This window comes from Mus musculus, chromosome 18 (assembly GCF_000001635.26).
Source record: "Mus musculus strain C57BL/6J chromosome 18, GRCm38.p6 C57BL/6J".
Lineage (NCBI taxonomy): Eukaryota > Metazoa > Chordata > Mammalia > Rodentia > Muridae > Mus > Mus musculus.
Genome location: NC_000084.6, coordinates 30513319 through 30585407, shown reverse-complemented (window position 1 = coordinate 30585407; position 72089 = coordinate 30513319). Strand labels below are relative to the sequence as shown.

Here is a 72089-nt window from a genome sequence, read left to right as displayed (position 1 = left end):
CTCTGAATATAAGGAATAGGAAATCAACAAGAAAAACAAGGAAGGAAGGACTAATATTCGTTAAGTCAGGAAAGAACATGGGAGGGCCTTGGGTATGGGTGTAATCTCCCTTATATGAATAATCATACCATAGGACTATTCTGAAACTAGTACCCCAAAAGGTATCAAAATAGGAAAAAAGAAAGTAATGGGGGAGAGAGAGAGAGAGAGAGAGAGAATTTCTTAGTTTAGAAAATTGTGTACACATGGAAGCATGCTTTTAAATCCAATTTCATCCCTTGATAACAGTTTCTTCTGTTTTAAGAAAGAAAGCATGGATGCACAGTATAAATATTGAGACCGCATGCTGTCCCCTGCTGTCATCCAGGAGTTAATTTGTTCACAGCTCACTTCTTTGCAGCATCAGATTGCCTCAATTACCAACTCACAGTGACCCCTGATCAGAGATGTTCTTCATTAACTTCTGTCTGAAGTAACTTGCTAGGAAGCCCCTCCCCCCCATCAATCATGATGAGTTAGCTCTCTTTGCAAAGGTGTTTCTGCAGTGGGAACTCATTCAAGTGTCAAAGCAGGCTTTTAATTGCAAAGTTAATTTTCATTCTGGTTGACTGGAAACATCCAAGCATTAAATTTGATTCCACTGTGTTACAAAATGTAAAAGTCGATAATGTTCTATAAATTATAGAGAAACACCTCCGTGAGAGAGAAGATACCATATGTTAGAGTACCCTCTAGTCAGTCAGACCAGATTCTAGAAAGAAATCAAAGCATATGTCAGCACTGACAATCAGAGGATTCCTTAAGGAAAGTGGATGGCATAAGTTCTAGAACCATCTCTGCCTCCCAGGGTGGAAAAGAAAAGCACATGGATTTTTTTTATTGGATTGAAAGAATACAGCAGACAAACAATGGAGGGTATAGAAAGGAAAGGCCATGCTGGGGCCACATCCTTGGTGTGAATGATCCCAGGAGGCTTTTATCTTTGTGTAGAAAAAAATAGCAAGATGCAGAAGACTTAAACCACCTTTCCTGGGAAGGTAGGAAGGTAGGCATGCAGAATAGAAGGAATCTAGGGAAATAATTGGAGAACAGAAGACAGACAGACAAATAGATATATAATAGGTAGATAGACAGATAGATAGATGGATAGATGGATGGATGGATGGATAGATAGATAGATAGATAGATAGATAGATAGATAGATAGATGTCCCTCCATAGAAGCAAACCTCTCATTCAAAGACAAGAAGAAAGTAATACCAACCCCATAACAATCTATGATTGTTCAGTCTACTTCCCTAACCCTGCCTCTCATCCGGGCCTACAGTAATAGGAAGGAAAATGTAATGCACGAGGTCGGGGAAAGTCCCTGTTTCACAACTCTTTTTCCTAAAGCCTCAGACTGTGCAACCACCTTCCCTCTGTTTGCCCCTTCTAACTTCCTGGCTAAGTGTTTCACACCTCAGACTGTGGAGATGTGTGTGCGATCTTCAGCTCCAATACCCAGGTTTCTCTGGGCCTCCCTTTTCCTCTGGGAAATATATGTGTTTTAAGCTTCCATCCAACTACATGTCTAGAAATCATTACTGACATTTGTCTAACCTGTACACTGATGTTGGACCAAATATCCCTTCTTCATACACATTTCTTGGGCCATATTAGTTTCATCAAACCTGTTTGGAAGTCACTGGCTCCATGAGGGGCAGACTAAGATCATAGACTGACACCATGGTGAACTTCCTATTTCTGGCGTGTGGAAATATAACAACCCAAACCAGGATGCTTTGTGTTCTGCTGAGTTGTGCAAAGTTGCTGGCTGTGGTAATAAATGCCTTGGGAGGGAGGATAGAGGTTTGTATTATCAGATAGCCTTCAAAACCACATTTTCTGTAGGCCATGTTGTTGATGACGTTAAACAAGGGGGCCTGAGGAAAGCAGATGAATGTCTTCAACTAGAATTAAAATCTGTGCAGATAAAATCAGGCAATATAAACTATGTATCTCTGAAGCTATAAACCAGGCAGGAAAAATTAGTGGAAAAAAAATGGTACCAAACATCCTACTAAGAATGATAGATTTCTATACATATCAGCTCTGAGGGCCAGATGAGAAAGAAGCCTGGGACGTAAGGGAACAATCAGGCAAATAAAAGCCTGGGCTAAGAAGTCCCCAGAGATGATTTATACCCAGGTTGTATGGAAGCACACTTCCAGGATAGCCATAGTTATACTACTGTGTTTGTAAGTCAAAGGGAACTGGATTTGATCCAAGAAGGAAACAGACAGATGCACAGACACACTTATAAACATTTCTTCAAGGAACAAACAGATTGAAGAGCATAACTCAATCCACACAACAGAAGAAATTATATTACATCAACCAGTATGTTGGCTAATAATAAAAATCTCCAGGTTCCATATGGATTTTAGACCAGAAACTTGATGTTACAATTTCTGAAAGCACACATGTGATAGAATTAACACAGTCGTTGTTTCTGAACACTGGATGTGAGTTCCTAGTTCTTTCATTGACAGAAATAACCAGAAGTCTGCGCATACTCTTTTGTTTGTTTGTTTGTTTTTGTTTTTCTATTATTTTAGATATTTTCTTTACTTACATTTCAAATATTATCCCTTTTTCCTAGTTTCCCCTCCAAAAATCCCCTATCCCTCCCCCTGTTCTCCAACCCACCAACTCCCGCTTCCTGGCCCAGACATTCCCCTATACTGGGGCATAGAACTTTCACAGGACCAAGGACCTCTCCTCCCATTGATGACCAACTAGGCCATCCTCTGCTACATTTGCAGCTAGAGCCATGAGTCTCTCCAGGTGTTTTCTTTGATTGGTGGTTTACTCCAAAGGAGCTCTGGGGTTACTGGTTAGTTCATATTGTTGTTCCTCCTAGGGGGCTGCAAACCCCATAAGCTCCTTGGGTCCTTTCTCTAGTTCCTTCATTGGGGACCCTGTGCTCCATCTAATGGATGACTGTGAGCATCCACTTCTGTATTAGTCAGGCACTGGCAGAGCCTCTCAGGAGAAAGCTATATCAGGCTCCTATCAGCAAGCTCTTCTTGAAATCTGCCATACTGTCTGGGTTTGGTAGTGGTTTATGGGATGGATTCCCAGGTGGGGCAGTCTCTGGATGGTCACTCCTTTAGCCTCTGCTCCAAACTTTGTCTCTGTAACTCCTACCATGTGTATTTTGTTCTCCCTTGTAAGAAGGATTGAAGTATCCACACTTTGGTCTTCCTTCTTCTTGAGTTTCATGTGTTTTGCAAATTGTATCTTGAATATTCTGAGCTTCTAGGGTAATATCTACTCATCATTAAGTGTATGCCATGTATGTTCCTTTGGGATTGGGCTACCTCACTTAGGATGATATCCTCCAGATCCATCCATTTATATAAGAATTTCATGAGTTCATTTTTTTAAGAGCTCAGTAGTAGTCCATTGTGTAAATGTACCACATTTTCTGTATCCATTATTCTGTTGAGGGGCATCTGGGTTCTTTCCAGCTTCTGGCTATTATAAATAAGGCTGCTATGAACATAGTGGAACATGTGTCCTTATTACAAATCGGAGTATATTATACATATATACCTAGGAGTGGTATTGCTGGGTCCTCAGGTAGTACTAGGTCCAATTTTCTGAGAAACCGCCAAACTGATTTCCAACCAACAATGGAGGAGTATTCTTCTTTCTCCACATCCTCGCCAGCATCTGCTGTCACCTGAGTTTTTGACCTTAGCCATTTTGACTGGTGTGAGGTAGAATCTCAGGGTTGTTTTGATTTGCATTTCCCTGATGATTAAGGATGTTGAACATTTTTTTAGGTGCTTCTCAGCCATTCAGTATTGCTCAGTTGAGAATTCTTTGTTTAGATCTGTACCCCATTTTTTAATAGGGTTATTTGGTTCTCTGCAGTCTAACTTCTTGAGTTTTTTGTATATATTGGATATTAGCTAGCTCTCAAATTTAGGATTGGTAAAGATCTTTTACCAATCTGTTGGTTGCTTTTTTTCTTATTGACAGTGTCTTCTGCATTACAGAAGCTTTGCAATTTTATGTGGTCCCATTTGTCAGTTCTTCATCTTAGAGCATAAGCTATTGGTGTTCTGTTCAGGAATTTTTCCCCCACAATCATATCTTCAAGGCTCTTCCCCACTTTCTCCTCTATAAGTTTCAGTGTGTCTGGTTTTATGTGAAATTCCTTGATCCAGTTAGACTTGAACTTTGCAAAAGGAGATAAGGATGGATCAATTCACATTCTTCTACATGCTGACTGCCAGTTGAGCTAGCACCAGTTGTTGAAAATGCTGTCTTTTTCCCCACTGGATTGTTTTAGCTCCTTTGTCAAGGTGAATATAGTCATGCAGCTTCATTTCTGGATCTTCAATTCTATTCCATTGATTTACCTGTATGTCACTATACCAGTATTATGCAGTTTTTATCACAATTGCTCTATAGTACAGCTTGAGGTCAGGTATGGTGATTCCACCAGTGGTTCTTTTATTGTTGAGAATACTTTTTGCTATCCTAGGTTTTTTGGTTATTCCAGATGAATTTGCAAATTGCCCTTTCTAACTCTGTGAAGAACTGAGTTGGAATTTTGATGGGGACTGCATTGAATCTGTAGATTGCTTTCAGGAAGATAGCCATTTTTACTATATCAATCTTGCCAATCCATGAGCGTGGGAGATCTTTCCAACGTCTGAGATCTTCTTTGATTTCTTTCTATCATACAGATCTTCCTTTCACTTCCTTAGTTAGAGTCACACCAAGGTATTTTATATTATTTGTGACTATTGTGAAGGGTGTTGTTTCCCTAATTTCTTTCTCAGACTGTTTATCCTTTGTGTAGGGAAAAGCCACTGATGTGTTTGAGTTAATTATATCCAGCTGCTTTGCTGAAGTTGTTTATCAGGTTTAGGAGTTCTCTGGTGGAATTGTTGGAGTCACTTAAGAATACTATCATATCATCTGCAAATAGTGATATCTTGACTTTTTCCTTTCCAATTTCTGTCCCTTTGACCTCCTTTTATTATCTAATTGCTCTGGCTAGAACTTCGAGTACTATATTGAATAGGTAGGGAGAGAGTGGGCAGCCTTGTCTACTCTCTAATTTTAGTGAGATTGCTTCAATTTCTCTCCATTTGGTTTGATGTTGGCTACTGGTCTGCTGTATTTTACTTTTACTATGTTTAGGTATGGGCCTTGAATTCCTGATCTTTTCAAGACTTTTATCATGAAGAGGTGTTGGATTTTGTCAAATGCTTTCTCAGCATCTAATGAAATGATGATGTGTTTTTTCCTTTGAGTTTCTTTATATAGTAGAATATGTTCGTGGATTTCTGTATATTGAACCATCCCTGCATACCTGAGATAAAGCCTACTTGATCATGATGGATGATAGTTTTGATGTGTTCTTGGATTTGGTTTACGAGAATTTTATTGAGTATTTTTGCATCGATATTCATAAGGGAAATTGATCTGAAGTTCTCTTTCTTTGTTGAGTCTTTGTATGGTTTAGGTGTCAGAGTAGGGAAACAATACCCTTCACAATAGTCACAAATAATATAAAATACCTGGCTGTGACTCTAACTAAGCAAGTGATAGATATATATGACAAGAATTTCAAGTCTCTGAAGAAAGAAATCAAAAAAGATTTCAGAAGATGGAAAGATCTCCCATGCTCATGAAATGGCAGGATTAATATAGTAAAAATGGCCTTCTTGCCAAACACAATCTAGAGATTCAATACAATCCTCATCAAAGCTACAACTTAATTCTTCATAGAGTTAGAAAGAGAAATTTCCAAATTCGTCTGGAAAAAACAAACAAACAAACAAAAAAAACTATGATAGGAAAAACTATTCTCAACAATAAAAGAACCTCTGGTGGAATCACATTTCTGACCTCAAGCTGTACTACAGAGCAATTGTGATAAAAAAAAATATTCATGGTATTTATACAGTGGCAGGGAGGTAGATCAGTGGAATAGAATAGAAGACCCCAGAAATGAACCCACAAACCTATGGTCACTTGATCTTTGACAAAGGAGCTAAAGCCATCCAGTGGAAAAAAGACAGCATTTTCAACAAATGGTGCTGGCTCAACTGGCAGTCAGCATGTAGAAGAATGCAAATTGATCCATTCTTATCTCCTTTTACAAAGCTCAAGTCTAACTGGATCAAGGAATTCCACATAAAACCAGACACACTGAAACTTATAGAGGAGAAAGTGGGAAAGAGCCTTGAAGATATGATTATGGGGGAAAAATTCCTGAACAGAACACCAATAGCTTATGCTCTAAGATGAAGAACTGACAAATGGGACCTCATAAAATTGCAAAGCTTCTGTAAGGCAAAGGACACTGTCAATACAACAAAAAGGCAACTAACAGATTGGTAAAAGATCTTTACCAATCCTAAATTTGAGAGATAACTAATATCCAATATATACAAAAAACTCAAGAAGTTAGACTCCAGAGAACCAAATAACCCTATTAAAAAATGGGGTACAGATCTAAACAAAGAATTCTCAACTGAGCAATACTGAATGGCTGAGAAGCACCTAAAAAAAATGTTCAACATCCTTAATCATCAGGGAAATGCAAATCAAAACAACCCTGAGATTCCACCTCACACCAGTCAGAATGGCTAAGGTCAAAAATTCAGGTGACAGCAGATGCTGGCGAGGATGTGGAGAAAGAGAAATACTCCTCCATTGCTGGTTGGAATGCAAGCTGGTACAACCACTCTGGAAATCAGTTTGGTAGTTCCTCAAAAAATTGGACCTATTACTACCTGAGGACCCAGCAATACCACTACTGGGTATATATGTATAATATACTCCAATTTGTAATAAGGACACATATTCCACTATGTTCATAGTAGCCTTATTTATAATAACCAGAAGCTGGAAAGAACCCAGATACCCCTCAACAGAATAATGGATACAGAAAATGTGGTACATTTACATAATGGAGTACTACTCAGCTATTAAAAACAATGAATTTATGAAAATTTTAGGCAAATGGATGGACCTAGAAAGTATCATCCTGATTGAGGTAGTCCAATCTCAAATGAGCATACATGGCATGCACTCACTGATAAGTGGATATTAGCTCAGAAACTTAGAATATTCAAGATACAATTTGCAAAACACATGAAACTCAAGAAGAAGGAAGACCAAAGTGTGGATACTTTGATCCTTCTCAGAAGGGAGAACAAAGTACCCATGGTAGGAGTTACAGAGTCAAAGTTTGGAGCAGAGATGAAGGGATGACTATCCAGAAACTGTCCCACCTGGGGATACATCCCATAAACCACCACTAAACCCAGACATTATTGTGGATACCAACAAGTGCTTGCTGACAGGAGCCTGATATAGCTGACTCCTGAGAGGCTCTACTAGAGCCTGACAAATACAGAGGTGGATGCTCTCAGTCAACCATTGGAATTAGCAGAGGGTCCCCAATAAATGATCTAGAGAAAGGACCCAAGAAGCTAAAGGGGGTTGCATCCCCATAGGAGGAACAACATTAACCAACCAGTATCCCCAGAGCTTCCAGGGACTAAATCACCAACCACAAAGTACACATGGAGGGACCCATGCCTCCAGCTGCATATATAACAGAGGATGGCCTTGTTGAACATCAATGGGAGGAGAGACCCTTGGTCCTGTGAAGGTTCTATGCCTCAGTGTAGGGAAATGCCATGGACAGAAGTGGAAGTGTGTGTGTTGGGGGAGGGGAGGATAGGGAGTTTTCAGAGGGGAATTCAGGAAAGGGGATAACATTTGAAATGTAAATAAAGAAAATATCTATTTTTTTAAAAGGGGGGATTACTTTTTTAAAAAGAAAAAGAAACAAAAGTGGGGGAAGTCTGTGCATTCTTGATTTATTGATGACACTTAAATGTTCTGATAACTCCAAATTTAAGAAAAAAGGAGGCAGGGATGAATGCCCACTCAACGGTTTCAACAGAACTAATGGGGAAGTGTGAGTCACCAATGTGTACATATGCCAAAAGAAAGGTACATGGTACCAGATAATAACTTGTTCAGGATCATACAACTAGGATTAGACTTTGTCCTATAGATTTGTATACCTTGTGAGATGTGGGTTGTCTTCTCGGTGAGTATCCTGAGACAAAAAGGAGTAAACAGAATGTTCCAGAAATATCCAGGAAGAACCAAGAAACCTGGACACCGCTAATTACTAAGACTGTGAATGCATTATAGCTCCCCAGTAACACAAAACTGTGGCCATCTGATTGCCCTCAAAACTAACAAAGTTTTAAATGTAGGCAGATGAGATGCTGTTTTAATTTTTTTCCATCCATAGCAGAGAGGCCAGTTGTGGGTGCAAATAAGATGCCTATTTTTGTTTTTCTATAATAGGAAATTCCCTTTCCCTTCCTTGCTTAGAATTCTGAAGGTCCCTTTCCCTCTTTCCAATTAGCCACTAACATTACTTCAATAATTCAACATTTGTTTGTCTGTCTTTAGTGACATCTGTCTGGCCTGAGAACTGAGCAGTCTGTTTCTGATGGTGGCTGTGTGACTCTGAGCAGATGACATCATTCTCTATCTCTGAATCCTTTGCAAGAAGCACAGAGCTACTGGCGAGGTACATGGGGTGACCACATGCAAAGTACTTGGATGACATACAACATCTGAATGATGCAGCCATATTTATTATGTAACATAAAAGTCCATGTGTGCTATGTGTGTGTACATGTGTGCATGCCTATGCATTTGTGTGTGTATGTGTGTGCATATGTATGTCCAGCATTGTCTTGGTATGGATGGAATGATGTGGTGTCTGCCCCTGGAACAGGGACAGCAAGCATGGACTTCAATGAGTGTTGATGGCTGCTATGGGTAGAAGGCTTGTTGTATAATAATGTACATATTTCCACTTTCCTCCTTCAAGGAATGTCCTCCCTGTCAACATTAATGTCCCCCTGATAATAAGAGACAGCATAAGTTCAGGAGGCAAAGGTCTCAGCACAATGGTAAACACTGGGAGCTTCAGGGCAGCCTTAAAGCCATGGGAAAGAACTCAAGAAATATGAGCTCAAAAATATATAATTTCTCAGCTGTGTAAAATATATGGATGCAATGTGAATTATATGAGGGCTTCACAAATCTGCAGGAACAAAAGCAGTTGCTCTGTGAGCCCACTTGTAAAAGAAGAAAATGCTAAGGAAGAGGAAGGAATTTAGCAAGTGGTGATTACAGGAGATTCCAGCCAGCTAAGGTTTTTGTTTATGCTTACAAGGGCAGGCAGATTCCTGAATTCAGGGTTGGCCTGGAACCAGAGCAAGATGAGGCTAAGGCATAGTAGAGATGGTAATTTCAGGGTGGGGTCCCACTCAGCTAGCTTACTGTCTGTGCTTAACAGAGGCAGGCATAGCTCTAAATTCTTTTGCAATGTTAAAAAAACATGGGGTCACAGGATGACCAAAAGAGAACAAGGAGTAAATGACTGGATTGATATATAAGATAAAAGATGTGGCTTATGCTCTACAAGATATGATCTATCCAGAGAAATTTTTAGAATAGCAAGAGAAAACTGCTTGCAGAACTGTTTTCAGCAGAAAATAGAGTGAGAGCTATTCGGAGATCTCCAGAAAAAGCAGAACAGAGATAAAGCAATCTGGAGAGCTGTCTCGAGCAGAACATAGGTTGCCAGCTTGGACCCATGATTTGATTTTGAGTGATTTGTCACCACTCTCAACACACCTTCTCTAAGCTGAGGCCAGTCCTTAGCATGTATATGTTTGTTGTGTATGTATGTTTACACATGTGTATATTTGTAGGTATGTGTATATGTGTATGTGTATATGATGTATATGTATATGATGTATATGTATATGTATATGTATATGTATATTTATGCTTGTGTGTGTGTGTGTGTGTGTGTGTGTGTGTGTGTATACATGTGTACCAGTGAAGTGTATGCAGGTGTACATGTATGTAGAGGCCAGAAGACAACCTCAGTAATTTTCCTCCTCAGGGGCTGCCCTGCTTATAAGGCAATGTCTGTCATCAGGACTTGGAACTCACAGATTGAGGTAAGCTGGCTAGTCACCAATGCCTCAGGGATCTTCCTATCTCTGCCTCTCTACCCCCGAGATTACAAACGTTCACCATGACAACCAACGTTTCATGTGGGTGTTATGGGACTGAACTCAGGTCCTCAGATTTGTGTAAGAAGCACTGAGCTGTTTCCCTAACTCATGCTAGACCACATTTTTAAGGCTCAGGTAAAACTGGTTGCCTAATCAAGCATTCTCTTTGACTACCTGTTCTTGGTGTTAATGATTAGACATCTTGAAAGAAACATCAAGTAAGGAAAGGCATGATTGGAAGTACATATGACTTGAACATCCTCTGCTAGGGCTCTTAGAGAGGTCATTGAGCTTCACAGATGTACAGTAAATCGTTGATACTAGGAGTAAAATGTATTTTTGCCTCCCTCCCTCCCTCCCTCCCTCCCTCCCTCTCTCCCTCCCTCCCTCCCTTTCTTTTACTATCCTTCCTTACATCCCACCTTTTCTTCCTATCTTCCTCTTATAAAATTATTTTTATAAAATAAAAATTAATTTAAAATTAATTCATTTATAAAATTAACTTGACAATTGTTAGCCTTATTCATCCTTATAATTTTCTTTATACACTCTCCATTCCAATAAAAAAAAAAAAAAGAACCCTCCTCCCACCAAGTTTTCATGCCATTTTAAGGTCTTTTGGTTTTCATTTGTTTTGTTTTGTGATGTACTGAGTTTAATCATGGCTTCTAGGCCAGCTTCCTTAATTCCTTCTTTCCCTCTCTCCTTCCCTCCCTCCTTACCCTTCCTTCCTTCCTTCCTTCCTTCCTTCCTTCCTTCCTTCCTTCCTTCCTTCTTTCCTCTTCTCTCTTCCTTTCCCCTCTCTTTCTCCCTTTTCTTCCACTCTTTCCTTTCAGCACATTTCCTTATAGCACATTGCTCCACATCCTTTCCTCACTCTCTCACTCTGTAAAGAATCAGAGGAACAAGTGATAATGTGGCCCTTATTATAATTTAATCATGAGGACTGACAGGGGCTGTCCTGGGTATCAAATCCCAGGTTCCTTAGTCTATTCCAGTTTTAGACTAGACCTCACACTATCATCCTGCATGTTGCCTGACACCCTCCCTCTCCAGAGGAAACATAGTTTTGTTTGAATAATGTTCATACTTTGTGTTGACTATAGCTGATTATTTTGTTAGGCAAGCTGAGCTTAAACACTGGAGATATGCTTCTGTTGTGTCATGTTTACAGATTCCATTTGAGCAAAGCTGACATTTCTAAAGTTTGGAGGAAAAACTCGCTAGACTATTTCTAAGAAACCAATTATGATAAAGAATAACTGTTCCTGTTATAAACAGTTCACACTTCAGGTACACATAAATTTCTTTCTACCCTTATAAATGGGTATAAACAAGGCATGTGTTTCTCTAAACAATTCCCATATGTGCTGATGGTTTGGGGAAAAACTGTGAATTCAGAGATCACAGAGAGTTTTAACAGGCTTTTGTAGCTCTTCCTATTCCCCCACTTATACAAACGTACGTATAGGGCTTGGTAAGCAAAAAGATCAAGGCATGGGCAGAGCTGTCTGCATTTTGAGTAGAAGGGTTTCTCACATGTTGATTTGAGAAAGAAACAAAATGCATTCAATTCTTTTTTCAATGTTCACGATCAGTAACTACTTTCTTCCACATTATGATAGCAACACCTGCTCCAATGTTGACAAGAATTGGATAAAAGTTCTCAAGAAATTCCATTCTGGATGAACCTGGAATCTTCAGTGGGGTACAATGGCAGCAACTGTCTTTGCACCCTTTGAAGGACAATTGTACTATGCAAATTTAGACTTTACAACAGATTAAGTACAAGGCCTGCTCTTGAAGTTGGACAGCAGGTGTCAGCTTAGCCTTAGTAATGAGTATGTAGTTTTCCTGAAAGTCTCATCACCAAACTAGCCTTCATTTTCTTTCTATGAAGGAAGAAGACTGTACTATATTATGTTAAGGAGTCCTTGGAATGTTGAAATATATGATCTTTGGGGCTAAATCACTTTGTAAAAAATATTCTGTTGGTAGTTAGTGTAAAATGTTTAAATAAACACAAATGTTCCTATTTCTACTACAGTAAGACTTTTGGTTTACAACAGGGAACTGTCATTGATTGATGGATGCCAATTTCTCATTCAAGGAGTTGGAAACTCTGTTAGAGAAGAAGGTTGTGCTCTCATTTCTCTCTAACTTCCCCCCATCATGTATGGTAAACAAGTGCATGATAGTAAAAGCATATTCCCACATAAGCAGGCTGGGGATTTTACTAGGAAGATGATCACTGCAGAATGTATGGGCAAAAGACAAAAGAAGGAGGAGGAGGAGGAGGAGGAGGAGGAGGAGGAGGAGGAGGAGGAGGAGGAGGAGGAGGAGGAGGAGGAAGAGAAGAAGAAGAAGAAGGAATGTATTTTTCTTTGAGGAACCTTTCCATCAGGTTTGAGTGTGAATGGGTGGAGAAGAACATGAGTTGGTGAGACGTGAAAAACATGGGTAACAAAGAAGGGGCCTTGATAGTGGTATAGAGGAATGACAGGGTGCACAGAGTTTACACTGGACTCTAGCATCAATGTGGCACAGCACCCTTGGGGCAGGGACAAAGGTTAGGTATAGATGGATGCCAGTAGGTACTAACATGAAGAAAATACATCAAAATGAGAGTAAATAGCATAGGGGTTTGCCTTTGAGGGGGTTCTATTGAATGTTTTCTAGGAAAACTTTTTGTGTTATCCTGTTAGGAAGGACTACAAATGTGCTGTTCATTATGCATTATGTGGTTTTATACTGCACAGACTGCCACTACCCAAAACTAATGGCATCAGCTGCCACCATGCTGTGGTGTTCCATTTGACAAAATGATATGTTGTTATTAAGTAGTGAGGAATATTGACTTCTCAGTGTGTTTCCTGCTTGCTCAATTGCTTCACTTGCAACAACAATGTATATGTTAAACACACAGAAAAGATGCAGGTTTACATCTGGTTCTCAATAACATGGAACTTGCTCTGTGTCTTAGGAGTAATCAAATCCCCTCACACTCTTCTGGATTCCGGACATTCAAAAGAGAGTTTTGTTGTTTTTCTTTTTAGTCCTCCACATGGAAACATTTAGAATGTGGGACAGTTCCTCGGATGAATTACCAGATATGCTCTGGAAGTCTTACATCACAGTGGCATCCTCGACTTAGTAATGACCACGTGGTTTCCTTGAAGGTTGCACCACTAACCCATCCTTCAGTTTCTTTCTCTCTAAAAGGAGAATGTTACACTATATTATTACAAAGCTTTATCTCCTCATTAATATATTATTCTTACAGTTAGAAACATGGTTCAGTAATTAAGAGCACCCATTTGCTCTTCTTACAGAGGAACCTGGTTCAGTTCTCATCATCCACACAGCCAGGCCATCCAATGCTTTCTGTTGACATCTATGGGCACCAGACACTCAGGAGGTGCACATAGACACATACAATTCTACATCCCTTGGCTTATAATGAAGATACATATTTTAAAATAACATTATTCTTATCACTTTAAATGATATCTTTAAATTCAATACATGGTTTCTTTGTGTCCACTGTATATCAGGCACTGCTCTAAACTTGTGGGAAAAGACAATTGAAAAACAAAGGCCCTATTCTTTTGGAACTTGTCTTTTTGTAGATAGGGACTGACAGAAAATAAAACAAATACCTATATACCATGCTGAACGCTGAAAGAGCTGCAGTGGAAAGTTAAACAGCTTGAATAGAAGGAAGTCTATGACTCTGGAAGCAGACATGGGTGGGATATAAGAGGCTCACCTATTTTGGGTAGTCAGGAAAACCCCTGTGATAAATTTACTTCATAGTAGATATCAGGATGAAATATGGACGTAGACCATCCAGCCATCCAGAAGAAGAACAACTAGTGAAAAGAAGAGCAAGTGAAATCGCCTAAGGCAGAAGTTTGCTTGAAATAGAATTGAAGTTTGTCCTCATGTGGCCAGACTAGAAGGAATATCCAGAGTTAGCCTGCATTTTGAATGTTCCTTTGCTTGCCTTCAGCTCTTGCTATTGAGTCAACATAGATATCAGCAAAATCCCAACAGACTTGAAATATTTCAGAAAATATCTATCCAAAAAAATCACAGAGGGTCCTGAGGAAGGCCTCAAAGCCTGGTAGCAGAAAGAATATACAATATGTTCTCATAGTATATATTAAGGATTAGTTGTCCCTTGAATAAACCAGATCTTTTTCTCACTTTTGGAAAACATTATTCTGAAGTTATTTGGATACTTCCCTCAAAAGGAAGAAGTTGAAACTTAGGCAATTTCATTTGGAAGGAAGCAAAAGGCAAACTCTGCCATGTGAAGGTGCAAATAGCTCTTGCCTAAATGAACACTTGTAATTACAGCTACAAAATCACCTTGTAGACATTAAATAGTTTAATAAGATTTTTAATGAGGCTCTTTGAAAATGAGAAACCCTGCTGTATAAAATGGTCCCATAAAATGTTAGGCAGCTGTGCTGTGCTGTGTGGTGCTGTTCTGTGCCCTCAAACAGATCACAAAACCCATCCGTGCCTTGAAACATGTAATATAGTTTTAGCTTATGGCAGGATTTTGGTTACATTTCACTCCAAATATTCTTAGGAAGACCCCAAATTCCTTCTGGACATCCCCACAAATGGTGTGGATGACTACCAGGGGAAAGAATGCAAATAATATCTTTCTAATTACATTGCTAATTCTCCCATATAAATTCCTTTATTTATTTCACTAATTAATTTATGAGACCTTGTTTTTAGAGTTTGTGAGCAAAGTCAGTAAGAATAGGATACAGAGAACACTTGATCTTTTTTCTGGGGACACAAACTCTCTACTCTGATTCATAAGCAGCTATACCAAGGGAAACAGGAGGTCGAATAAGATGTGCAAACCAGAGGCCAGAAGGGTTTAGAAAGATCAATAGTTGCCACCATATATGATCAAAAAGACTCCTTCAAGTGGCTGTATATTCTATAATCCTAGAAGTAGTTTCTGAAGTGGAAATCTCTGGTTTCTCTGGTGATTTATTTGTGTCATGTGATTTCTTTTTTTCCAGAAACTGTCTTATAAAAGGATGTTTTTGCTGAAACAGACATGTGGAAGAATGTTTTGTTGGTGTTTTCCTGGAAGCAGCCTGGGAAAAGGGTATGTGATATTTTGCTAGAGCAGATGCTTGATAGAACATATGATGCTTATAAAAGGTATAAATATAACCCAACAGATAGTGGATGATGCTGTGTGGTATTGGTTCACCTTGCTGGTCATTATTGGGCTTTGCTGACACTGGTCTTCACTGACCAATGCTGTACAGAATTTGTTCACCTTGCCATTTTTTGCTGGTCATCATTTGCAGTGACTTCATAAATAGAAAGGCACCAAAGAACTTCTGGGGGTGTTCTGGTGGCTTCTTGCCACTTTTAAAGACTCAAGGCAATTGGCAGATCCTCTTGGTTTCTTCTGGGTTAGCATGCAATTGCTGATTCACATGAACTGAACTACTGGTATCCTAACAACACAGGTTGGATTTGCTCCAAAGAACTTTTTCTAAACAGGTCCACGTCCTCCTTTGTTCTACTGACCTTTCCTTTCCACTCCCTCTGGTGTGGTGGGTGGTGGGCTAGAAAGGAAGTTAAAGCATTTAAGAACTCTTATTCAAAGAAGGCTTTGGAAAAATCAAAGCCTCCAAAGTCCAGTCATGAAAACTGGGCATAAATTTCGTGATAGTGAAGGAAAGTTAGAAAGATGTGGTAGGGAGGGAAAACAGGGATGGACTATCTAAAAAAAAAAAGTCATTTTGTTCTTCATGGGGGTGGGAAATGACAGAGATGAAAATCCTACTCAGGAACAAACATTTGTGTAAGAAGATAAGAAAAATGGGAAGGCATAGGAGCTTTACAAAATGCTAAAGCCAGATAGAGCTTTCCCAAGTCCCCACCCCTCACCCACACCTCCAGGTTTCCATATGTATATATCATTGCTGTTGGATAGAACAATCTGTAAATGTCTATTTATTCATTTGACCTAGATATTAACTCTAAAGTTATTTCATTAATTCTAAATGACAATGGAATGTTGAAATTACCCATTGTTATACTATCAGGAACTCTCTGTCCTTTGTTCACTAGTGTTTGATGAAACTGGGAAACCCAATATTCAATGCATATACTTATAATTGCTGAGTTCCTGATGAGTAGCTTGCTTTAATCATACATAGTGGCCTCTTTATTTCTTACTAACTTTATTCTGAGGTGTACTTTATAAGAATAACTACACAATCTTGTTTTTAGTTTTGTTTCACATGGTCTTTCACCCACTCTGTGCTAGTGGGATATTTTCTTGGAGATAACAGAGTTGGATCTGTAGAAGCTTACAGAGTCCTTAGACTTTAGAAAATCAGCACTTAATATTATTATATGATCAGAATATAAATGTCATAAAGAGCAATGGAAATGATGCTATGCTAGCCAGCCCACTCTTATAAAATATCAAATGGTTTATCTATCATTTTATGCAAAATATATTTGAAACACAAACTGATTCTTTTTTTATTTTATTTATTTTATATGAGTATATTTTTGCTCTCTTCAGAAACACCAAAAGAGGGCATCTGATCACATAATATATGGTTGCAGTGAATTGAACTCAGGACCTCTGAAAGAGCAGTCAATGCTCTTAAACACTGAGCCATCTCTCCAATCTACAAACTTATTCTTAATTTTTGATTTAATCATCAAGATTGGCCATAAAATAGATCTCCATAAATAAATGCTTTGATGAATAGCATAAAAGAATCTTCATCCTAACTTTTCAATAAACAATGAAGGAGAAATTTCTTGAGGTCTATTCATTAATGAAAGATCTAGAAAACAATCCATGTGTATCATATCAAGGGCCAGAACTAAAATGTTCCTTCTATTGTAAACATAAAATATTGCTGATATATACAATATGAAAATGTGCCCCACTTTCTCCTCTGTGAAGAGGCACAATATCGACCCACTAAAGTGTGAAACTATTTCATAGCAAGAAAGGATGCAACACACTGATTATTGCCACATGGTGGTAACATTTTTAAAAAATAATTTCTTTTATTTTTTGAGATTATGATATAGTTACATTATTTCTCCCTTCCTGATTCTTCTTCCAAACCCTCCCATATACCCCTCCTTGCCCTTTTTCAACTTCATGGCCTCCTTTATATTAAATGTTGTTGCATGCATACATACATACGTACATACATACGCACACACACAAACAAACGCTGCTAAATGCATAAATATAACCTACATAGTCTATATACTGTTACTTTTCAGTATGTTTTCAAGGCTGACCAGTTGGTATTTGCTAATTAATTAAGTTATTTTTCCCTGGAAAAGACTCTCCCAGTCTCAGGATTCCTTAATTGCATGTCATTCTTTCTACAAGGTTGAGACCTTGTGGGTTTCCCCTCTGTCTACTTTAACTCCCAATGTAAAGTCTTAGGGAACATTGTGAAAGAGTAGTTGGAAAGATTATAAGATCCAGAGGGTCAAGGAGTTTTCTGTGACACAGTACTTCTAATAGTGTTAGTAGCTACACCGCCAAAGTCTCACCAACATTGACTGCCTAAACATGAACTGAACAAAGCCTTCAGCAATAGTATGCTAAAGTATTAGCATTTTTAAGTAACACGTGAAACAATTCCTTAGCATCTTCATTTTTAATTTATCCTTCTATTTCTCAAGAGTGATAGATGACATTGTTGATTCTAAATAGCCAACATTCTGCAAAACTCCACATGCAAAATATTGTTCATTCATTGTGCATCTAGGAACACCGAGTAAGTTCAGGTAGACACTGAAGTACCATTGCACATATACAAGTATGTGAGGTAGTCATACAATCTACACATAATGAACAAATGGATGAGGAATAACTCATCCATAAATGTTTCAAAATTATGTTTAAATATATCTGTGGACAGTTTTTAAATGAAAATTTAGTAGTATTTATAAAAATGATATATTTCACCTAAATTTAGCTCCTGAAAAATCTCTTGTGCCAAGATGATTATACATATATGTAAAAGTGAATCTTTTTAAAATGTCCTGTATGTACTGTAATCACACTGTAATTTTTCACAAGAAAACTACAATTTCATGTGAAATTTGGGGGAAAGTTCAATGGTCAAATCATATTTTGTCCATACTGTAGAATACATTAGAAGCTCTTGACTTTTGATCAACTGAAGCTGTTTTGGTTTATGCTTTATTATTTCTAAACTTTCTTGAGGATTTATTTATTTATTTATTTATTTATATTTTGTTTCTTTTCTGAAAATCTGTTGGATTCACTAACTTCTTAATTTGACTATTTTATTTTTTGGTTTAATGTTCTCATGTGTTTTCTCTCTATATGTTCTATTTTTATTATGAATTTCAGTTGTTTCCTGGTCTTCCAGTTCTCTTGTTGCATCCATTTCTTTTCCATGTTTTCTAATGAAGTGTTTTCCTCATTCTTTACTTTTCTCAAAGATAATTCTAACATTTCTATTGTCTCAATGTTGTCATCTATTAGTAGATTGGCTTCCTGTACTCAAATTATTTCTGATTCATAGTTTGAATGACTTTGCTATTGCAGAGTTTAAATACCGTGTGAAGGAGTTCTAGAGCTTTTAAAATTCCACTTTAGATATTTTAGTCTGACAGATACTATATCAGGGAGAAGACAGGGGCATAGATCAGTTCTTGCAGGCCCGTATATATGACAGTGTTTACTACTCATCTTCAGTTCATCATTCCTGTTGGGTAGAGATTAGATTTTTCTCCCAACTCAATATAGGCCTTTACTGACATCTCAGAAAAGTTAGAAGTATTCATTATTATTCCTCAAGATACTTCTGCATGATGAAAACAAAACAGAAGACAGAAGTGGAGGTGGTCACATTAATTCTGGGGGCTTTCTCCTAAGCCTTCTTATTAAACACTATCCTTGCCCCATAGAGGAGGTGTCATTCACTATCTTCCTGGAGCTGAGCTAGAGAGATCAGGCCTCTATTGGTATGCCTTGGTGAGCACTCAATTGGTGTTTCTACTTTGTCAGAATCTCAAGAACCCCATCTAAAACACGTTCCCTTGCAGTTCTGTGTATTCCAAATTCTGTAACTTGTTTCTCTTGCCTCTATTTTTCCTTTGGTATATAACTATTCAGGGTTTTGAGTCTTTGTTTATAAGTAGTAGTAATGAATATTTTGCTTACCCAATTCTTCCAAGTGTGGAAGACCTTTTATGATTGACTTTTAAACCAATGAAAATATAATTTACCTTGACAAAGATCATACTTTGATCTTTGTCCCTTCTTTCCCTCCTCCAAATCTCTTCCTTCAGCCTCATCCTTAGCTCCATAGCAGATGACCTGTTGTGTGAACCCCTTCCTGTATGCCACCATCTCCAGGGAATCACACAGATCTTCCCTTCCAAACGTCCTTCCTCCCAATATCAGTATTCCAGCACCCAACTCCAGCATGCAGGCTCTGGGAATCTCAGGGCACTTCTGACAGGGAAATGGGTAGATAAGATTCAAACACTCACTCCCCCCCTCTTATCCTCCATATCCAATCCTCCAGTCCCACCTCTAATTTTTCAGCAGATGCTACAATACCACATGCTACTGCCTCCCTGCCTCCCTCTCCCCATCTCCAGCAGATCATGAAGATCTTCTCCAACAGAAAATCCCAGTAGACATTGTCTAGGAATCTGCCAGCCAAGTCTGCCAGAGAAGGAAGTAGGTAGACGAGCTTTAGATCTTCACTCTCCCTCACTCCTCCATATTCAATTCTCCTGTATCATCCACAGTTATATAGAATCTCCTCATCTCCTCTCTCTCTCTCTCCCCATGCCCTCCTCCCATTTCTGGGTGACCTAGCAGTTCCCAGTGTAATGACTAGCCATTATCCCTCAAGTGAATCACCAATTCCTCCACCATTCATCCCCTTTTCTAAGCGTCAGTTCCAAATACATAGAAATACATTTTACCCAGAACCACACCTAGAAGGATCACAGAATATCCTACCAAGCATCACATAGCCATGACATTCTCTTAAAAACCAGAGAGGACGAAAGAAAATAAGGGAAAAAACACACATCCACCCAACAAGGAGAAGCCCAGATACTAATATCTAGAATAGCACTCTTCCCAAATCCAGAAACCTAGACATGAGGCTTTAAAACAATCAATAACAACTAGGGTAATATGTCTTCTCTAGAGCCTAGCAGCCCTACTACAGCAGTCCTGGGTATTGCAACATGCCTGAAGCATATGAGAAACATCTTTGTAATAGGATAGAGGCCCTTAAAAAGGAAACTTAAGGAAGCCCACAAAAACACAAGCAGTGGAAGAAAATGAATAAGACATCTCAATACCTGAAAGTAGAAATAGAATGAATAAAGAAACCCAAATGAGAGAAATCTGGAAATAAAAATTTAGGAACTCAAACAGGAACCTCAGAGGCCAGGCTGGTCAACAGAATTTTAAGAGACAGGAGGTAGGAGACATTGTTAATACACTAGAAGAAATGGATACCTCTGTCAAAGAAAATGATAAATCTAAAACCCTGTTGCCACAAAACATTAAGGCAATTTGGGAAACAATGAGAAGACCAAATATAAGTATAATAGAAGTAAAGGGAGGAGAAGAAACTCAGGTAAAAAGCACGAAAAATGTTTTTAGAATTAAATTTCCCTACAATTGAGGTATAAGAAGCACACAGAAAATCAAATAGACTGCCCCAGAAAAGAACTTCCCCTTGCAGAACCTAGAAAGAGTATTAAGATTGCAAAAGAAGAAAATAAAGTAACATATAGAAAAAGACCTGTTAGAATAAAACCTGATTTCTCAACGGCACTCTTGAAAGTCAGAAGAGTCTGGGCATATGTATTGCAGGCTCTAAGAGACCAGAGATGCCTAGACTACTATATTCAACAAAGTGTGTAATAACAATAGGTGGACAAAATGAAACATCCCATGATAAATTCAAATTGAAGCAATATCTATTTAGAAATGTAGCCCTACAGAAAGCAGTAGAAGGAAAATTCCTAGCTAAAGAGGTTAAACACACTCAAGAAAGAAACAAGAAATAAATGATCCAAGAACAGCAAATCAAAAGACGAAAATATACACATGCTCTCATGCTCTCTCTCTTTCTCTTTCTCTCTCTCTCTTTCTCTGTATGTGTGTGCGTGTATGTGTGTCATACATGCACACATACACACATACAAACCCAACAACAACAAAATAACAGGAATCAACAAACATGAGTCATTAACATCTCTCAACATCATTCCTTTTAACAAAAAGGCACAAACTTAGAATGGATGCAAAAAACAGGATCTCTCCTTCTGTTGCATCCAAGAAAGACTTTTTAATATCAAAAATAGACATCACCTCAGTTGCCTTCCTATATTAAAATAACAAATGAACTGAGAAAGAAATGAGGGAAACAACATCTTTCACAATAGCTTTAAATAATATAAAATATCTTGACGTAACACTAACCAAGCAGTGAAAGACTTGTATGACAACTTCCAAGGCAGAAGTGTCTTCTGGCACGTGCATGAACACACAGGAAGAGGAAACAAGAAAGGAATGAATAATTTTCAAAAATGACTCCAAGAGCCACAGAACCAAAAAGAGGACATGCCTCATCTAGAATGAACACCATCATTATCTAATTCAGTGTCTTCTCAAGAAAGATCAAAATCAAGATTCTTTTTAATACATAGTCTTACATAGCTAAGCCTGGCCTTAGACCAATTTTCCTGTCTTTACCTCTCAAGTGCTGGTACTGGAGATGTGTTCCACCACTCCTAGTAAAGATTATCTTAAAAAGATAATCTTAAAGATTATCTTAGAAAGATTATCTTTAAAAGATAAAACAAAACTATAAGCTATCAAAAAGCACTTCAAGTCTTTGAAGAAAGAAATTGAATATATAGAAAGTGAAAAAAAAAATCTCCCATGATTATGCATAGGTAAGACTAACATGGTAAAAGAGGCCATCCTACCAAAAGCAATCCATAGCTTCAAAGCAAGTCCCATCAAAATTCTAACAAAATTCTTCACAGATCTGAAAGTATAATGTTCAGCTTCAAACAAACAAACAAGAAAACACTCTCTAGGATTTCTAAATTTCTCTTGAGTAATAAAAGGCCTGCCAGAGGAACTACTTTTCCTGACCTCATACTGTCTTACAGAGATAGAGTAAAAAACATGTTTATAGGTAGAGTTTAGTTGAAGATTCAGACATAAACTCACATACCCATGATCACATAATTTTTGATAAAGAAGACAGAAATACACACTGAGCAGGCAGGGGTGGAGGAAGAAGACATCATCTTCAACAAACAATGTTGGTCAAACTGGCTGGCTGCATGTAGAAGGATACAAATAGATCCAGATCTATCACCCTGCACAAAACTGAACTTCAAATGGATTAAAGACCTCCACATAAAACCAGATACATTGAAGAGAAAGTAGGGGATAACTCTGAATGCATTTGCACAGGAAAACAAAGACTTTCTGAACAGAACATGGTTAGCACAGGCACTAAGATCAGCAATTAATAAATCTGACCCTATGAAACTGAAAAACTTCTGTTTGTCAAAAATCAAAACAACTGCAACAGCAACAACCAAAAACCCCCCATCATTTTGGAAAAGTGGTTACAGAATAGGAAAATATTTTTACCAAGTTCTTATGTGATAGAAGGATTATGTCCAAAATACATAAGTAAGTAACTCACAAAACTATCAAGAAAACATATAATTAAAAGTGGGATTTAAATTTAAACATAATTTTCCAATGAGGAAACTAATTGCTGAAAAACACTTAAAGAAATAGTCAACAAACATCCCATAGTCATCAGGAAAATACAAATGAGAACTACTTTGAGATTTCATCTTGCACCCATTAGAAAGGCTAAGATCAATAAAACACATGACAGCTCATGCTGGTGAGCCTGCACAGTGAGTGGAATAGCAATCCATTGCTGTGAGAGGGCAAACTTGTACATTCGATATGAAAATCATTGTGGTGGTTCCTCAGAAAGATGGGAATCAATCTGCCTCAAGATCCAGCTGTACCACTTTGGGGCATATATCTAAATTACACTTTATTCTACCATATAGACATTTGCTTAACCATGTTCATTGCTGCTCTATTCACAATAGCCAGAAATTGCAACAACAACAACAACAAAAAATCTAAATGTGTGTCTCAGAGTTTTGCTGCTGTGAAAAGACACCATGACCAAGGCAACTCTTATAAAAGACATTTAATTGCGGCTGGCTTATAGGCGCAGAGGTTCAATCCATCATGATCAATGGAAGAACATGGCAGAATCCAGGCAAATGTGGGGCTGGAGGAGTAGAAAGTCCCACCTCTTGTTCTGAAGGCAGCTAGTCAAAGACTGGCTTCCAGGCAGCTAGCAAAAGGGTCATAAAGCCTGCAGCCACAATGACACACTTCCTAAAATAAGGCCACACCTACTCCAACAAGGCCACACCTCATAATAGTGCCATTCCCTGGGCCAAGTGTAGTCATACCACCACAGTCTCCCTCAACAGAAGAAAGAATAAAGAAAATGTGGTACATATACACAATGGAGTTATTATTCAGCTGTAAAAAGAAATAAAATCACAAAATTTATAGGCAAATGATTGAATACACACACAGATATAGATACAGATACACAGATACAGATATAGATCCTGAATGAGGTATCCTAGACCCAGAAAGGCAAATATGGTTTGTATTTGCTTATATGTGTATATTAGCTGTTAAGTCAATAATGACCAAGCTACCATTCATAGAAACACATAAGCTAGGTATAGCATATAAACAATGGGGGGCAGGGGGAAGGGTTAAACAGTTATTACTCACTATGGAAGGGAAGTAGAATAGTTATGGATGAATGATGGGGTGGGAAAATGAGTGAGAGGATCAAGTGGGAGGAGAGAGGGCATGATGGATGGGATATAGGAAGAGACAGTTAAAATTAAGGGCCATTTGAGGGGTAGTATGAATATGCAATACAGAGACGGATGCTCGCAGCCAACCATTGGACTGAGCGTGGGGTCTCTGCTGGAAGAGTTGGAGAAGGAACTGAGGAGCTGAGGGGATTTACAGCCCTGTGGGAGGAGCAACAGTGTCAACCGACCAGAACCCCACCTCCTCAGAGCTCCCAGGGATTGGACAACCAACCAAAGAGTACACATGACATGGAGGGACCCATGACCCTGGCTGCATATGCGGCAAAAGATAGCCTTGTTGGACATCAGTGGGAGGAGCAGCCCTTGGTCCTGCAGGGGTTTGATGCCCCAATGTAGGGGAATGCCAGGGCAGGAAGTCAAGAGTGGGTGGGTGAGTGGGGAAGCACCTTCATAGAGGTAGAGGGGATTGAATAGGGGGCTTCTGGAGGGGATACCTGGAAAGGGGATAACATTTGAAATGTAAATAAAGAAAATATCCAATAAAAGAAAAAATAAATCAACAGCTATCTATAAAAAAATTTTACAAAGAAAATGTAGTATAGTAGAAGCTTCATAAATATATAAATGTATGGAGGTGATCTAAATGAAATTGTCAAATAATGGACAAGACATAGCACCAACTGGACAACTCTTATCACCAAATGAAGCTTCCAGTACTGGGAATGTGTTACATCTAAGTTGTCGGCCAAAAGGTTTCCATGAGAACCCCCAAATAACACAGGCTGATACCAAGACTATAGCAGGTTCTCCATATACGAATAACAAAGCCCCATTGCTGAAGAAAACACATAAACAATTCATCGAACATGGAGAAATAGAGCTGATGCCTACATAGAGCCTTTACCTCAACTTGCTAGCATCTATGGAACAGAAAGGTCCTTGGGCATCTCTATGAAAGATAAAGGTAAACACCAACCCCAACCCAATCCTGTGATCTATACTGGTGTCCCGCCTGCAAAATATGCCAGTGCAATGGAGACACAAAGTTAAGGGGAGTAATCAACCAATATTTGATTTGATATAAGTCCCTCTCCACAAGTTGGAACCCACACACCAGACCTGCTTGACTAACCAAGAACCTGAGACTAGATATCACAGTGATGTAAGGTAAAATCAAATACTACTGGTCTAAAGAAGAAAAAAAGGACATGGCGATAGACTGACTCCTACTGACATTCTGCTACACTCATGGATGAGCTCCTTGCTCAGGCATCATCAGAGAAGCTTCCTCTTGCAGCAGATGGAATACAGATGCAGAGACATAGACACAGATACGCAGAGACTTTGTAACACTCAGCCCTAAAGGTAATAGCTCCATCATTTTCTCCAAGGGAGTTTCACTGGGGAAACAAACTACACTTAAGTGTGGGCTGCATGCCCAGCAGTAGAAGACCAACAGAACATGAACTCAAAGGTATCTTTGGAGATTCCTTGTCTCATAATGTCAAGTCAGGTCTTTTGATTTATATTTATTTTTTACTTTATCTTATTTTTATTTTATTTTGTTTATGTATTTTTCTCTTTCTTTTTACCCTAAAGGTCCTTATGTGTGAGTGTGTGTGTGTGTGTGTGTGTGTGTGTGTGTGTGTGTGTGTAGATAGATAGATAGATAGATAGATAGATAGATAGATAGATAGATAGATAGATATTGGCTTCCAGTTTTAATATTTTTATGGGCTTCCTGTGTGTGCAAATGAGTGGGTCTCTGCATCTACATCTGTTTCTTGTGCTTTGGGGGGGGGGGGGTTCTTTTCCTTCTGTTTGTTTTTCTCTATTTTAATGCATGTGATTAATTTTAACATATTTTATTTTATTAGTATGCTTAGATACCTGATTGTTTTCTACTGAGAGACAAAAATGGGATAGAGAAAAATGGGAGGGAAGGTAGGAAAGAAATTCGAGGAGTAGAGGGGGAGGAAACTCTAATCATATACTTTGTGAAGAAAACAGGCTAGTATCAATAAAGGGCAAAAAGATTATACTTCTAAATCCTAGACAGTGTTAGTTATATTGTCTACTAACACTGGTATGCTATGGCTAAGGAGGCAGATACCATGTGCAGGGTCATACTTTTAAGTGAACATTAGTCATTGATATAGAAAAGACCAGGGAAATGAGAGTGATATAACATTGAGAATTGCATCATTTGATGAATGGTTGTGGCCTATACCTGTTGGACTGTTAACCCCGAGGTGGGGCTGCTTTGTTCTTTCCAATTCCAAGTGGCTTACAGCTGATTAGTTTCTGAGTCCCAGTGAAAGGGGCTTGATAGCTCTTTGACTTTATAGAGAGGTGGGTTATGAAAATATTTATATACCTCTCATTTGGTTCCTCTACAACTTCATGATTGTTTGAAGACTGACAGTGACCCTACATCTGGTAATAGAAATATCAACTCTAGTCAAGGCACTTACTCAAACCCACCCAGAGTCATAATTTAGAACTGTCTGTAAAGTCGCAGCCCCTGTCACCATGTTGTGTTGTCTCCCAGATTCTGAGAAATAAAAAATGCTGAATTCGGGATATGTTGAAAATGCTCTGTTTCTGCAGAAATAGCCTTTCTTGAGAGCTATTGCCTGACATCTTAGAGTAGAAGAATCCTTTATTACTTTGTTCACAAGAAAGGTTTGACCAGCCATACATTTCTGATCTTTGCATCTCTGCATTTAGGAATTTGAAATAGAGGTTTTCTTTCTTCTCACTGTGTCCCCACTTCATCATTTGAGAACTGAATTTCTCCAAATGTGTGTGACAAGCACAGGAGAGCTTCCTACTACCAAGAAGTTTGAGCAAACGGTTGATGTTTTATGCTGTGTTCCCACTCTAGATCTACAGATACATGTTAAAAACAACTCTAATTCTCCTTATTTGTGCTCCTGCAAATACTAATGATGATATTATTTAAGGTGGAGTAGCCTTGGGTGGTACAGATGCATGTGCTGCTCCTGTGTGCCTGCTCATGTATACATGTGCACGGATTTGTTATGCTTGTATGCGCCCATGTGTGTCTGCAAAGTAAGTGCATGTAGGTATGGTTAAAGGAGCTAAATTTGGTGTCATACAAATCTGAATTTGAAATTCTCATCCTCTTTTAAATTGCACGATCCAGCTCTTCTCTCCATTTGTTGAAATGAGGAGTGTTATGCAGCTCCTCTCACAGGCCTGCTATGTCACAAGAAAGGTGGTGCTTATATATCTAGAACAACATCTAACACAAAATACAAGACGTTATGATAGCATCGACACATTTACCATTCCCATTCCTATAAGCACTGGGGTAAGAAAGCATTCTGTCGACATACTCTAGAATCACAAAATCTGACTGAGCATCCGTTGATTAGTAGACTAGTAAGCAAAGCAAATAGATCCAGAAAAAGACATATTGGGTACTCTATAAAGTTATTATCTGAGTGAAGTTGTTCAAATTCTGGAGGAAATGGTTTATATATGCAACATCCCATTCAGAGCCACTGGCCACAGGTATTGAGGATATGAGATACTGTAATTTAACTAAAAAGCTGTATTGTAATTTTGCTTTCCTTAATTAAAGGTTATGTGGTCAGCTGCCATTATTCTCAGTGAATTAGATGTCACAGCTATAGAGTGGCTTCATTGATTTACTTTTCCTTGGAAAAGGGGGGCTTAAAAGAGGGAGTCTCATAGCCTAGGCTAGCCTTAAATTCATTGTGAAGCTCAAGCTCATATCTCCTAACATAGTTCTTGAGTTCTGGGTTTGCAGTTGTATACCTGCCGCAGACTGGCCTCAGTCAGCCCCTCAATCTGCGGGAGAATCAGAGTCCCGGTACAGGGAGTCAGTGAAAATTGACAAACAGACGTGAACACAAGGGAGTGTTGTATCTGAATGTAATTTTTCAAAGTGAGCATCAGACATATATTATAGAAGAAAACAAAATAGTTAAGTGACACAACAGCCAAGGTACATTGAAGAAGTTATATGACACAAAACAGAGAAATGCATTCAAAAGACTGGCAGGAACCAGACAATGTTTACAATTGATGTACCTAGAGTCAGCTAATGACAGGGGCCAGGTGAGGATTTCACACCCTAGTCACAATTTATGATATTCCTCTGAGCCTTGCTCTAGCAGACCTTTTCATGAATAATGCAATACTGTAGTTCTTCCTTAAACCACAACCCTCCTTCTTCCTAGGCCATGGTAAATTCTAGCATATGGGATTAACTTGGCTGCTCTTCTAAGTGTCTGTATGGAATCTCCATTTGTCAGAAGAACTCACCAACTTTCTTCTAATATGCAATGTAGTTGGCCATACCTGACTGTAATGAGAATTCTAAGTTTACTATTTTGAACTAGCCCTGAGAATACTAGCTCCTATCTGGCAAACTGAGATGCCTGATTACTAACTGTCAACACTGGGACATTTCATCTGGATGAATAACATTCTTATGAAATTCCAAGCCCAGGGTCAGCTCAAGGACTGCCTAGGACATTGGTGAAAGCCAGACAGTAGAGTTCAACCTGGTTTAGGTATTTGTAAAATCATTCCTTGGAGGCACCTATAATAAAACAATACTGAAAGAAAGCACACAGATCCGTACACGGACTAATGCAGGGACAGGTTTGGAGCATTTGTGCCAAGGTTTCAGGAGACTGTGTTTCCGTGAAACTCTTTGGCTCGAGACTGTGTCCAAGCCTTTAGACCTGTGACTCAGTCTTCACTGGAGTGGGTGTGGCGTATACCTCCACCATGAGTTCTAATTGACTGTTTAAAAACCCTTGAAAATTTAAAATATTGCTGAATTTAGTGTCTGCTTGAAGTATTACATTCTTTCTAGGAGTTGTACGAGCTTTTCCAAAAGTGACTGCATCTTTGGATGCTACAACAAGATCCTAATTTTTTTAACTTCTCATGGTATTCACATTCCAGATTCATAATTTTCTGTGCCTCTTTCCTTCCTTGCACAATGATATTTAGGATGGTGAAACCACATTGAATAGGGGCTGTGCTGAATTACTTGACCCCTGAAAGCTATGCAAATCTACTTATTTCAATACAGCACTAGGAGACAAGCCAGCTGGCATTTGTTGCTTCTCCAAGCATCATCTCAAAAGGTCACAGGGCAATGACATTCTATGTTACTGTTTGAGGAAAAAAAAATGCTTATGGTAAGGTAATAAGAGAATGAAAGTAAAGCAGGATGTGGTGGAGGCCTGCTAGGAAAACAAGATGAGAACAAAACTAGTTCTTATACAAGGCATCTTGAATCTTTCAAAGGCATGAACCACGACATTCCAATGTCTTGTTTAATCCTTTAGTCTATGTGCTGCTTTAAGGTTTGAAATGTGAAACACAAAGAAATTTCTGACAGATTTTAGGAAATGCAGACTCTGCCTGCCCTTCACTCAATTCCAGTCATGAAAGCACTGTGATGGCTCAGAGCAGAGGATAGATAACATGAGAGAACATGGGTAGATGGACATTTGGCTACTTTGTGGCTTCTTCCACCTTTACTCCACCCTTTTACTTCTTTTCTTTCAACCCCTTAACACTAGATAGGAGAGAAAGAAGGAGGCAGGGGGAGGAAATTTCCCAAGAGAAATTCCCAAATAAAGTCAGGGGTAGGAAAAGGAACGATAATATAGTTAGATTACTTCCTGGTGATTAGAGGCATTGAGTTCCTTGGGGCAAGTTTGATCTTTGCAGTCAGGATATCTGATTTCTACAGCAAACTACAACCAACAGCTGCCAATCACCAACCGGCTAACCAGCAGCTCTACCCTACTGGGACTCTAGCATTTATATATTCTCTGAAAAGTCTCCAAAATTCCAAATATCACACACTCACAGAAACCATCTGCAGCTGGCAAAATCACACCCCTGCTAGAGCACAAGGCAAATCATAGTCAGCTGCTCTGGACAATCTAAAGCAACCCTATACCCCACATCTGGGATTAAAATGAGACCATATCCTCATATTTCTGTGGTGTTTTTTTGTTTTTTTTAAGAAACCAGAATTCTCACTATAAACATAAACTGAAGTCAGGCTGGCTCTCCTTGTCACTGGTCATAGTCCTTGGTGAGTGTCTTCTGGCATGATACAAGGAACCTGGATAATCCTTTGTTTTGTGCCTTATCTTTACTATAGAACTGTTAATAGAACAGATAAATTGAAGAAAAAAAAAGGTGGAGACAGGTAGTATTATGTTCACAAAAGAGAGAGGTAACATTAATGTATAGATTGTGTCACTTCTCAAGGTCTGGGTTTTCTGGTAATAGTTCAGGTAGCTGATTATAGAATTTAGTGTAGGATTTCTCCATCGTGCTCTAGAAGGCCAAGACCAGCGAGCAAGAAAATAACCCCAGCCACTGATACCAGGGAAGGCCATACCGTAGTCTCCTATCCTGCCAGAGGAGGATATCATTAGACTAACCTTGTCACTGATATATGTAATGGATGTCACCAATCATATTTAGTGGTCAAAAATTAATGAATTGTAGCAGATACTGGGAAACATGGTGTTTCAGCAACAGCTCAAGAAAACGGAAACTTTCCAACAGTAACCTCTGTATCTGTTCTAATAAAGGGAAGCTCACACTTATACACAGTCTACACAACATACTGAAATACAGATTGCAATCCAGAAAGGACAGTGGCTGATAGATCTGTCATGTTAATCTGTTATTAATTAAGGTAGTAGAACCTATCTTTAAGATAGGCTTGATGGTTTTCCTATGAAGAAAAAATAATAATAAAAACAAGAAAATCAAACCAAGATCTGTTAGCTGCACTGAGTTAAGTAGCCAGTATGCTACACTAGATTTCCAGTCCCCTACCCCTACCCCCGCCACACACATACACACACACACATACACACACACACACACACACACACACACACACACACACACACACACACACACACAACAGCCATTAGAAAATCTCCAGGGAGTGGCCAGCTGACTTCCTAAAACATTTACTACACATGAATCTAACCTCACAAGATTGCAGGAAACAACAGGAGGGCCCTGAGAACCAGCAATGGTCTAAATAAGATGTGAAAATATAAATTTTCTCCTGTAAAAAGCCCTTTTAGATCCATGGCCCCATTACATGAATACTATTATCCTTGGGATTCTGACATCTCTGTCAGCTGGGTGAAAAAGCAATGGTTGGCTTTTAAACACTGTTTAAAGAGCATCATGGGAAAGTGGGAAGAAATAAAGGAGGTTTCCTATAGGAAATCCAAGCTGTCATAAAGAAATAGACAATGGTAGCTAAGGATATTGATAGAAATATTAAAAATTAGATTAACATTTCCTACATGGAAAATCAAGAACATTTAATGTCATATTATGCTGTGGTAAATCTCTACCCAAATATGCCCCTGCAATGAAAACACAACACAATTAATATGAATACATGCTGTGTGCCTTGATTGGGCAGATCTACCCCTACACTACCATCTTCTACATCTATGAGACCCCTTAGAACTTGCAGTTTCTTCAGGCCATGTGCTTCTGCTCCGCTTTACTTCTTCTTCTTCCTCCTCTGTGTCCTCTCCCTCTTCCATTTTCTCCTTCTTCTCTCTCCACCTTCCCTTTTATCTGCTCAATCACCAGTTCTCCTTTATTTTACAAATTAAGGTCGGAAGCAGATTTATAGGAAATCACCTGAGTGCTGACTCATTTCTTGTACACAACCACTCACAGAAGAAAGGAATTAATATCAAATATAATTAGCCCCAAGGCTATCCACAACAATATTGGCCCATTTATTTCATTCCTTGTCTGTCATATTGATTTTGTGACTGCCCTCCATTTTTTAACAAAAGTGGATAAAAATATGAAATTGATAGGATAGTGTAAGATTTCTCTAGAAGGATTCTCATGAATTGTGGCTTCCCAGTACCTTCAGATATTCCCATATATTTTTACTAATATAAACAAAGCATTTGTTTTGAGATGAGTCAGTATGATAAACTTCTTATTCCCATCCCAGATCACCCAAATCCCGTAACTGTAGAGAAGAGATGTGGGTTTTAAAGCACATGCAGGCACTTCAGATTTGTATCTTGCATTCTGTTGTTAAGGTCCTGAAAGTGAGTTTAACTTTCATAGAATCACAAAATCTTACCTTCTGCTTAGAATAATTCCCCTAGGTCTAACTAATTCACCATTACTGAAGGTTATTATTCCTTTGAGATATGGATGGGAGGGTTTTTTTTTTGGTTTTGTTTTGTTTTGTAGCTGCTAAAAAGAAGTTCAGAGAAACTAGAATAATGCAACAAATACATTACATCCTTATCCTCTTCCAATTTTAATCTAGAGACACTTAAATGAGGATGGAGAAGAGTTGGGATCAAGGTAATCTAAAATTGAGACCTAGAGTTCCATTGATGGCGTAGCCTAGGACTTACTTGATCTGGTTAGAAAATTGTAGACTCTTAGAAGGATCTTCTAATAGGTAAGGAAATATCAACGAAGATTTGTTCAAGGAGGAAAGAAAAGGTTTTTTTCCTTCTTTGCTTCAGACTAGATAAGGGTTTTGAGATCTAATGTCACCTGAGGAAAACCGTTGGCTGCTGCCCCAAGCCAGAGATCCAGGGTGGGGAGAGTCACTGCAGATTGCCCTGAAGAAATATGCAACCACTAGACATTGAAAAGTACTGACTTGTGTGATTTAATGTTATAACCTGGCACTTTGCTCAAGTTGTTCATCAGCTGTAAGAGTTCTTGGGTAGAATTTTTTGGGTTGCTTACATAAACTATTATATCATCCACAAATAGTGATACCTTGACTTCTTCTTTTTCAATTTGTATCCCTTGATCTCCTTTTGTTGTCTAATTGCTCTAGCTAAAACTTTTAGTACTACATTGAGCAGACAGGGAGAGAGTGGGCAGACTTGTCTCTGATTTTAGTGGGATTGTTTCAAGTTTCTCTCCATTTAATTTGATGTTGACTGTTGGATTGCTTTATATTGCTTTTATTCTGTTTAGATATGTGCCATAAATCCCTGGTCTCTCCAAAACTTTTAACATGAAGGGGTGTAGCCTTCCATTCTACAAATGATAAATGGACTAAGATAGAAATTAGCGCCACAAATAATATAAAATATCTTGGTGTGATTCTAATCAAGCAAGTGAAAGATTTGTATCATTAGAACTTCAACTCCCTGAAAAAACAAAATTGAAGAAAACCTCAGAAGATGGAAAGATCTCCCACATTCATCGATTGGTAGGATTAACATATTAAAAATGGCCATCTTACCAAAAGAAATCTACAAATTCAATGCAAACCTCATCATAATTACAACACATTCTTCACAGACATGGAAAGAACAATTCTCAACTTCATGTGGAAAACATAAACAAAAACCCAGAACAGCCAAAACAACTCTTTTTTTTTTTTTGGTTTTTTGTTTTTTGGTTTTTTGAGGCAGGGTTTTTCTAGCTGTCCTGGAACTCACTCTGTAGACCAGGCTGGCCTTGAACTCAGAAATCCGCCTGCCTCTGCCTCCCATGTGCTGGGATTAAAAACATGTGCCACCACTGCCTGGCTCACAAAACAACTCTTAACAAAATATACTTCTGGGAGAATCACCATGCCTGACCTAAAGCTGTACTACAGAGAAATAGTGAAAAAAAGAAAAAGAAAAACGAAAAACATGCATGGTATTAGTACAGAGACAGACACGTTGATCAATGGAAAAAAACTGAAGACCCAGAAATGAACCCATATGCTATGGACAGTTGATCTTTGAGTCAACATCATACAGTGGAAAAAAAGAAAGCATCTTCAACGAATGGTGCTATTCTAACTGGCTGTCTGCATGCAAAAAAAAATGCAACTTGATCCATTATCTATTACCCTACAGAAAGCTCAAGCCCAAGTGGATCAAGGACCTCCACATAAAACCAGAGACACTGAATCTAATAGGAGAGAAAGTGGGAACAAGCCTGCAACATATGGGCACAGGGGAAAATTTCCCAAACTAAACACCAATGGCTCAGGCTCTAAGAGCAACAATTGACAAATGGGGATTCATGAAACTGTAAAGCTTTTGTAAGGCAAAGGACACAGTCACTAGGACAAAACAACAACCTACAGATTGAAAAAAGAGCTTCACTAATCCTATATCTGATAGAGAGCTAATATCCAAAATATACAAAGAACTCAAAAAGTTAGACTCAAAAATAAGTAAATAAATAAATAACCCAATTAGAAAATGGGGTACAGAGCTAAACAGAGAATTCTCAACTGAGGAATATCGAGTGGCCAAGAAGCACCTAAAGAAATGTTCAACATCCTTAGTCATCAGGGAAATGAAAATGAAAATGGCCCTGAGATCACACCATACACCAATCAGAGTGGCTAAGATCAAAAACTCAAGTGACAGCACATGCTGGAGAGGAGGTGGAGAAAGAGGAACACACCTCCATTGCTGATGTGATTGCAAACTGGTACAACTACTCTGGAAGTCAATCTGAAGGTTCCTCAGAAAACTGGAAATAGTTCTACCTGAAATCCCAGCTATACCACTCCTGGGCATATAACCATAAATGCTCTACAATACCACAAGGACATGTGCCACACTATGTTCATAGCAGCCTTATTTGTAATAGCCAGAAGCTGGAAACAACCCAGATGGCCTTCAAGTGAGGAATAGATACAGAAAATGTGGTTTATTTACATAAGGGAATAGTATTCAGGTATTCAAAATGAGGACATCATGAATTTTGCAGGCAAATTGATGGAATTATAGAATATTCTGAATGTGGTAACCCAGACACAAAACGACATGCATGTTATGTACTTACTGATAAGTGAATATTAGCCAAAAAGTACAGAATACCCAGAATACATCTCATAGACCATATGAAGTTTAGCAAGGAAGGCCCAAGTGAGAATGCTTCAATCCTACTTAGAAGGGGGAACAAAATAATCATGGGAGGCTGAAGGAAGGAAGGAAGGACTTTGATGGGAGAGGGAAGGGAGAGGGAAAAGGGGAAAAGGAACAGGTATGGCGGGATATAGGAGGGAACCAAGACTTCCAGGAGCATGATGGAAATATGCAACTGCAGAGGTTGGGGTTGAGAGGAACCTCTAGAAAATTCCAGAGATCTGAGATTTGAGAGGCCCCCCAGTACTCAGTGGGGATGACCTTAGTTGAAATGCCCAACAATAGAGAAACAGAACCTAAAGAGACCACCTCCCGTAGATAGCAGTGAAAAGCCCAACTTGGGATCCAGCCCATGCAGAGGCACCAAATTCTGATACAATTACTGATGCTATGATGTGCTTGCAGACAGGAGTCCAGCATGGTTGTCCTCTGAGTTATGCTCTACCAGCAGCTCACTGAGACACATGCAGATACTTAGAGCCAACCATTGGACTGATATCAGGAATCCCCATGGAAGAGTTAGGGAAAGAATCAAAGGAGCTAAAGAGTATGCCAATTCCATAGGAAGACCAACAGTGTCAACTAACCCAGACCCCTCAGAACTCCAAGAGACTATGGCACCAACCAAAGAACATACATGTGCTGCTCTGTGGCCCCCTGGCACATATGTAAAAGAGAACTGTTTTGTCTGGCCTCACTGGGAGAGGGTACATCTAATCCTGCAGAGACTTGATACCCCAGGGAAGGGGGATGCTGGGGGGCCGAGGTGGAGGTGTGGGGATTACTCTCAGAGGCAAAAGGGAGGGGGAATGGGATGAAGAACTCTGGTAGGGGGAACTGGGAAGTGGAGCAGTATTTGGAAGATAAATAAAATAATTTAATTAAAACGAGAAAGGAAGGAAGGAAGGAAAGAGGGAGGGAGGGAGGGAAGGAAGGGTGGGAGAGAGGGAGGGAGGGAGGGAGGGAGGGAGGGAGGGAGGGAGGGAGGAAGGAAGGAAGGAAGGAAGGAAGGAAGGAAGGAAGGAAGGAAGGAAGGAAGGAATCATATTATGCTCCAGATTCTGGCCTTCCATGATTTTTAAAGCTGTTTATAAAACATTATAAACATTAGAAAATGTTCTCTGTAGTCATTGTGTAGCACCATGGGCAAAGCTTGGCACCACACAAAGCAAAACACACAGAAGGAAGCACGGCTCTGAGGGCAGTAGGATGCCCAGCAGCACAAAGAATGGAACAGTTGATGCTGCCTATACTAGGTGATCATAGCCTTGAAAGATCAATGTCATCAAACCAACCTTGCAACCAAAAGGGCAGAACCGTGAAGATGTAATGTCAAGTAGAAAATTGAACATGGTGGCTCACATCTGTAACCCCAACGCTTGAGGGATTGAGAAGAGAGAATTATGAGTTAAAGGCCAGCCTTTGCTATAAACAGAGTTCAAACATGGATACAGAAGCCTTGTCTCAAAAAACAAAGGAAAAAAAAAAAAGAGAGAGACCAACAGAAGGAAATACTGCTTCAACTTTCATAGACTTTTATAGACTCCCTAGATCTATAAAGCATCATAATTAGACAGTAGTAAGCAGGCCACTAAAGTTTGAAACATCTAATTTAGATGGCACTTGTCTACATCTAGGGCTGAAGTACTTACAAGGTATCTAGGAAACAGCCAATGCTCTTGGCTACTCCAGCCCCTCTTGGCGTACTTCCGGGATGTTCTCCCATCCGGTAATTAAAAGCCAATACTACGATCAGCGGCATGGAGCCAGCTTTATCTGCAGACTGAGGTATAAAGTGTCAACACTTACGTTCCTGTAACAAGTTGACAAGTAGGTTATATGGTTAATACCCTTGCCTACATTTAGGTTAGTTTGGTTTTAAAAGATATAAGACTTTGAGCAGTGTTTACCATTTAAGAATTCATCTACAGAAAATGTAAGACTAAATCATACATGGCTTTAAAACAAAAAAGCCTGTACAGTAAATACTTTGTGGATACAGAGCTTAGGGGATCATTTAAATTGGTGTGATTATGTAAGCTGACAGAGTTCAGGGGGAAATAAGGATCAATGTGATTTCTCCTGTGTGATGCTTGGATGACATTTCTTATCATGTGATGCTATGAGTCAGTATCTCTGATTTTTTTCCACTAATTCAACACTGTTTTATGGTTTGGTTTTTTGTTTTGTTTTGGTTTTTGGTTTTTGGTTTTTGGGTTTTTTTTATGAGCGGTAACTGGGGAATCTATGGAATGGGGGACCTGAGGAGAGAGCAGGTGACCATGACTAGTCTTAGGTTATGGAGGTGACAGTATTTGGAGGCTTACTTGTTACTAGTTTATTCTCAATAAAATTTGGAAACAAATGTATGCAAATAATGACCTAGTTTGCTCATTTAAATGAATTCACTAATTTAAAATGAATTGTGACCAGTTATTAGAAGCGGCTTACATTACGCCAGTATGTTGGATATTAATGCTACACAAAGCTGTATATTTGGTTTAGAATAAAAGTAATAAAAGCAAACCCATGAAATGCAGAATATGTCAGAATAAAACAAAATGGGAAAAGATTCAATTACACATACTTTGTAAATGTTAACTGTTTCTAAAATCCATTTGTAACAGTTTAGTGTTAAAAAAAAGAAAAAGAAACAGTTTAATGATGTCACTTGTCAAGGAACTGATAAAATGAGATATAGTAGAGACAAAAATAAGTTAAATTTTCATTCCTTTTAGCCCACCAAAGCAAAACAAAGTGCTTAATTGGGTGTCATAACCGGAATGTTTCACTATTTTACTGCCCAGTAAATAAAAGCTGTTTTCAAGTCAGATAATTAGGTGTCAAAGAATGCAATATCTGTTTGCATAACAGCGAGAAAAACACCAACAAAGGCATTTCTACACCAAAGATCTTCCTATGCACAGGGAAATGACCTCTAGAAAGTTCTGTGAAGCCACAAAAAGAAGGGCAGCAATGTGTTCATGAATTCCTTTGTAAAAGTATTATATTTCCTTTGAAAGTTACACCAGGTAACAAAACTCAGAAGGAAAATGATTGGTCATTTCCTCCCAGTCCTCCAGTGTGAATTCCTGTATGTAAAGTCCATCAGTGGCAATGTTTCACAGCAACCCACCCAGCCCACGAATGCTGCAAGGATTGCTTGCTAATCTGACCTATCCCCTGCTGTCATTCAGAGGAGGAGAGCATCCTTCAGTAGTATGTGCATGTGTCCTTATTACCAGTTGGAACATCGTCTGGGTATATGCCCAGGAGAAGTATTGCTGGATCTTCCGGAAGTACTACGTCCAATTTTCTGAGAAACCACCAGACTGATTTTCAGAGTGGTTGTACCAGCTTGCAATCCCACCAGCAATGGAGGGGTGTTCCTCTTTCTCCTCATCCTCACCAGCATCTGTTGTCACCTGAATTTTAGATCTTAGCCATTCTGACTGGTGTGAGGTGGAATCTCAGGGATGTTTTGATTTGTATTTCCCTGATGATTAAGGATGTTGAACATTTTTTTCAAGTGCTTCTCAGCCCTTTATTGTGTTCATAGCAGCCTTAGTGATAATAGCCAGAAACTGGAAAGAACCCAGATGTCCCTCAACAGAGGAATGGATACAGAAAATGTGGTACATTTACACAATGGAGTACTACTCAGCTATTAAAAACAATGAATTTATGAAATTCTTGGGCAAATGGATGTATCTGGAGGATATCACCCTGAATGAGGTAACCCAATCACAAAAGAAGTCAGTTGATATGCACTCACTGATAAGTGGATACTAGCCCAGAAACTTAGAATATCCAAGATAAAATTTACAAAACACACACACAAAAAAAAAAAAAAAAATCAAGAAGAAGGAAGACCAATGTGTGGATACTTCATTCCTCCTTCGAATAGGGAACAAAATACCCATGGAAGAAGTTGCAGAGACAAAGTTTGGGGCTAAGACAAAAGGATGGAGCATCCAGAGACTGCCCCACCCAAGGATCCATCCCATAATCACCCACCAAACACTATTGCATATGCCAGCAAGATATTGCTGAAAGGACCCTGATATAGCTGTCTTGTGTGAGGCTATGCCAGAGCCTGGCAAATACAGAAGTAGATGCTCATAGTCATCTATTGGATGGAACATGGGGAGGAGCTAGAGAAAGTACCCAAGGAGGTGAAGGGGTCTGCAACCCTATAGGTGGAACAACAATATGAACTAACCAGTACCCCCAGAGCTCGTGTCTCTAGCTGCATTTGTAGCAGAAGATGGCCTAGTCAGCCATCATTGGGAAGAGAGGCCCCTTGGTCTTGCAAACTTTATATGCCCCAGTACAGGGGAACACCAGGGCCAAGAAGTGGGAGTGGGTGGGTAGGGGAACAGGGTGGAGGAAGGGGTATAGGGGACTTTCGGGATAGCATTTGAAATGTAAATAAAGAAAATATCTAATAAAAAATTGGGGAAAAAAAGAAACCAGAAAAATAAAATAGTATGTGTGTTATAGAAAATCTTCCATTCTGAAATCCTCATTTTATTTTCATAGTTTGACTTACGTGGCACAACTGCACATGAAGTGCTGTGGCTTGGGTATTTGTTTTTCTCCTTGCTTTTCTACTCTGATTTTTCCTGGGAGTAACCAGGAGAGATGACCACTCAGACACAGTTTATAACCAATTGAAATTTTAATCCAGCTACTTAGAACCACACTAGGTATTCAGGATCTAGCTATGACCTTGTATGTCTAGAGTACTGGGTTTTAAAGGCAAACATCATGCCCTGGTATGTAGTTCAATTGGCAGCTGGTACTTGGGATGGGTTTTACATTAACAAAAGATGTGAGGGATTCTCCACAAAGCTAGGACATCCTGAACTTTAATTCCTAGAATAAAGTGGGGTAATTTTCCCTGAGGTTTCCTATCAAGGAGATCAAATTATTGCTAAACTTAAAATGGCCTGCTACATCATTGTATCTCTAATATGCACAGACACTTTGTGCTTTTGTCAAATCCATAGGCAATGACTCTTTGTGCTTCCTTAGAAATACCTGACTGCTCAGGCTATTAGTTATCTTAGTTAAAAGAAGATAGAAGTCCCACCTCTTGAACGAGACTTTATTTGCCTAGGAAGTTCTTATTGGATCCTGGGCTGTGTTAGTACCCACACAGCCACTTACATAGATCTGAGCTTCCTCTTCTATGTGGCTGGTGGATTAGAAATCCCTCCCACTATAGCATAAAAATCCCTCCCAGAACAGACACACTGACTACCATTCCGGAGCAAATCTGGGACTGGGTGGTGGTATTTACTGTTTATCATAGAAAGTATACCGTTGTCACAGTTCCATCTTAGTTTTAGTTCTTGGAAGAAATTTGTACTCAAATTGAAAATATTTATATTTTTCTTTTTGGAAGACTCAACATAAAATGCCTGCTAAACCTAATACCACGGTTAATATTTGTTTTGTATTAAAATTTTTTTCTGGAACTGAGAAAAATGACTTTTTAAAAAATAGATATTTGTGGTTCCAGGAGATGGCTCACGTGGTAAGGGTACTTGTTCAACAACCTGAATTCAATCTCAGGAACTCACATAATGAAAACAGAAAAATATTTCTTTCAAGTTGTCTCCTGATCTCTTCACCTATGCTGTAGCATATGTATACAGGTGTGCACACACAGGCACACAGGCACACATGTGCACACACATATGCATGTACACGCACGAGAATTCTCACATATGCAAACAAACTCATGCACACACATACTCATGTTCACAAGCATGCACTTCCCCAGTTGGGTCTGGAGTAGTGCGGGGCAGTGGGCAGTGAGAAGAAGCCTGGTAAGGTTGAGCTAAGGCTAGAAGCCCCGGAGACCCTGAACGGATGGATGGTAGGAGCTTTGCCTGGTCCGAGCATCAGGACCCTGTCACGTGTAGCGTTAACCCTCTAAACCCCTTCCCCGCCCCCAGAGGTTTGTGACCATCAGCCACGTAGAGGCAACACCCCAAGATGAGACATCCTCTCAGACCAAGCCCAAAGGAAGCACCTACTCTCAGACCCCAACCCACTCCAAAACTATACATAAAGATTCTATCCAGAAGGAATAAATGTGTATAAAATTTTTTCTGTCATTTGAGAGCTTCTGTCATGAGAGCTTTAACACAACAGCCAGGGGAAAGAACTGCTCTCCCCAAGGGGCACCACAAGCTCCCTTGAACCTCCCCTTGCTCCCACTCAGCCAGGCAAGCTGAGTACAGCAAAGCCGGTGAGGCATCTTGGAGCAGCAGCAAGGGGGCGGGGGGGGGGGGGGGGGGAGGCAAATCCCCCTCCGTGCTCTTGCCCTTTCTCCTTCGCTTGATCCCTCCCACCTGGCCTGGCCAGAGTTTTTCATGGAAAGGTTCCGGTACACAAGCAGGCCCACAGGGTAGCAACGATGAAATAAAGATTTTTTTTTTAATAAGTAATAATTCAGGAGGATGGGAGGGGAGGCGTTAACAACCTGGAAGTTTGGGAGTGGCCCAGCCGTTGAGCCAGTTAGGGTATATTAAAAATAAGGCTATTTGTGTGTCTTTCATTCGAGAATCCAGAGGTTTTGGTGGGTGGTAGTGGGGAACACGTGCTGCTGCAGGGGAGGCAATTTGATAAGTGACTGTAAGACTCTGATGAGCCTTATCTACCAGAGACCCTCTGAGTGAACCACGCAGAGCCGGGGATTGTTGCAAAAGCAAGAGTTTATTGTTCCAGCACGCTAGGGTCATCCTGCATCCGAAGGAGAGGCAGCGACCTCAGGCAACCTGTTCAGCCAGTTTGTATGCAGTTTTCAGTGGTAGAATAGAGCAACAGCCACTAGGCACAATGTGATTGGCAGAACTGTGTGGCTTTTAAACTGATTGGTCCTTAGGGAATGAGGTGGCAAGGACTTCCCTTATCTGCAGGTGGGCAATGGTTGGCCTGTCCACCCGGTGGTCTGAGGAACTAGCCTCTCCCTTCTGGAGGGGAGGGGTCTTGTAGAATTTTCCAAAGGTCCTGAGCTGACCTCTTCAATATTAATACAACACATATGCACACACTCACACAAACCTTCATGCATTCTATACAGATATACAATCACACATACATATACATATATGCACAGGTACACACATATTTACATACATACACACACAAGCACAGACACACATGCCCAGGTACATACATGAACACACAGACACATACATTTCTATGTACCTCATTTTACTGTAAGTGAAGAATAATACTCTAAGTGAAGAATAAATACTATTTTAAGTGTTGAATGCAATCACTCAGTGGTAGAGACAGAACAAGAACAAGTGTGTTTCACTATATGCACTGGGGTCATAACCTCTGAAGATGGTGTCTGGGAAGAAAAATACTGCCTTCTAATCTAGTCTGCTCTCATCCCTAGAAGAGACGGCCTCTTCAATGGCAGCGGTAAAGCTAGCCCTTTCCCCAGGATTGAGCTTACTGTAAAGTTGTAGGGATCTGTCGTTCACACCCGCAGTTGATCAGCTTCATTTTGGAAAAAGCATGAGGAGGAGCTGTAAGGAGCAATGTGAGGTTCTGTCTGGGAAGAAAGGGTTTGCTCGTTTGTGAAAACGAGTTTCTCCAACACAGCTCAGGATCTGCCAGTCTTCGTGAGGGCCAAGGTTTCACCTTTAGGATACATTTGCCTTGCAATTTCAGCATGTACGTGGGCATAGTTTCTTATTGTGTCCTCCAAATCATCCAATGGAATTCTCCACTGTGGCCAGGTCACATGGTCCAAATCTAAGGCCCTGGAAGATTCATGAGGAGAGGATCAGCCCCACTCATTCAGCAGGCCAGAACTGAAGTTTACTTGCTATAACCCCTGACAATGATCAAGAAAATCATCTGTGTCTATAAACTGTTCTTTCCCCAGAAGGTAGTGTGGAATGCTAAAGAGGCCAGCAATCACTATGTGTCTCAGCTTCAGGTGAAATACCTTTCAAAGACTATCTTATCCGCTAAAAAGGAAGAAAAGTTTATAAAATGTTAATTATGGCTTTGACTGTCATAATTTTAGATATTTGATTAACAGCTAATGACCAGTTTGTTAGTGGAGGAGCTGCAGGCAGCTCCATCTGGGATATACAATTAGCCAGCCGGTCATTAAATCCTGGTGATGACTAATTATCCCAGGATTAAAAGCTTAAATATAAATAAAAATGGGATGGAAACTCTTTAAAGTAATGGGTTAATGTGCCCTGTCTTTCCGTGATGTACTGTATATTTCATTCTTATGAAGTGTTTCTAGAGAGGAACAGTCTGTCGCAGAAGCACTACAGGTCGGTACACAGCAGATGTGTGATCTGCCCTATGTTAGCTATTGCTTAATTTTATTGTTTAAATTTCCCTTAGCTGGATTCCCTTGAAGTCATATATTCTTTGTACCTTTGGGAAATCATTTGGAAATCTTATTTGCATTGTTGTTTTGCTGGTGGAGTTTAGGGTTTGATTTTTTTCATTTTTCCCTTTTTCTTTTCTATGCACTTTCATTTTAAAGCTGCCTTCCTTTCTTGGCTAGCTCCAGGATGGCACATACACAGACATCTTTGTTCATTATCAATATCATTACTGTCAAGTGGTATTGGCTCTGCAGAAGCTTTGTCTGTGGCAGTCTCCATAGAGCAAGACATTACTTTAGGAGTGATTTTTATTATTTCAGACTGATTTTAGGTCCCGTCACATAAATGCGAATTTATATGTCCCCTTTGATCTGCAAAGTATAAGTGAGGTGAAAGGACTTAGGATTATATTAACCTCATTTTTAAAACAGAAAGCCAAGGCAAGGAGAGGTCATACGAACTGCCTGAGGGCACCCAGCACGGTCCTGTTCAAGTCAGCATTGAGAATACATGTGGAGGGCAAAGCCGCCTGCTTTTCTGCCGTGCTGTCAGAAACACTTAAACTTGGATGACTCCTGATTCCTTCGTTTCAGTGACTGTGTGAGTAGAAAGTAGGTTTTCAACTTTACAACCTCTGAAGTTTTCAGATTTCGACCTCTTAAAATCAGAGGTCTTCATAGTGATAACTCTCAAGACTGTTTAATTAAAATCTATAATAGATCTCTGCCGTGCAGAAGCAATGCTTTAAGGTGACCTGACACACCTCTTGAGCAGCAGAAGCGTGCCGTTCTGTGCTGGGTACAGGGACTAGGGTCAGAGAATTGCATTTCTGTTAACTGATATCAATCTATGGAGGTGGACATAGAACAAATTTATGTAACAGCTATGGTGGGAATGACCAAAATTATACATCACTTTAGAATATGGAGGGCTTCTAGACGTTGAGACATCAAGATTGTTTCTTTAACCCCCAGTGGCGGTCCCTTCTCACGTCAGGGTTTTGGCGATAATCTTCTGGCCCTTTTTCACCTCCTTTCTTTCTCCATGGGAGAATTCCCCCACCCAGGGATAACTGAAGCTATGAGCCCTTTAGCTGACCTAAAATGGAAATTGGATCATTCAAATGAATTCCGTTTCCTTAAGAGATTCTGCATTCTCCCTGGAGTCTGTGACAAGTGTATGTCAAAAACATACACAGTCTATTTTCTGATTTCTTTTTCTATTGCAGGAGGGGGGGCAGTGGATTCAAGACCTAATATATAGACAGGAAAAAATACTTTGGTAAGATGGCAGTCCATCGAGGGATTAATAAGGTTAATGAAGTAAGTGCTAAATGAGTAAGCCAATCATTTTCAGTTTTCAAGCCATGCAGACAAGTTCTTGCCACTTCTGAGAAATAAACTTCGGATCTTCAAATAAGCCAATCTGTGGCACTTCACTACAGTTGGGAGAATGCTTAAGCAAGTTGTAAATTTCAAAGCTCACATTCTCTTGCTTTCTCGATTTCCCCACAGACAGCTTCTGAGGATGTGTGAACATCGAAGGGGGAGTCCAGCTGATTAACCAGTCTATTATCTGTTTTCCTGACACACCAAAAGCCCCTTACACCTTTTTGCTTGTATGCTCTACTCCAATTCTCAATAGAGCCACTTGACCATGAGTCCTCAATCCCTGTATCCTTTCCCCTGCCTGGCTGGACCATGCCCTGGGCATCCAGAACCTCGGCAGACTGTGGTTGGCTTCTGAGACCCGAACATAATAAAGGCTGTTGCTTTTGCCTGACTCTGTCATCTGTCTCTTCCTCTGACTGCACCTAACTGATATCTGGGGACAGAGAGCAGAGAGAACTCTGATGTATTCTTCTCTTTGTTGATAGGAAGGAGCCCAGCCTTCTGGGTTAGTGATACTGATTGAACCCTCAAAACAGGAAAAAAACACCTTTTACGTTGTAACTTTGCTTAACTAAGAGGCTTATTAAATGAGTTGCTATCAGGTAATTCTGACTGTATCTAATCTAAACATTTATTTTTGAAGCTTTTACCTTAGAACAAAATTAAAGTATAGTTAAATTGAATCTGAGGGTTTTTTTTAATGGGAACCTATTTTTGTTATGATCAACTTCATTGTTTGCATTGTTATGATTTTGGACTCCTAGTTATACACAGTCTCACCTGGTGAGATGGAAAGGCTCTGACGTCATGAAATGAAATGTGGGCAGTAAAAAGACAAGACAATAAATGACCCACAGGGAATGTAGTTTTGACACCAACGAGATGATGCAACTCCAGCCTACTAAAGCCTTCTGAGGTAGAGGGAAAATGACCCAAAAACTTTACCAAAAATTGAACTACAGAAACAGCCATAGAAACTGAAATATCAGTAGTCACCAGCCAGCAAAACAGATATCAACTGTGCTAATAAGATAAATAAAAATCATAAAAAGCTGTCACAAGCACACATTTAATGAACATACAGAGTAGATATTGTAAGAGAATCTGTGTTCACTCAGATAAATGTGAGCACTTTCATTTATTTCTGGTAGGACGGAAAGTATAATTCTAATCCCAGTATTCCAAAGTTTATCCACAAAAGCACGTACAGGCACATAAGCAAGACATTACTTTCTACCTTATTGTAAAAGCAATGACCTGAGATCCAGGCAAGTATTCACAATGTGAGACTAATCCAGGACAGTATGGTGCAGGCACAATGCAGACTATGGTGCTGCTATAGAAAGGTCTGGCAACTATGTGTGCATATTATTATGGAGTGATAGTGATATACAAGAAATAGATTAACTTGAAAATGTACTTGTATAAGTATGTAATATATAACACATCTATAATCTATATGCATATCTAATATATGTATGTATGTATGTATGTATGTATGTATAAAGCGTAATCTTCACACCATTTCAGATTCCCATCATATTTTATTGGTTACTTATAAAAGTGCAAGAGTACTTAACTGGACATACTGAGAAAGAAGCCAATTTCTTTAGATATACCTTGATAATTTTTATTTTATGATTAAAATATGCAAATTCCCCTCTTAGTACAAAACCTATGTTTAAAAACTAATCCTTAAATCTGAATGAAGTAGAGTGTGTATCCACTGGTATAGTGGTCGAGGGGTAAATATTCACCCCAACCTACACTGCAGTATTCTCACCCTGTATCCACATTGGGATGCATCTTATAGGTGAAACAGCCATCAAATCCGAGGTTAGACTGTCTACAGGGATCTTACTTTCACTCTGAGATTATTAGTGTAATATAGGATGATGCTGGGGATTGTTATGAAAACAGTAAAAGGTCAAATGGGCCAACTGGCAAAAAGTATTTTAAAACTTCAGTCTTCTTAGATTTGAAATGCTGCATTTCAAATTGCAAAAATATTGTAAAATCACTGTGAGAATACCACCAAATCTCCCCTTCTCCCCCCAAATACTAACATAGACAACTTACACTGTCCCAGTACATGTTTGGTTTCCAGGATGCCAGCTCTAAATGTCCTCCCCCAACTAAATGAACTTAATAATCTTAGGAACGATGGTGATTTTAACTCCGAAGCAAGAAGTGTACCCCGTACATGAATCAGGATTTGTCACTGAAACTCAAGTATCCACAACTAGGATAAAAACGGTACTGTGAAAAACAACCAACTAAGGAATCTGTCCACTGTAACTGTACCTAAGGGGACACAAAGAATAACCAATTCCAAATGGATAAAAAGTGGTATTTCAAGCACGTGGGGCCAAGAAGCAAGCAAGTGTAATTATTTCAATATCCAATAAAGGAGATTTCAAAATCAATGGGAAGAGATAGGGAAAGACAATGCATACACACTAAAGGAAAAACCTACCCAAAAGTGTGGCTATTGTACAGAGGAGAGAAAGGCTTGACTCTCCACCTATATCATGTAGAATAATGGAATATTCCTTCAGAATAGTTCTGAGATCTGTGCTACATTATAGCATTTATATAAGGTGCTAACATGGTAGCTTATAGTCAACATTCAGTCACTAGCAATTAATAATAGGTGCACAGGTGTTTCAGGAAATATGAAATGAAAAAGTTACACACACACACACTTAATTAAGTGCCTGCATATATTGAGAGGGAGATGGAGTGGGTTGTGTACTATACCAACCAAGCAAAATTTAACTTGTCTTCAGGGCAGAGATCTCGATAGAACTTGACTGTCTTCCATAACTTACAGTTTGGCATTTGTAAGCCTTCACTTTCACTATACCTGATGAACATTAAAAATGCAGCAAGGGTTATTTAAATGCCATGGCTAGTTCAGTAGTTCAATTTTCTGATGTAAAATAGTAAACATGGCAGATGCCAAGTATGGATATATATATGGATATATATATATATATATGTATCCCCCTGTGAACGGGGTCTCCTTGCCAGAGCAGATACTTTTAGTATGTTACGTTACTTTTCATGAGTTACTAGGCATGCTGACTTGTGTTCCATAATGCTACCTCTTGTGCTGTATTGTTAGAAGTACTATAAAAGATAATAAGCCAATTGGCCTCTAAAAAGTAAGGCTGTAGGAACTTAACTGTTACTTTAAAAGTGCAGTCTTACATAAGGCCTCACTCTACAGCCCCTGCTAATTAGTGCTCAGGATGGACTCTGATCCTGATCAATCCCTGTGGTTTTAGGTCACTGTCTTTTGATCTCATTTGTAAATGGAATCAGTGCAGAGTGTTAAAGTACATCCATGCTTGTTTCTTATGAATATGGTCATCTATCTCCAATATCAGATATTCCAGCCCTGTAGCATCTCAAAGGAAGAAAGCTCATCAATAATCTAGCCAAGCCAAAAGAGGGTGGTGGCTCCTTTAAGGTTACAAGGCATGTGTTTGGGAAATTAGGATAGGATCCAGGTCTCCTGTCTGCATTGCACATTGCCTTTTCCACTAGCTAAAGCTTCCCCTCACTCAGTAGAAATCCACACCATAGCCCTGGTTCACCAAATAACAGTCAGGGTAAGAGCAGCACACATTAGCTCTAGAACCCTCCTCACCACTCCAGGACTGCGCCCAACCCACCGTGCTAGTGAGAGACTCAAGAAGGATTACAGAAGTAAGTTGGGGTTCTGTGAGGTAAGTTGACAGTTTTGTGACACCTTATTTGTGTACAAAGTTAAACGCACCAGGAAGTGAACCTAGATGGGAAAGGTTGACTTGGCAGGGTTGGCTGTGATTTTACAAAATAATTACTACTGTCACTGTAGGCTAGGACTTGACTATGGAAAAATCAAGAGTTTCTGTCTAGAATGCATTGTGACCTTTCGAATGGACCTTCCATGTTTTCATGTCATATCATATCATATCTTATCATATCAGATACCCTACTATGTCAACCCAAATAAAAAAGAAATTATAATTTTCTTTTTCACCTCCTAGAAACTTCTATACAATTCTTGAGGTCAAATAAAAAGCAGGTTGATACTCAAATCTCTGGTCCAGACCTGGGCCAAGTACAGGCAGGTACCTATAAATGAGTCAGAGCCATTTTCTGATCCTAGTCAAATATTTCAACTGTGAGTCTGAAAGACTTACAGCGGGGTAAGAAGCAAGCAGGCCAAATGTGCTGACTCCCAAACAAAAGGACAGAGAAGACACAGATAAGGACCTGATTCCTTCTTTCTTTCCAACATTTTTCCAGCAGCACCAGATCCACCTCACATCTTTCCAGCACTTCTCCAGGATAACCAGTTCCTCTTCTCATCTTTCCAGAATGTCTTTTAGCCCCAAAGATGCTCACTCTGTAAATTCTACAAAGAATCTGTCCTTAGTAACTCCTTGCCATGGGCCAAGTGATCCAAGTGGTAAATGATCCTAGAACAAAAGAACTGGGTAGAGTTGGCCCAGTCCCTGCCGAAATTTCTCATAAGCCTGCATGCTTGCCAGGGGACAGTTCTGCCTTGCCCTCCATGGGCTAGCTCCACCAGACAAAGGTTTTTATTAATTCTGCAACTCACCAAGAAGAAGCATGGAGGTAGTAATTGCTGTACATGCTTACAAACACATCTGCAAAGGTCTGGACAAGTTTTGGGAGGAGATGTGGTCGAACCAGGATCAAAACATGTAGCTACTATTAGGATATGCATGAAACTGAACCACATTCTCCAATACATCTTTATAAAGATCACCCTTTTATCTGTTTTCCATTCACATTCTCAAGTGATTCATAGACCTGTGGAGAGGAAGAGAGGGTCATTATTATTTCTTTTCTTTTGAAACACCAAAGGACATGTTGATGTGCCTGGCATGGTCCACGGCTTCACTGATTCTCTCAACTCTACAAGGAAATATAACCAAAATAACACTAACTATCCCCACATACCTGGGTTTGAGATTACAATGTAATTACAATATCCTTCCATTCCATTTCCTCCCTCCTAATCTTAGGATAAGCCCCTCCTCATCCACTCTCCTTCAAATTCATGACCTCTTTTTTTTTTAAACTAATTGTCATTGTATGCATATATGTACACACACACACAAACACACACACACACACTCACACATATGTATGTTTTCAGGGCTAACTGGCACTGAACCACCAATTATTATGTTCCTCCCTTCTGTACCCAGCTTTTCTCAGTTGCCTATAGTTGTATAGGATTGAAGTTTCATGTGTTTTTCCTCTTCCAGTTTGGTATGTCTATTGGCATCCTCTTGGTTCATCTCATGTTTGCCCATTAGTATTATAGGTGAAACTTTCTGAATGTAGCTTCTGGTGTTACTAGGAGACACAAACTCACCTAAAGTTTCTTGATCCTCTGGCTCTTACAATCTTTCTACTCCCTCTTTGGAAATGTTCCCCGAGCTTTGGGTGTGGGAGTATTTTGTAGATGTTGCTGTGACCAGGTTCTACAACTCGGAATTCTGATTGGTTTTAGCTTTCTGTAGTGGTCCCCATTTGTTCCAAAGAAAATGTCCTTGACAAAGGGAAAAGCTATGCTTCTCTGTGAGTATAAGGCAAATGTTTACAGATTGTTGTTAGGGTATTATGCTGGCTTAGTAAATAAGAGGTTGCAGCTTCTCCTCCAATATTCATGATTTCACTAGCACTAAGTAATTAGCCAGATTCTAATATTAGGCAGTGTTTCCCTCTGACTAGCAAGTCCTTAAGTCCAATTAAAGAGCTGTTGGTTACCACCAAGATATGTATACCACTACTATACCCATAAGGTTATTGTATGCCCTGTTTTTACCATTTAAAAAATCAAGAGGCACAGCTTTCTCATATTAAATGTTCCCAGAATCTATATAGTGCTTGTAGTGGTTCGAATGAAAATGGCCACTATAGGCTCACAGGGAGTGGCACTATTAGAGGTATGGCTTTGTTTGAATAGGTGTAGCCTTATTGGAGGAAGTGTGTTACTGGAGGAAAGGCTTTGAGGTTTCAGAAGCTCAAGTCAGGCCCAGTGTCACCCTCTCTTCCTGCTACCTGCAATCTGCATGTAGAACTCCAAGCTACCTCTCCAGTACCTTGTCTGCCTGTGTGCCATACTTCCCACCATGAAGATAATGGACTAAATCTCTGAACTGTAAGCCAGCCCCAATTGAATGGTTTCCTTTATAAGACTTGCCATGGTCATGGTGTCTCTTCACAGCAATAGAAGTCTAGCTAAGTGGTATTCTGGATAATATAAAAAGAATACCCCACTGTAATACACAAAGGCCAATGCACTAGTTAGCTATGGGGAGAGAGAAATTTGGAGGAGGAATCAGAGGTCAACATAGAATGCAGAGATGGAGAATGAAGACAGGCAGAAAGGCTGAGAGAACATTCTAAACACAGATCATAGCTTGAGCAAAGATACAGTAGTAGATTTTAGCATTAGTGTTATATAAGACCACTTAGCTGCAAAGATCAAAACTCATCAGACTTTTCTTACATGTGTTTGCAGGGAAATTCAAGCATGAAACCGTCAATGTAATAATAAAGTGTAGGATCAAAACCCTACCAACTGATACTACACCTGATTCTCTCTTTCTTTCTCTCTCATATACATACACATAAATTCATACACACACATACATATACACATATATACTCAAAGCACATATGTATGTGTTTGTTCTCACATTTAAGAGACTGAGCACAATAAGACAGGCTAAGTGGAACTAAGAATTCCTATAGAGCAGCATAGACAATTGATTGTTTCTAGGTCAATCATCAAATGAGGATTTGGAGTCCCTTCAGGTCGATGTAATTCTCTCATTAAGATGACTGAAATAACCAGGCCACGCAACAGTCAATATGGTTATTCCATCCATCTTAATGACCCAGTCAGATCAACTCGGGATATGTTCAGCACCAGAGGGGAAACTCATATGAGAACATAGCAGCAGATTTGTTGAGCTTGCCTGATTTAAGCACGAGCTAAGACATAGAAAAATCACTGTTTGCAGACAGCATTACTGAGATTTTATTTCACAGAAGCAGGAAGAGAACAGAGCAATTCAGAGAGCATGCACAAAAGTAGGAATGAACAACAACAACAAAAAAAAAAAAAAAAAAAAAAAAAAAAAAAAAAAACACCAGAAGAATCCTTGGTCAATTCTAGTTCACTGCTACATGGAAAGGTGGGGCTGGAGAAATGGCTTAGTGAAGGGCTCATTGAAAAGCTGAAGAACCTGAGCTTTGTCCCCAGAACCCATGTAAAAATCCATGAGGCCATGACATTGAAAGAGAGCAGATGAGATTGGGGGAGTAAGATATGAGGGGTTGCAGGGAACGGCAGAAAGGGAGAAACATCGTGATTAGATCAATCTCCAAAATAGAAAAATGTCATGTGTGGGAATACAGGCTTGTAATCCCAGCCTGGGGAGGCAGTGGATCTGGGTGTTCACTGGCAAGATAACCAAGCTTAATTGGTGAGTCCAGGTCCCAGCACCTCTGTCTCAAAAACTCAAGGTGAACAGCTGTTTGGGAATAATAACTGAGGTTAACCTATGGCTTCCAGATGCACGAACTCACACAAACACACACACACACAATCACACACTCACTTTCGTATGCATACACATACACATACACAAGAAAAGAAGAAAGACAGGAGAAGGAAGTTCTAAGTGACAAGACAGGTAGCACAGGCAGGTCAAGTGTATGCTGCCTCAGACTGTGACCAACTCAGGCTCTTACTGTGCAGACGAATTTCATCAAGGATTAACTCTGACGACAGTATCTACGATGGAAGTCATAGTTGCTGCAAGGACAGTAATGTAGTCATCTGACAAGAGGAGACAGCAATAACCATGAAAGATTGATGGACAAAGATGATGAAGCAGAAGTCTGGGGCAGCTTCTGTTAGTGAATATGAAGTGGGAATTAGGGGAAAGCAGACTGGTGAAGCCTTGCTAATGCAGGATGACTGGAAATACAGAAAGGAAAAGCAGAGAGCATCCCTGGGGACAGTCCATCAGAGAAAGGATGTCTTCTGAGTCTATTGCAAAGAGGCAGCAGTCGGCTTGGCACAGAGCAAGAGGTAAGAAGCCTTCCCACTCTGGGGATCTCGCTGTCATAAGGAACCAGACCCAAAGCTTAGTGTCACCAGGACAAGTTAGAGATACAGGAAGAACAGATAAAGACACAATCCAGACCACAATGTTTTTACCATAAAATACAGAGTACAGGTTCCTGGATACCTCAGGAAGTAAAGCTGATTGTTTTTGTTTGGTTTTGTTTTAAATATCCTTCTCACTTTTAGCATGTGTATCCCATAAAATACAGAAGAGTTTGGCAAAGCACCCTGGTGTGACAGGCCCAAGTATATCCTCTCATCGGAACTGTGAAATGAATAAAGCTTTGGTTTAGTTCCTGGGCATAGGGGGTGACAGGGAAAGTTCAAAGATTTGGGTTCTGCCTCTTCCTCATGTCTTGACCACCTCTGTTTCCAGATGCCTCAGCTCCATGCTAACATATATAATAGTTTGTTTTTTTTCCCCCCAGCGGCCCCCAATTTACATTAAATATGCCTAGACTGTGCCTCCTTCCTTGAGTGCCTTCTCCTCTCAGTGGAAATACGACCGAATAGTTAGAACCGCAGTGTGTACACTAGGTACTGTGCTAAATTATAAACAACTGCAAATGACAAAATTTCAGTCATATAGAAAAAGGCTATTTTTCTTCTCCTTTATTATAAGATGCCTATGTAGCAACCCACTGGCCCAAACCAACTTACCATCTTGCTGCTAGCTTCCTTTCGAATTAGCATCTCAAGGTCTATCTGGCAGAGAAAGAGGAGTGTCCTGCATGGGCATTAAAAGCTTAGGTCAGAAAGTAGGGTGACATCTGTGTTCACAGCCCTTTACCATCACGGGAATCACTGGATCCACTAAGCTGGAATAGCCATAGGGAAGCCTCACTCTTCAAATGTAAGACCCACCTTCAGACGTGAGCCCGCAGCATGCATCCCAGCATCCTTATCGCTTACATGCTCCCAGAGGTCCCTTGCCCTCCCCTTCCCCCAGCTTTCTACTTCTCCTGTGGTGACTGATAAGTGTCATTGCTCGTTAGCTCTCAGATTTGACAGAGCTGCTGCTGCTGCTGCTGCTGCTGCTGTGCCCTTCCCTGATTTGAAAGCACTCTGAGCACTCCTGATTGGAAAGACGATGATCCAGCCTGCTTAGGCATTAAAATCTCCTTGGAGAGCTTATAAAGCAGGCATGCTGAAGATACACCCTAGAGGTTCTGATTTCACCGGGTCCCAGAGCCTGGGACATCTCAACAGAGTCTTTTACATATGCAGGGTGGCTTGTTCTGAGGAATACAGCTTAACTACAGTGTGTGTGTGTGTGTGTGTGTGTGTGTGTGTGTGTGTGTGTGTGCGCGCGCGTGTGCGTGTGTATCAAAGGATGCACCACGCTACAAGTGAGAGACCAAGTTCAGTATCACATAGTGATGTAGTGGCACGTCAGAATCAAACACCAGCTGTCTCAATCCCAGGTACTCTTATTTCCCTTAAAGGGCACAAATAAGGAACAGTATTCTTAAGGCTGTGATTTTCTCATCCTTTTGCCCAAACTAGATCTGCTTCTTTCCTGAGAGTCCAGGTTAGCAGTACAGCAGTTGCTGCTTTTGGCAAAGACAAGTGGATGCAGTTCTAATCTCAGATCACAAACTAAGACCAACCGGAGGTGAGCACATGGAGAAAGTCCCTGGGAGCCCTCCCTCTTCCTGCCATCCTCACCCTCCATCTTTAGAGCTTTGTTTGTGCTCCCAAATTCCTCCCTGGGAGAAGCCCTCCACCCCTGAAGAAGGATCCCTTTCTGAAATAAAGAAAAGATGATAAACAGAGTCACTGCCAGGTGTCCCTGGTCGCTGACAACTCCCAGGCTTCCTTCAGGCAGTTCTAGAGGAATATCATTTTTTAAAATAAGCAAAGAAGAAAGAAAGCTCAGCTCCCCAGCTCTAGGGCTTTGTGTGCTGGGCCTGCTCCCATCCCCAGCACAAAGAGATGTTCGGCTCCCAGCCACGGAATTTTACTGAATTCATCAACTATAAGTAAAAATAAATAAATAAGAGCTGATCTGTCACCCTTTTCAGATTTATGCTGATTTCACAGCCTTCTGATACACAGGCCCTGCTCTGATGATGGCCTCAGGCCTGACATCTTGGTGAACAACTGAGAAACAGCGCCATCTGCTGGCCAGAGAGCCCAAGTGAGTGGAAATTTCCAACGTTTTCAGCCTTTGCAAGAGAGCAAGCGGTCTGTCTGGTTGACATTCTCTGCAAATCATTCAGTTCCTTTCACCAAATCGCCTACAACTTCTGACGTGGAATTAGGCTGTGTCTTATGCATCTACATGGACAGGTTAAAGAGAACAGGTTTGCTGATTGCTTTTTGTGGCTCCTGTCTTTTCTTGAAGTTTTTAGATTCGGTAACCACATGTCAAATTTATAGCTGGAACCTTGGCTCCTGTTATTTTCCTGTTATATAAGTATCTCAAGAGGAAACCTCAGAGAGATGGAGGAGAAAGGACCTGAAGAAATCCTCATTCTGGTTGCCTGAGGCTCTGGGGATTTGGCTTTGGTGCTTAGACATAGGAATCCATTGTGTTGGGAGTTGTTTTCATCCGAGCTAGATGAATACATGAGGCATATCATAAAGAATGCTAAGTCTGAAAGAGGAAACTGCTAGGTTTTGATAAGGCTGGAGTGTATATAAGTGATGAAGGCCATCCTAGGACCTCTGTGTTCCTCTTACTTCCTGTGAAGCATCCCTAGAGATAGCTCTATGCTTTCTGTTTCCTACAGCTTCAGTTAAATAGGCCCTAGGGACAGTTTTCCCCCTTGGACCTGAGGATGAAGATGTGGAAAACAGGAAATGAACAGGAGAACAGCAGCCACCAGTTGTTAGTGTCAGGCTGTCCAGGGACTCTCCTCTTTGCTAGTCAACAAAAACTCAATGTAAAAAAACAAGAGGACGGCTCACTCGGGATGTGAATGAGGTGCCAAATGTGGCATGTTCCTTCGACAGATAGGATCAGCTATTAGTCTTTCCCAGTACATAGATTCTCTGGGGGGGAAAGAATAATATCCTCTAGATTTCCAAGCAGTCAGAGTAAAAAGAAAACATAAAAATAATTGCAGATAGCAAATCCAGGTTCCTGTAAGACAGGCAAATCTGCTTGAGGTCATGCCGTCCACAAGGGGCACAATTGAGTCCTCAATCTTGTAGACAAGATTTCTCAAGATAACCTGGTTCTTGCCACGGAACAGGATAAGGCACCTGCCACAAGGAAGTTCTTTTCACTGATTGCTGTGACACGTACCACACTTCTATCATGCCATCACCTTCTATAGCAGAGTCAACAATTTGTTTCAGTGACTCACACAGCTGGCACTGAATGGAGAACTACTCTTGTGGTGTTCAGTTAAGGAAAAGCACATGAGGGAGTGTGTGCACTACAGTCAGTGGCTGTATGGGACAGTGCACAGAAAGAAGGATGCCAGAGACAGGATTCGTGGCTTTGTGTTAAAGAGCCAGGGAGGAATGCATGTGTCTCCATGGGAAACAGAAATATAATACATTTTGTGAGTAGACTTGGGAGGTGGGTGGTAGTGGGAACAAGAGAGATCAGGTTGTGGGATGTGGTGGAGGGAGAGAGTATGGAGAGAAACAACTGGAATTGAAGACCATCGGAGAGGTCGTGTTGTGAAAATCTAGTGCAACAGAAACTCCCAAGATTCTATGAGGGTGACCCTAATGAGGACTTGGAGGTAATGGAAGATTTGGAGCCTGAACAAGCCATCCTCCTAAACCAGATAAGGCTTCCAGTGGTGGGACTGGGACACCAAGCAAGGCACAAAACCTTCGATCTACAATCTATCCCACCTGCAAGATGTGATGAGCAATGGAGTCATAGAACTTGTGGGAGTGGCCAACCAGTGACTGGTTCAATTTAAGCCACAGGTCACAAGAGAGAACCCATACTGGGTACTGTCTGAATGGCGAGGAACCAAAGGCTAGATAGACCTCAAACCTAGCATAGGAAAAAAGAAATTAATAAAATGATTCATAGTGATATTGTGCTAAACTCAGAGATTGGTGCCTACCCCAGTCTTTAACAGAGACACTTCCTCAGGCAGCTAACGGGAGAAGATATAAAAATCCATAGCCAAACATTAGGTGGAGTTTGGGAAACACCTCAGAAGAGGGGAGGAAGGGCTATAGGAGCCAGAGGGGTCAAAGTCACACAATCAGCTAAGTAGAGGTCACAGAGGCTGACGTGGCAGTCATGGGACCTGCATGCAGCTGTACTAGGTATTCTGTATACATTTATGGTTGTTAGCTTGTTGTCTTTGTTGGACTCCTAACAGTGGAAGTTGGGGTGTCTCTGACTCTTTTGTCTGCTCTTAGGACCCTTCTCTTCCTACTGGGTTGCCTCCCCGGGTTAGATGTAAGATTTTTGTGCCTAGTTTTATGGTATCTTGTTTTGATATATTGGTTTGATATCCCTGAGAGGCCTGCTCATTTCTGAAGGGAAACACAGGCAGAGGAGATCTAGTGGAGATTGTGTGTGTCGTGGTGGGGGTTGGAGGGGGTGGGAGTTGTGGCAGAAGGAACTGCAGTTGAAATGTATTGAAAACCAAAAATAAAAATTATTGGAAAACTGCAAAACATAAAACGGGACAGGAAAATTAATCAACTTCTTGTAGTATCAGTAATAGGCATAAAATGAGGCAAATAAATCATTTTGAAAGTGTGTGATTCAAGTAAATCAATCAAATGAGTGGCATAAGCCAGATGTTGACACTGGGTGTCTTCCTCACTATCTTTTAGATGTTAGCCCTGACTTTGAGGGAAAGTCTTGAAACTTGACAGTTAGAGCCCTGTCTTTTCTAGAACAAATTCTTGGTCTTGCTCTTGGTCATCAAACGCCTCTCCATTCCCACACACTTCATTTCAGTGGTTCCCCATTTTTCCTTCCCTCAGCTGCTCTTTGAGAACCTTCCTTCACCCGTCCTTCCTGGGAATCTGTGGGCCATCGAGACACTTGCAACCCTAAGGTAAAGTCTTTGTGATTGATGCGATTGCAGTTATAATTTTCTCTGGAGTCTGTTTCTTTATTTGAGGTTCACATGCCTCATGAAAGAAAACACTTTTTTCATGTTATACAATGGAAGTGATTTGAGGTTGGCTTCAGCACACCTTTTGAGCAACATGCTTAAAAATTGACACGTCTCTCAATATGACTCTAAACTGTAGAATTTTTTAAAACTAAATTAATAGGCTGTCCTTGAGTGTTTCAAGATTTAAATTCTGTTTGGGGCTAACAGGGTCCTGAGACTGATGCTTCTAATTGATGGTTTAGTTTAACAAGCTGACCCTAATTTCTTGGCTTTGAAATGTTAACAGGAGACAGCAGTAGCTGCCCCTGTAGTACATTTGAAACAGAGCTGACACTGCAGTAGGCTATTTCAGTCAATCTCAAATTCTGGTCTGACTCTGTGATGTAGTGTGTTCATGGAAGCTGTTTTATGCCCCTGTTGTTTTAGAAGCATTTCCTCCCTTCCCTCTGAAAAAGGTTAATGTGTATCTCTTCACCTTTTGATCTTATGATGCCCAAGGCTTCTAGGACTTTATGAGTTCCAGATAAAGTTGTAGAAGCCATCCCCTGCAACATCAGTGTGATTTGTGTGCCATTAACAGCCCTGTTGTTCCATGAACCTCAATTTCCTTCAAAATAGGAGAGTATCAAACCCACTGTTTCATATTGAAAAGGAAGATAAACTCCACCCGGCTTTGGGCTTCTGTACTGCAGTCATTAATGCTGGCTTCAGAGTCACAGTTTCCTCGGTCACCAGCTCCCAGGAGCTGAGGTTATAGAGTTGACAGATGTGTCCCAGGTCGTCATGGTCACAGTCACAGAGCACTTTCCCCAATAACAGCAAAAAATACAATGTTATGGACGTGGTATTAAAGTCTTGAGTGGATACATTTATCAGCAACAAAGAGGCTTGCTACGAGAGAGAGACAGAGAGACAGAGAGAGACAGACAGAGAGACAGAGAGACAGAGAGACAGAGAAACAGGGAGAGAGAGAGAGAGAGAGCCAGAGAGAGAGAGAGACAGAGACAGGGAGAGAGAGAAGAGAATCTGGTTCAGTTTTTCTAACAGAATTTTATTTGTATTTCTACTTCCCAAAACAATGATAAGAACAACAGCAACCAAAAAAAAAAAAAATCACCAAATTCATGGAGAAAAAGAGTTGCTTTGCTCCAAAGAGTGGTAAAGTTAGTGTTTCTCAAAAGTGTTATTCCCCCTTCAGGTTAGTACCAGAAAGAACTACAGAAAAACTTAAAAATAACAACAACAACAACAACAACAACAAAAACCCAACAACAAAGAAAAAAAAGTGTTTAAAGTCAGCTCAAAAGAGTAAATTTTAATATGGTTGATAAAAATTAGAGGTGATGCTCTTTGTTGTTGTTGTTTGTAAAGCATGGACTCATGTAGCTCAGAAAGTCCTCAAAGTTGCTATATAACCAGTGATAACCTTAAACTTCTGACCCACATGCCTCTGCCTCCAAACTTGTTTTTCATGTGGTGCTAGCGACTGAACCTAGGACTTTATGCATACTACACAAGTACTTTAAAACATTCCTACCCCACCCTAAAGATTATGTTTTAATTGATATGTAGCTTTCCCTTACTAAACCAGTGCTCACATTGCTGAAAGAGCTGATTTGCAGAATAAGCCTGAACCAACAACTCATTTTGGACAAGTTATCCACATCAGGTTCTAACTCCATTACCCAGGGTCGAGGAGCATCTTGATTGAACCCTAATTAATTAACCAGCCCTTAGTCCTGTGAAAGGTTTACCATCTACAACTGGTTTCATGTTAGCATTGCTGGCTCTGTCCCAACAGTCAAGCATCTAAAGTCTGGTCTTATTTGGTACAAGTTGATCGATGTTCCATGTTCTCTGCTTTGGGGAATCATCCCTTTCATGGAGAGATTTTCAGAAGGAAAAATTCTGAGATAAGGTGAGAAAAATCCAGCAGTATTTAGCAGTGAATTTGAAACTGTAATAAAATTAAGGTGAACATCAGAAAATAGATATGTCTGTAGGCAGTTTAGTTTAGATCCGGTTATTAAAATGTCTTAAATAAATTCCCAATCTCTCATCACCCAACTCAAATGCAGGCTCTTTTATAGTCACTTGGGAAACCTTTTTCCATAAAGAATTTCATCAAACACAATCAAAGGTGACACTCGTCCTTTCCAATAGCTTAAATATTAAGTTATGGTCTTCATTCACAAGTACTGCTCAAGTTTAATGCTTACTTATATTTTGCCTCAAGCATGTCTTGTATTTCCAGACGTTTTCTATCAGTTTTATTGAAACACAGATTATATATGAGAAAATTTGTTTTCTAATAAATATGGAGCAGTGTGTCTATCAACCAACCTAAATAGGATTGTTCAAATGAAATCTTGTATCTGGAACTAACTCCCATTTATCCAGTATCATTGATCAGCCTCTAACTGACTTCTTTGCTATATAGATGTGTCTTTTCCTGTAATGCCATGTGTATACAACCATATATGTGTCTTTGCTGTTTGGTTTCTTTCACTTAATATGATTTTTTAAAGATATATCTACCTTGTACTCTGAATCATTGTTCATTTAAACTGCTAAAAAATATGCTTCTATGTAGATGTGCTATATTTGGTTTATGCATTCACAAGTTGATGGACACTTTGTTTCTAATTTGGACTCTTCCAAACAGTGTTCTTATGAATATACATACACACACACACACACACACATTACACACACCCCACATACACACACACACACACATTACACACACACCCATACACACACACATTACACACACACCCATACACACACACATTACACACACACATTACACACACACATACATACACACACATATTACACACACACATACACACACAAACACACACACACATTCCACACACACACGTACACACACACACATATTACACACACATTACACACACACATACATACATACATACACACACATATTACACACACACACATACACACACAAACAAACACACACATTCCACACACACACGTACACACACACACATATTACACACACAAACACACACACATACACACACACACACATATACACACACACATATATTACACACACACATACACACACACACATTCCACACACACACACACACACACACACATACACATATACAAACACACACATATTCCCCACACACACACACATACACACACACACATATACAAACACACACATATTCCACACACACACACATACACACAGATTACACACACACACATTCCACACACACACATTACACACACACACACATACACACATACACACACATTACATACACACACACACTATTTTTTTTCAGGTCTTTATAAGAGCCTGTTCTCTTGGGTAGGGTAGCTAGGAATAGAATTGCATTCATGTCTATTCTCTGAAGCAATTGTCCTCGTCTATATTTCCAGCATAAAGCACAGCAGTTCTTAGATTTTACGATCATACTAGGTAATTTTTTTTCCAAGACAGGGTTTCTCTGTGTAACTCTGGCTAACCTGAAATTGACTCTGTAGACCAGGCTGTCCTCAAACACAGAGAGCCACTTGCCTCTGCCTCCCCAGTGCTGGGATTAAAGGCATGTATCACCACCACCTGGATGGGTATTTTAATATACTAGTACTTTTTAAAATATTTTGTTAAAATACTTCTCATCAGGAACCACTTCCAAGTGCACAGACCTCTTTTCTCCCTTTACCTACGACAGAGATGAAGCAAGGGTGTTTTAAGCCAGAGTCCTCAAGGTGCTTTAGTTACAGCAGTAAGAAAATAGGACAAGAAGCATCAGAAATGAAATATTAAGTCAGAAAGTCAATATATAGGCTAATTAATGCTTTCTTATGAATGTGACTTGAAAGTTGCCCATGACTGGGTTTAAAGTTAAAATGAAGAGTTCCTTTTATAACTCCATAGTCACACACTACATGTGATAAAATATCTGGGCATCTTGCTCATTTTGTATTTGAGGGAAACCTGCATTCTGGACAAGAATCATGGATTATTTAAAAAGAATTAAAAAGTGATCCACTTCAAATGCTATAGCCATCCTGGCCAGGTGAGTATGTATGCCGACTGCTGAGTTGCTGACAGAGACCACCTACCCTCCTGCATCAGCCTCAGGAGCTCCTCTATATGAACACTGCATCTGCCATGTTCCTACTGCATCTGCTGTGCTCCCTGTCTCTGCGTATTGCCAGCCCTCTGACTTTTTCTGATGGTGTTTATCTGCTCTTCCTTATTGCCCACTTTATTTCTCTCCTATTCCAGGATTCACTCAAAGGCTACCCCTTCTAGATTACTCCTAATCCACAGATCCTAGTGCCTGTTTACACATAGTTTTTAGATGAATATGTGCACACCGAATGACCAAATGTGCCCTTTACTTGGCAGATGACAAAGCTGAGGTGTAGAATATCTATGTGACAAATTCAGCATTCAAATCCATGCTTCCTGACTCCACAGTTTGATACTGTCTTCATAAGGGCGTTGTCTCTATCTTCACCTTTCGACTTACTTCGCTCTCATATAATTTTGCCTTGGTTTCTGCTGAGAAGTTTGAGATTCTTGCTCATAGGTTGTGAGAGCACAGAGGGAAAGAGTTTGCATTTATTCTTTTCTGCATTCCAGAAGAAGCTAGCCCTAGCTTTGAATACCATACAGATCCAATAAAAATGTGCCCAATGGGTAAAAGTGTGTGATCAATAGAATACCAAGTAGCTCCCCCTGGGACTTCTCTGAAAGCACTCACTTGCTTCTGAAGAGGTGATGCCAAAGTTCAAAACAAATGGCTTTCTTCCTTCCTTAATTAAAACTGTCATTGATTTGAAATTTTTCCTTTCAAACACAGAACAAAATTAAATTTCAATAGAGGTCTGCCCAAATTACCATCATTGCGAAAGCGAGGAGCTTGACATTTCTGAACCTATGACAGGTATCTATTGCTACTTCAAGCTAAGAAAATCCAGTTTTGTTTATCTTTTAAAAATGAGTAAAATGAATGTCCGTGAGTATCAGCACCTGACCTAGTGCACGTAGCAAATCCTTGTCTACCATAGGGTGTCACCAACTGTACTGCTGTGCATAGCTAGTCCCAACTCCCAAAGCTGATGATGTCAGCAATCATCCTACTACACACACCTAGCCAGTCAGCCCTGTGATTCGAGGCCTTCACTAAGTCTGTTCTGAAGCCATCTACATGAAGTCACTTGGAAATCGAGGCCTCTCTAAGGTCCATTTCCACCTCTTTTGTCATCTTGATGATTTGGGGCACATCATCACATGCACATGTGAAAGAGGAATGCAGCATTTCAGAAAGGATTTCAAGTTATTCTGATTAAATATGTTGTCTAATGTGCCAGGTACCATTTCATAAATATGTGGGGGTAGCAAAAGGAGTGCCTTACTCAATCATTCCCAGCCTCATTTGCACCCTAGTCTCTCTTGGCTCTCCCAGTCTCAGGCAGGCTCTTAGCCAAGTGAAAGGATGGAGCTAAGCAGAAGATAAATAGCCTGGGCTCAAAGCTCTTCAGCAGAAAGTAATAATTGAAACATTCCTTTGCAGTCACCCACACACCCTCACCCACACACCCTTACACGCATGCACTCGTGCGCACACACACACACACATACACACACACACTCACCACACAATTTCCTAGAGCACGTGATTACTTCCAGATCATCTCAGCATATTTTTAATTGAGGAATATAATTGAATCACACTGGATGGTTTGCATTAAAGGCAGGGGCCTTGAGACTGACTGTGAATATGCTAGCATAACATCATCCACTGCGGAGGACAATCAGCCATTATTAGAATGTGGTGACTGTTGCTAGTAAAGAATGTTGCTAATGCATCTCAGTGAGTAGCAGATAACTCTGATTCTTGTAGAAAACTCTGGAGAGAATGAACAGGCTAGTTCACTAATGTCCTCTGCTATAGAAAAATAAATGTGACACTTATACATACACAACAGTAATTATTTTGAATGGCTAAAACAGGTGGTGTGTATATTCTTATATAAATTCAGTTAGTACAACTAATAGTGAGAAAAATAACTGACGATTTTATTTTCTCCTCTATCTTTAGTCAGGGTAGTAGTAAGTTGAAGAGTAGACAAAGTAGAAAACTTTCAACCAGAAACTTGTGAAAATATAAAAGAGACTGTAAACCACAGGTTCCAAGATTTGATCCATAATCTCTTATGAAGTTCATAAATATGTAACTAGACGCACAATATTCAGTTAAGGAGTTCAGGCATGACATGCCATAAAAGATGGGCACTAAATAAATTTTACTCATTAAGATAATGAAAACATTTACTTGCCATCAATGTATTAATATAGGAACTTAACTATATTTTAAAAGGAGAGAAAAGTCTCTCCTGATATATCTATGTGTAGAAACATGTATGTATTTTACAATGGAAATTTCAGAAAGATTATAATTTACATCCTTCCACATTGATTATTATATTGCAAATTCTACATCACTGACCATTTAATGAGGACCCCTATTGCTTGCATGCATTTCTTCACTACTAATTGAAATGAGATAACTAAATTGTACTGGGTTTGGAATTCTCCACTATTTACTAAAGAAACAAATCTGTGGAATGTTCTAGAGAAAGAATAGGCAACAAAAATCACTGGGCCCAAAGCAACTTTCCTGTCTTTGTAAAGGAAGTTGTCCTTTACTCTCATAGCATTTTTATATTGTCTCTGTCTGCTGTCACACTACAACCAAAGAGGTGAGTCAGGAAATGTATGATTCACCAAGAATGATACCTGTGACTCAAATAGTATGCAAAAAGCAAAGAGCGTTTTTATCTGCAGAAGTCCAGCATGCTGGGGTCTACCATCTGACAAGATAGATGTGCCCAAGTGAGCTCCTAGGCACAATTTAAAACACATTGGGGAAATTCTGGGGAGGGGTAGGTGACCTCTATCTTAATCATTGGCTCTATCTCTAGGGACATTACAGAACCGTTGCTGGGGAGTGGGAGGGCTGAAAACTATTTCTAGGGAAGTCTGGAAACTGTTGCTGAGGAAGTCTCGAAAGGGTTACTGATCCATTGTCCTTGCCTTAGGCCAGGTGGTGGGGCCTGGACTTGCCTGGACTTGCTCAGTTCTTAGAAACAGAGATTTAGGCCTAGTCTCCTGAACTGCCAATTTGAAGCCTGTCATGGAGTCAGCCTAGCCTGTCTCAGAAAGAGACCATGTATTCCATAAATGTGAAATGTGAACAATGTTTTCTTTAACAACAACAAAAAAAGTGTGCTGACTCTTGGTACAAAAGCATCAACAAGGGGGCTAAGAATATAGCTCAGCTGCGAGGTGAGTTGCCTAGAATTCTTGAAGCCCTGGGTTTGATCTCCAATACCACAAAAGCTGGGTGTGGTGGCACATACTTTTAATCCTAGAACTCTGGAGGTAGAGGCAGGAGGATCAGAAGCTCAAGGTAAGTCTCTGCCTCAGAAACCAAAGGAAGAACAGACAAGATATTCTGCTTGAGATAGCTTACTACTGGAGGCAGCTCTCTACCAAGACAACTCTCTCTACTTGAGAGAGTTCTCTCTTGCTAGAAAAATTCTAAAAGCTCTCTGGGTTTGCCAGACCAAAGTCAGAAAATGTGCTATAAAAAAAAAATTCTTGGCTTTTCTAACCAAAGTCAGAAATTCTGCTAAAAAAAAATAATAATAATTCTACAAGAGCTTTGTTTGCTCTCCAAGCAATTCTCTCTGGGTTGCTAGCTCTTGCAGACCAAAGCCCAGCCTCTTATTTACATATCAATTCAGTTATTTACTCCAGATTTCCTTTTAATTATCCCATGAATCAGCATTTTATGGCCTTAGCTCTTAGATTTTTAGAAAAGGACAGCAGTACATATTTTTTTTTAACATTGCAAATGAATTCAGCAATCTGCTTGCCTTTGTAAGCAGACAATAAACTAGCTGTGTGGGGTCTGGCTCTGAGATCACCATTCCTGCCATGCCTGGGCCTGAAGGAGCTCTGTTTATCTCCTTCCTTAATAACATTCTGTTCTTTTAGGTCTAGGAAACCACTTATGTATTTCCTTTTATTTTTGTATAGTTGAGAAATTTTATCTTCTTGAACTTGTGCTTTCAGAGTTCTTTCCCACAGTTTTAAGGGATGTCGGGAAGGTTACAGCTTTTACCACCTTGCTAAGGACATTAGACACACCCTTACCTCCCAGACTCAATTTGTCTTTGATTAGCATGGAGTCATTAACTGGCAGAGAGAACATTCACCTGAAAGATAAACATAAAGTAAAATATACAAACAAACCTCATACCTAGCAACTGCCAACACTCATAGAGGGCCATTCCCTGCTGGCTCTGATCCAGCAGTGCTGTCCTTTTCAAGTAGCCATGCAGGACTAGGCACAAGTCTACATAAAGAATACCAATCCAGTCTTAGGTCTATACTTCACGTGCTTTTTTGGCCAAATCACTGATGTTTCTAGGTCCAAGTTTCTTAATCTGTAAATGAAACTAGAGAATAAATCACCTAAAGACACAGTATGGGGAACACTCAGATGTGATCGTGGAGATGTATTTGGAAAACTGGGAAGTTCTAAATGCAAGTATGGATGTTTCTAGTTGAAGAAACTATATGAAAAACTAATCGGGCTCAGTGTGTTTTGAGTAAATGAGATGTTCACATGCTCATATATAACTCTGGTGGTGATTGTCTCACAAGCTTGATGATCTATAGACACATAACTTAGAATTCATTTATCCCCAGAAATAGAAATATCAAGAAATTTTGCTGATCACTGATTGGGCCTCTAATTACATCATCTGGGTTCTGTTTATGACCTGTGCCCTTCATCTCAATGGGCCTTAGACTATTCTCTCATCAGCACCTGATCACCTTCTGTATCTGAAGTATTATTGCTGGGCGTCAGAAACAAGCCCATGTTGTTGGATAAGAAGCCTAGCCCTGCTCCACAGGACTGCTTGCAGTCCACCAAATGCCCATTGTGTGATCCTTATTAATTGTGCATGGTTTTATGCAACCTAAACTAGCTTCTGGATCTCAAACAAATAGTTTCCATTTTCTAAGAAAACAATAGTGCCTGGAAACTTTCAGGGGAATCATTGGCCTCATTTTATGATACAGAAAACTGCAGACTAGAGAGAAGCGTGTGGTATTCAAAGAAAATTCAAATTACCACAAAGCCTCAACCAAATCAGCAAGGCTGCCAGAACCTTCACTTGACTGTCATTCAAGTTGGCTGATGCATTGTCACATTCCACGGTTATACATTTCATAGGTCAGAAATGTTCTTTAAAATATTTATTAATAGGTCAGCCACTTGCACACGTTACTCTCCTTTTATTCTCCCATTTATAAGCCTACCCTCCATCTGTCACCCCTTCCTGGTTCATGATGCTAGTAATCTCATTTCTTTACACCGCATAAACAGAATTTCAAAATGAAATTACAAATTGTATGGGTCATTCGATTTGTCATGATTTATTGAGAACAAACAAACTGACCTAAGAGGCAGCTCACTGCCATAGACCTTAGAATTTAGCTGAGGAAGAAAAAGATACCTTTGGCAGTCCAAACAAGGACAGGGCAGCCATGTAGACCAGGAAAACTAATTCCTAAGGGTGGGGCAAATTAAGTACAGTAGCTAAGAAAATGCCCTGTCCTTAGTCTCAAGAACAACTTGTTTACAGTTGAGTCTTCCCCAATGAACTTGAAAGAAATTATTAGGCATCTTCCTTGTTAGAAGGTTCCTGAGTTTCTATGACAACTGAAAGAGTATAAACAAAAAATTGGAGATACCTCTCCTGCCATGTACACCCACATTTAGCCACATCCTCCCCAAAAGCCAAGGGAGGCAATTTAACTTAAAGTTTATATTCACTAGAATCCTTGGTGTAAGGCATTCCTAGACTGGTCATTTTGAGAGGTGGTTTAAGTCACTAGGGTAGACATTATTACATTCCTTGAATGAGAGAGTGTGTGTGGTGAGAGTTTAATTGAAACTCAATTTACAACATTTGTTTTTGCCCACAGAAGTTTCTCCATTTAGTAGGACAGATACCTGTTAGGAAATGAGAGATGTAGTCATGACTAGGAACTATGCTCAAGGTTTTAACTTCATCCTGTCATCTAGGTTATGAAGCTACAATGTTCAAGAACAAATAAGAGACTGTATTCACTTTCAGCGTTCACTGAAATGATCTACGATTTATAGATATTTCAGCATATAGAATATGAGCCTCTGTTTTCATGCTAACTTACATGCTGCAAAACCTAGAGGTGAACCCAGCCTGTCATGATCAAGGGTATCTTTGATTTGGTGTTGAAATACCTCATATCTATAGAACTAAGTACATCAGCCCCATTCAGGGTTAAATATAGCTTGTGAGATTGAGTTTCATGATGTAATTTTCCAAGAACAGTGAAACTCTTCTACATTGTATTAAATCTGTATGAGATTATGGCAAAATTCTTGGAAAACAAAACCAAGAAAGTGGGTTATCACCTTGTGCACAGACAGGTATCTCCTGGCAGAATAAATCAAGAAATGTGGTTTCAGGGGTTAACAACCCAGGCCCTGATCATTATCATAAACCATGAAGCCCATTAAGTTACCTTACCCATTCACACATGATCCATCCATGTGTGAATGTAAACTACTATTATCATTTTAAGTGGAATTTGAAGTGTGGATCATATTTGATTAAAATAATGCATATGCACAATATAAAGTACTCACATTACATGTAAGCATTCAATGACAGAATAAGATGAAAAAGATGCTAAAGACTGTTATTGTGGGAAGACACAACCCTGGCACCTTTTGGCCTAATTTGATCTCTACCACCTTACATGGATTAAGCTTGAGCCCCAGAGAATGTCCCAAACTAAGAACTCAAAATTGACAACGTTTACTAATGGGGGGAGCAGTGCTAGGATTAATTTTCAAAAGACAATGCAAAGCACATTTTAATCTTTAAAACTAAAGGTCATCCCAAAATAATTCATGGACCACTAAGAACTGCATTTAGCAGATTAGAAATAGATACCTTTTCAACAAATATACTTTTAATATGTTAATTTCTCTGACACTTGAGAGGAAAACTTTCCCCAGATTACTCACTTCACTCTTCTGTTTATAAATAGCTTTTCATTTCCTTTTATAGAGTTGGACTTTTCTCATCCTTAGATCTCATTCACTTGAATTCAGAATCGAGTAGTGATGACAGTTTGAATATCAGTGTCAGGCATTTTTCTGTAATTATAAGAATTAAGGAAAATATTTAATGATAATTATTCTCAAAGCCATGCAATAAAAATAAGATGCTTAAAAACTATTTAAGTTGAGAGTAGTTAGATTGCATCAGTAAGTAGTACAAGCATAATAAATCTACATAAGCACATACGCATACACACAAAAGACACATTTGAACCTTAAAGACAAGAATACTCAATTACCAAAGGTTTCAGAGTCATGGTCTAAGCACTTAAGAACATCTAGAATATGCACAAAGGTGGATTATGTCAGACATTTCCAGAAAGACAGAAACTAGATGTTTGTAGGAGGCAGGGGAGAGTGCAAGATGATTTTTAAATACAAGAAATCACATGTGTAAACAAAACAAAAAACAAACAAACAAACAAAAAACATGTCTGAAAATGTAAAATTAGAGCCATCAGTGTCCAAGATAGAAAGGGATATGTGTAGGATGGAAAAGCGAGAGACAAGAACAAAGTGAAGCAGAAAATGGGGTTTGGGATTTGAAGGAATCATTTAAACAGAATTTGTGATGAGAGTGTACTTTGATAGATTTGGAGAAGAACATGTTAGACCCACTCTCCAGGTATAAACCTCATTAGGAGTGACTGTTAGGTATGTCATTGACTAGAGTAAGAATGAAAACTCTATCATCAAGTATGGCCCACTGGCCTCAGTGACAGAAATCCCCCATCTAACATAGCTTAAGCATTATTTGTACTTCCTGACCACAACATTAGCCATCTAGGTGGACTCATGACCCCATCCAGACCTTAGTATAGTGTTTTTAAAACTCCAGTATGAGGCAATTGTCAGCTCCACAGGTTTTTCCACAACTGAAGAGTTTTTCAGGCTATGGGACGTTCATCTTTAAAATTGGGAAGGTGTCAGAGAAGAGGTAGCTGCTGGTTACCACCTGAAAATGATCTCCTCTTTCTGCCTGAATCACCAGGCTGGGTTTCTATCATATTTAAGTACAGGGATTCTGGTAGGTACATTGGCTAGTTACTTTGTTCTTTGCTATAAACTACCTAACCAAAGAGAATAGGAAGTTTATTTTGGCTTGCATCATGATGAAAAAGACACACCCTGGCAAGAATATGAGGCTCCAGGAAATATTCTATCTACAGTTCAGAAGCAGAAAATAATAGACATTCATGTTCAACTCACGTTCTCCTTTTCATTTAGTCAAGGGCTCCGGACCATAGATGATGCATCTCATAGTTAAGGTAGATAACTCCTCGGTCACATCTAGATAACCCCTCACAGACATGCCCAGTGGCCTTGTCTCCTAGGTGATTCTAGATACTGCCAAGTTGACATTAACCATCAACCTGGCCCATAGAAAATGCTGAATAAGCCTCAGCTGTTAGAACTGCAATTGCGAGCTTTATGACAGTATAACCAAGGTTGTTACTTCCTTTGATTTAGATGAACAGAGAGCATAAAGGGAAGGCAAATCCAGAAACCATTTGATCTGGGTGGCCAGAAGTTCCTTCAAAGCCTATAGAAAGCTCAGGACCAGAAGAACCACACATCAGACAGGTCTGGGTTTAGTCATGCTAAGGGGGCTTGGGATGTAGATCAGTTGGTCAAACATTTGACTAGCATGCACAGAAGCCTGGGTCCAATCCCAGAACAACACAAATAAAGCATGATGGAGCACACTTATAATTCCAGAACTTGGGAAGTAGAGGTAGGGAAATCCAGAGTTAAAGGCCAGCATTCATCAATTAATGACTGTTTTTTGCTCCCTTAGTGTAGTAATATATCTTTGGCTATGATCTGACTTCCAGTTAATGGCCTGGGTGCACCGGCTAGAAAACTGCTCACAACAAACAATGTGGTTTATCAAACAGATTTTTTTTTTTTTAATGAATGATAGAAAACACTATGCTGGGCATTGTCCTATAAGTGAATTGTCTTTTTAAAAAATGTGTTATTCATTACAAATGTTAAGTAAAAATATGCTAAGTATGCAGCTTTTACAGTTAAGAGTCCGTCTGTCAAAAAGCAGAGATTATTTTTCAAATGATTTTGACATATGTCAGTTCCTCCTGAGGTATAAATCCAGAAGATTTTATCAAAAATATTTTTAAATAGTCAACTTTTCAGTTAATAAAACCAACTATAATAAATTATCAAATAGGTTTGTGGTGGTTTCGATGTACTTGGTCCAGGGAGAGGCACGATTAGGAGGAGGCTGTTTTGGAGGAAGTATGTCACCGGGGTGGGGGTGTGGGGGGGTGCTTTGAGAGAGCTTCCTCCTAGCTGCCTAAGGAGGCCAGCCTTCTGATTTCATTTGGAATAAGATGTAGAACTTTGAGCTCCTTCTCCAGCACCATGCTTGCCTGAATGCTGGCATGTTTCCTGCCTTAATGGTAATGAACTGAACCTCTGAACCTATAGGGGAGCCTCAATTAAATACTGTTCTTGGTCATGGTGTCTCTTCACAGCATCAGAAACTCTACCGAGGTGGTTCCCTCTACCCTCTCACTGTAGGCAAAGATTTTTTTCACACATCCAGGGGGTTGCTAGGTTATTGTTGCTGGAGGTATTTTTTTTTTAAGTTTTTGTTGCTGTTGTTTAAATTTTTATAGGTTTTCAGGGGACTTTTGGTTTCTGTTTTGTTTTGTGTTGCCTCAAATTCTCTAGGGATGTATGGAAAAGGTATCTTAGATTATGAAAAGAATTGAGGAAGGCACCTAACAGTTGCTAAGGAACTTGGATGAGTCAAGGGGAAATAAGGACTT

The 72089-nt window shown here is 39.7% G+C and overlaps 1 long non-coding RNA gene across 3 annotated transcripts; it reads right to left on the bottom strand.

Annotated features, from left to right (window-relative positions):
- Window positions 1-42203: 42203 nt before the first annotated feature.
- Gm34572 lies at window positions 42204-54817 on the bottom strand. 3 transcript variants are annotated; one of them, XR_386143.3, is made up of 4 exons: window positions 53850-53988; window positions 53646-53712; window positions 49431-49645; window positions 42204-42833 (listed from the first exon to the last, which is right to left on the bottom strand). It is a non-coding gene; the product is annotated as a predicted gene, 34572 (long non-coding RNA). The 3 variants fall into 3 exon arrangements; XR_386142.3 differs by having other exon boundaries at window positions 49009-49645; window positions 53646-54817; XR_386141.3 differs by having other exon boundaries at window positions 53646-53988.
- Window positions 54818-72089: the final 17272 nt, after the last annotated feature.